This window comes from Loxodonta africana, chromosome 5 (assembly GCF_030014295.1).
Source record: "Loxodonta africana isolate mLoxAfr1 chromosome 5, mLoxAfr1.hap2, whole genome shotgun sequence".
In the NCBI taxonomy this organism is placed as follows: domain Eukaryota; kingdom Metazoa; phylum Chordata; class Mammalia; order Proboscidea; family Elephantidae; genus Loxodonta; species Loxodonta africana.
Genome location: NC_087346.1, coordinates 87,731,776 through 87,803,864, shown reverse-complemented (window position 1 = coordinate 87,803,864; position 72,089 = coordinate 87,731,776). Strand labels below are relative to the sequence as shown.

The 72,089-nt window shown below is 37.9% G+C and overlaps 1 protein-coding gene across 5 annotated transcripts; it reads right to left on the bottom strand.

Moving 5' to 3' along the window:
- Positions 1-17,879: 17,879 nt before the first annotated feature.
- LOC100664281 (UDP-glucuronosyltransferase 2B17-like) lies at positions 17,880-43,344 on the bottom strand. Of its 5 annotated transcripts, XM_010595714.3 has the most exons (7): positions 42,427-43,344; positions 42,016-42,075; positions 40,124-40,272; positions 37,675-37,806; positions 24,405-24,492; positions 23,317-23,536; positions 17,880-18,159 (listed from the first exon to the last, which is right to left on the bottom strand). In XM_010595714.3, exons 1-7 carry the CDS (start codon positions 42,734-42,736, stop codon positions 17,880-17,882), a joined length of 1,239 nt encoding a protein of 412 aa, XP_010594016.2. In that variant the 5' UTR covers positions 42,737-43,344. The 5 variants fall into 5 exon arrangements, with proteins under 5 accessions (XP_010594016.2, XP_023410881.2, XP_003415958.2 ...); XM_023555113.2 differs by having other exon boundaries at positions 40,124-40,268; positions 42,012-43,344; XM_003415910.3 differs by having other exon boundaries at positions 42,016-43,344.
- Between the last annotated feature and the right edge of the window lie 28,745 nt (positions 43,345-72,089).

The window sequence follows — 72,089 nt, the reverse complement described above, 5'->3', positions numbered from 1 at the left end:
TTGGCTGTTGGTTTTATATAGATGTCCTTTATTATGTTGAAAAATTTCCCTTCTGTTTTGAGAGTTTTTATCAGGAATGGGTATGGGACTTTATCAAATGCTTTTTCCATGTCGATTGAGATGATCATGTGATTAATTTCTTTTGTTTTATTTATATAGTGGATTACACTGGTTGATTTTCGAATGTTAAACTATCCTTGCATACCTGGTATGAATCTCACTGGGTTGTGTTTTGTTATTTTTTTATATGGTGCTGAATTCTATTGGCTAGAATTCTGTTGAAAGTTTTTGTGTATATATTCATGAGAGATATTGGCCTGTAATTTTCTTTTTTTGTGGCGTCTTTGCCTGGATTTGTTATCAGGGTTATGCTGGGTTCATAGAATGAATTCCAAAATATCCCTTGCTTTTCTATGTTCTAAAATAATTTGAGTAGTACTGGTGTGAGCTCTTCTCTGAATGTTTGGTAGAATTCTCCATGAAGCCATCTGGGTCAGGCCTTTTTATGGTTGGGAGTTTTTTTTTTTTTTTTTTTAATTCCTTTTCAATCTCTCCTCTTGTTAGGGGTCTGTTCAGATTTTCTACCTCACTTTGTGTTAGTTTAGGTAGGAAGTGTGTTTCTAGAAATTTGTCCATTTTCTCTAGGTTTTCAAGTTTGTTGGGGTATAGTTTTTCCTAGTACTCTGAAACTTTTTATTTCATTAGGTCTGCTGTAATGCCCCCCGTTTCATTTCTTCAATGGGTTATTTGTTTCCTCTCCTTTTTTTCTTTTGTGAATTTGTCCAGTGATTTGTTATTTTGTTGATCCTTCCAAAGAACCAACATTTTGTTATGTTGGTTGTTTCTATTGTTTATTGCATTTATTTCTGCTCTGATCTTTATTATTTCCTTTTCTAGTGGCTGTGGGCTTCTTTGCTGTTCTCTTTCTATTTGTTCGAGTTGTAGGGCTGACATTTTGATTTTGGTGCTTTCTTCTTTTTTGATGTGTGTGTCTATAAAATGACCTCTGAGCTCTGTCTTTTGCTGTGTCCCACAGGCTTTGGTATGAGGTGTTTTTATTCTCATTTGATTCTAGAAATTTTTTCATTCCATCTTTGATTTCTTCTAATACCCAGTGGTTTTTCAGTAAGGTGTTATTCAGTTTCCATGTATTTGATTTTTTTTCCTTGCTATTCCTGTTATTAATTTCTACTCTTATGGCATTGTTGGAAACCCTGGTGGCATAGTGGTTAAATGCTATGGCTGCTAACCAAGGGTTTGGCAGTTCGAATCTGCCAGGCACTCTTGGAAACTCTATGGGGCAGCTCTACTCTGTCCTATAGGGTTGCTATGGGTCAGAATCGACTCGACAGCACTGGGCTTGGGCGTGATGGCATTGTTGTCTGAGAAGATTCTTTATATTATCTCAATGTTTTTGATTTTGTTGAGGGTTGCTTTGTGGCTTAAGATGTGCTCTATTCTGGAGAATGTTCCATATGTGTTAAAAAAGAATGTATATTTTTCTGCTGTCTGGTGGAATATTCTAAATATGTTTATGAGATCAAGATGGCTGATTATGGCCTTTAGATCTTTTGTATCTTTGCTGAGTTTCTTTCTCGATGTTTTGTCTTTTACTGAGAGAGGTGTGTTGCAGTGTCCTACTATTATTGTGGAACCGTCAATTTCTCTTTTCGGAGCTGTTAGCATTGTTTTATGTATTTTGTAGTCTTGTTGTTAGGTGCAAGGATATTTATTATGGTTATATCTTCATGATGAATCATCCCTTTAATCATTATATAGTGTCCTTCTTTGTCTGTAAAACTATTTTACCTGAGATTAGTATTGCCAATCCTGAGATTAGTACCGTTTGGCTGCTGTTTGCTTGATATATTTTTTTCTATCCTTTGATCTTTAATATGTTTATGTCTTTGTGTCTAAGGTGTGTCTCTTGTAGACAACATATTGATGGGACATTTTAAAAAATCCATTCTGTCATGCTCTGTCTTTTTATGGGTGCATTTAAGCAATTTACGTTCAGTGTGATTATGGATATGTGTGACTTTATTGTGGAGAGGTCCGGAGATGGTGGGGCGGGGCCTGGGGTCTGGGCGAATTCACCTAGGGGCTGTGGGTGACATAGAGGAGGAGAGAGATAAGAAGGGGGGAGAAGGGAGGGGCAAAGGGGACTTATGGAAGAGGGCAATAATGTGTGTTGGTACTGTTATTTCCAGCAGTCTTGTTTGCCAGGATGGGACAGTTTTACCTGGTGTTCACCAGAGGGGTAAGTGTTGTAGGAACATTCTCCTGGAGGAGTCTGAGCTCCTTCTTGAGTTGTAGCCAGTAAATGTGGTTTTACTTAGCCCTGGATATGTCCACGCTGTACCTTTTTCTCCTACTGGGAATTCTGTGGAGGTGACTTTCCACGTGCAGGATTGTTGGTTTTATTCCAAGACGGCCATACTGAGACATGCTTCTTGGCCAGGAAAGTCCACTCTGTATCTCTATTTCATCCTGATGTCTATCTGTTTCTTCTTCTCAGTGACTTCCAAACTAATACTTTATCCCTTCATTTAAGGTTCAGAGTTCAAGGATTGAGATCTGTATCTGTTTTACTTGGTGATTTTGGTCTCTGTTGCTGCAGGATATCTTAGTGTGTCTGACTAGTCTGCCATCTTGGCTCCAAATCAAAAACTGTTGGCTTTGAGTGGGAGTCAGAACAAAAGAAGGCTCTGCAACAGGTTCAGGCTGCCATGCAAGCCGTCCTGCACCTTAGGTATCATGATCTGGCTGATCCAATGGGAATTGATGTATTAATGGCAGATAGAGATACATTTTGTAGTTTTTCAGGCCCCTATTGGTGATTTTTTTTTTTTTTTTATTGGTGAATCACAGTGCAGACCCTTAGGATTTTGGAGCAAATACTTGCCATCCTTTGCAGATAACTATTCTCCTTTTGAGAAATAGCTTTTGGTTTGTTACCATGCTTTAGTAGACACCGAATGCCTAACCATGGGCCACCAAGACACCACACTGTATATCATGAACTGGGTATTGTCTGATGCATGAAGCCATAAAGTTGGACGTGCACAGCAGCACTCCATCATTAAATGGAAGCGGTATACGTGATATTGGGCTTGAGCAGGACCTGAAAGCACAAGTAAGTTGTACGAGGAAGTGGCTTAACTGCCCATAGTTTACATTGCTTTCACATTATCTTCTCCCCCTCCCCCTGCCAGTCTTTAAGTATGGACTGATGGGGAGTTCCTTATTATCAGTTGACTGAGGAAGAGAAGACTTGTGCCTGGTTTACAGATGGCTCTACGTGATATGCAAACATCACTCAAATATGGACAGTGGCAGCACTGCAGCCCCTTTCTGGGACATCCCTGAAAGACGGTGGTGAAGGCAAATGCTTCCAATGGAGAGAACTTCGAGTGCTGCACCTGGTTGTCCACTTTGCTTGTAAGAAAAAAAGGCCAGATGTGGGATTATGTACTGATTTCATGGGCAATGGCCAAAGATTGACTGAATGGTCAGGGTCTTGGAAATAACCTGATTGGAAAACTGGTGACAAACAGGTATGGAGAAGAGGTATTTGGATAGAACTCTCTAAAAGGGGCAAAGAAGTGAAAATATTTGTATCTCATGTGAATGATTACCAAAAGGTGACCTCGGCAGAGGATGACTTTAACAATCAATTGAATTAGATCACGCTTCTGTGGAAACCGATTGTCCCCTTTCCTGAGCCACTCCTGTCATTGCTGATTAGCTAATAACAATGTGGTTATGGTGGCTGGGATGGAGGTTATGCATGGACTCAGCAACATATATAACCTCTCACCAAGACCAACTTGGCTACAGCCACTGCTGAGTCCGCAATCTACCAGCAGCAGAGACCAACACTGAGTCCTGATAAGGGACTATTTCTTGAGGCAATCAGGCCACAACCTGGTGGCATGTTCATTATATTAGACCTCTTCCATCTTGGAAAGGGCAGTGTTTCTTTCTTACTGGGATAGACACTTACTCTGGATACAGAATTGCCTTCTCTGCATGTGGTGCTTCTGCCAATACTACCATGTGTGGACTCACAGAATGCCTTATCCACTATCACAGTATCGCACGTAGCATTGCTTTAGATCAAGGGACTCATTTCACAGCAAATGAAGTATGGCTGTTGGCCCATGCTCATGGAATTCACTGGTCTTACCATGTTCCCTATTATCCTGAAGCAGCTGGCTTCATAGAACGATGTCATGGCCTACTAAAGGCACAATTATGGTGCCAGCTAGTTGGTAATACTTTGCAGCGTTGTGCCATTGTTTTCTAGGAGGCTGTATGTGCTCTAAATCAGTGTTGAATATACGGTGTTCTCTCTCCCATAGTCAGAATTCACAAGACCAGGAATGAAGGGATGAAAATGGAAGTGGCACCACTCACTATTACCCCAAGTGAGCCACTCACAAGATATTTGCTTCTTGTCCCAGTGACCCTGTGCACTACAGGTCCAGAGATCTTCGTCCCAAAGGTAGGAATGCTCCTAGCAGGAGACACAACACTGATTCCATATAACTGGAAGTTAAGAATCCACTGGCTACTTTGGGCTTCTCATGCCTCTGTATCAACAGGTAAAGAAAGGAGACACAATTTTGGGTTGTGTGAATGATCCTGATTTCCAAGTGAAAATGGAGGAAATATTACACAATGATGGTAAAAAAGACTATGTCTGGAATACAGGAGATCATTTGGGGTGTCTCTTAGTGATAACATGCCCTGTGACTTAAGTCAATGGAAAAGTACAGCCACCCTATTCTGATATGACTACTAATGGAATGAAGCTTTAGCTCACCCCACGAGGCAAAAGACAACAACCAGCAGAAATTATCAAACAATATCATTAATATCACATGCAAGTAGAATTTTGCTGAAAATAATTCAAAAACAGTTGCAGAAGTACATCCAGGGGGAACTGCCAGATATTGAAACCAGATTCAAAAGTGGATATAGAACATTGTTGATGTCAGATGGATTCTGGGTAAAAGCAGAAAATACCAGAAAGATTTTACCTGTGTTTTATTGACTACTCAAAGGCATTTGACTGTGTGGATCGTAACAAATTATGGATAACATTGTGAAGAATGGGAATTCCAGAATGCTTAATTGTGCTCATGTGGAAACTGTGCATAGATCAAGAGGCAGTCGTTCAAACAGAACAAGGTGATACTGCATGGTTTAAACTCAGGAAAGGTGTGTGTTGGTGTTGTATGCTTTCACCATACCTATTCAGTCTGTATGCTGAGCAAATAATCTGAGAAACTAGACTATATGAAGAAGAATGTGGCATCAGGTTTGGAGGAAGACTCATTCACAACGTGCATTATACTGGTGATTCAACCTTGCTTGTGAAAGTGAAGAGGATTTGAAGCACTTACTGATGAAGATCAAAGAGCACAACCTTTGGTATGGATTATGCCTTTACATAAAACCAAAAACCAAACCCAGTGCAGTCGAGTCGATTCCGACTCATAACGACCCTATAGGGCAGAGTAGAACTGCCCCGTAGAATTTCCAAGGATCGCCTGGAGGGTTTGAACTCCTCTCTTTTGTTTAGCTGCCATAGCACTTAACCACTAAGCCACCAGGCTTTCTAAAGGTTAGCATAGTGCCCACTAATACATGTAAATTTACCTCTGTATTTATTTATTTTTATTTAAAGTAAGCTTAATTAAGTTCTAGTTTTTCTTAATTATTTTCTTTCTTTAAGAAAATGGAATGTTCTTAGAGCATATGTACATATATATATTTGCTTCCCCCGCCCCTTTAAAAAAAATTTTTTTTATTGTGCATTAGGTGAAGGTTAACAGAGCAAATTAGCTTCTCATTTGATAGTTTATACATAAAGTGTTTCATGACATTGGTTTCATTCCCCACAATGTGTCAACCCCCTCCCCATTTCCTTTCCTTCTGATTTTCACCATTTCCTGCCTCCTCATGTTTGCTTTTGATTTCATACAGATTGTTTTAAGGAGCACTTTCCTCTTGGGTGTTATTGTTTACATTATGGGCCTATCATCTATGATTTGGCTGATAGATGGTCTCTGGGAACGGTTTCAGTTCTAGTTCAGAAGCGTGTCTGTCTTAGGGCCATAGCCTCTGGGATTCCTCCAGTCTCTGCCAGACCAGTAAGCCTGGTCTTTTTTGTAAATTTTTCTGCAATTTTTCTCCACCTCTTTCGGGAACCCTGCATTATAATCCCCATCAGAACAGTAGGTAGTGGTAGCCAGGACCATCTTCTTCTGGTCTCAGGGTCATGTAGGTTGTGGTTCATGTGGTCCACTAGTTTTTTAGATTAATTGCTCATTGCTCTCTTGAGTCTTTGGTCTTTGGTTTTCTTCACTCTCCTTCACTCTGGACCGTAAAAGACCAATAGTTGTATCTAAGATGGCCGCTCACAAGCTTTTAAGACCTCAAGATTTTCTCATCAAAGCAGGATGCAGAACTTTGTCTTTATGAGCTATGTTATGCCAATTGACATAGATGTCCCCCAGCCTATATTCTTTCACCTTTGAGCCTAGGAACTTCATCCCACAAGGTATTTGGTTATGTCTCTTGCCCTTGTGTGCTCTATTGTCTATATAAATATGTAAGCTGTACCTACAGTTATTATGTAGAAATATCCACCACTAAACCTATATCTGCAGGTAGGTGTGTTCCTTTACACCCTCCCACACCTCTTGACAGACCTATCTACCTAAGTATCAATTTGTAAGTTAGTGTTTGTTAATACTATTGCTGCAAGATTGTCTATGCTGTACTAATTACCAAGTACCGTTGTTGCCGTTTGTCCTTGCGTTTCTCTCAGTGTCCTCCTATGTCTTGGTCATATTTTCTGACTTCCTCCTTACTGTGTATTGCCTTTCCCTTCACCAATGCTAATACGTGTCTTCTATCTGTTTGGTATTTTTCCCTCCCTGTCTGTCCCATTCGTGGTAACCAAAGAATTTTTGTTTTTGTTTTTGTTTTTCCTCTGTGTAACCCTTTTCTTGTTTCTTTACAATAGTGGTCTCATACAATATTTGTCCTTTTGTGATTGACTTATTTCACTTAGCATAAAACAAACAAAAAAAAAAAACCGAAACCCATTTCCGTCAAGTCGATTCTGACTCTTAGCGACCCTATAATGCCCTCCAAATTCAACCATCTTGTGAGATGTTTTGTGGATTAGTCATTATTCTTTATTGTTTTGTAGTATTCCATTGTGTGTTAATGTTAATCCATTCATCTCTTGATAGGTACTTAGTTGTTTCCATTTTTTTACTATTGTGAATAATGTTGCAGTAAACATGGGTATGCATATGTCTTTTCGTGTGACGGCCATTATTTCTCTTGGTATATTCCTAGGAGTGGGATTGGTGGATCATATGGTATTTCTATTTCTAGCTTCTTGGGGAATCACCATAATATTTTCCATAGTGGTTGTACCATTTTACATTCCCACCAGCAGTGTGTAAGATTTCTAGTCTCCCCACAACCTTTTCGACATTTGTTATTTTCTGTTTTTTGATTAGTGCCAGTAATATCGAGGTGAGACAGTGTTTCATTGTAGTTTTGATTTGCATCACTCTACAGGGTTGCTATGAGTTGGAATTGACTCCAAGGCAATAGGTTTGTTTATTTTTTGTTTTAATGGCTAATGATTGGGAGCATTTCTTCATGTGCTTGTTAGCAGCCTGAACGTATTCTTTGGTGAAGTATCTGTTCATATTCTCTGCCCAATTTTTAATTGTATTATTTGTCTTTGAGTTTTTGAAGTTTTCTATAAATTTTAGAGATAAGAACCTTGTCGGATATGTCATAGGCAAAATTTATTTCTCCAGTCTTTAGATTCTCTTTTTACTCTTTTGGAGAAGTCTTTTGATAAGCATAGTGTTTAATTTTTAGGAGGTCTCATTTATCTAGTTCATCATTTGCTGCCTGTGCATTTTTAATTATGTTTTGTATTTTATTTATGCCATTTATTAAGGTCCCTAGCGTTGTCCCTGCTGTTTCTTCCATGATCTTTATAGTTTTAGGTTTTATATTTAGGATTTTGATCCATTTTGAGTTACTTTTTGTGGATGGTGTGAGGTATGGGTATTTTTTTTTTTTTACAAATGAACATCCTGTTTTGCTAGCAACATTTGTTAAAGAGGCTGTCTTGTCCTCACTTTGGCCCTTGGTCAAAGATCAGCTGTCCATAGGTGGATGGATTTACATCTGGGTTCTAAACTCTATTTCATTTGTATGTTGTTGTACCAGTACCGGGCTGTCTTCACTACTGTTGTTGTATAGTAGGTACTGAAATCAGGTAGTGGGAGGCTTCTTACTTTGTTCTTCAATAACGCTTTAGTTCTCTGGAGTGTCTTCCCTTTCCATATAAAATTAGTGATTAGTTTTTCAATCTCATTAAAAAATGCTGTTGGAATTTGGATTGGGATTGCATTAGAGCTGTACTTCATTTGGGGTAGTATTGTCATTTTCACAATGTTGTGTCTTCCTGTTCGTAAATATGGGATGTTTTTCCATTTTGGTTTGTCCCTTGGCTTCCTGGAGTAGTATTTTGTAGTTTTCTTTGTATAGGTCTTTTATATCCTGGTTAAATTTATTCCTAAGTATTTTATCTTTTGAGGGGCTATAGTTAATGGTAATGTTTTTCTAACATCCTTTATGAAATTCTGGCTGTTAGTATAGAAATATCCATGCAATTTTTATATGTTGATCTTGTATTATGCTACTTTGTTAATTCCTCAAATTAACAAAGTAGCATAATACATAATTCTGGTAGCTTTCTTATGAAATCGGGATTTTCTATGTATGGTATCTCACTAACCTTGAATAGGGATAGTTTTACTTCTTCTTTACCAACATGTAGTTGTTGTTGTTGTTAGGTGCCATCTAATTCCGACTCATAGCAACCCTATGTACAATGGAACGAAATACTGCCCAGTACTGAGCCATGGTTACAATCACTGTTATCCTTGATTCCATTGTTGCTGCCACTTTGTCGACCCATCTCTTTGAGAATCTTCCTCTTTTTTGCTGCACCTCTACTTTACCAAGCATAATGACCTTCACCTGGGACTGGCCCTTCCTGATAACATGTCCAAAGTACGTGAGACACAGTCTCGCCACCTTCGCTTCTAATGAGCATTCTGGCTGTACTTCTTCCAAGACAGTTTTGTTCATTTTTCTGGCATTCCATGGTATATTCAATACTCTTTGCCAGTATCGTAGTTCAAAAGCATGAATTCTTCTTTGGTCTTCCTTATTCATTGCCCAGGTTTCACACACATATGAGGCAATTGAAAACACCATGGCTTGGATCAGACACATCTTAGTTCTCAAAGTGAAATCTTTGCTTTTAACACTTTAAAGTCATCTTTTGCAGCAGATTTGCCCAATATATTGCATTGTTTCATTTTTTGACAGCCTTGATAGCTTCGATGTTTTTTCCATTGATCATGATGATGCTTTTTGGTCCAGTTGTGAGGATTTATTTATTTATTTATTTATGTAAACATTTTGGTGCAATCTATATCAAAGGGTATGGTCTTTGATCTTCGTCAGTAAGTGCTTCAAGTCCTCTTCACATTCGGCAAGCATGTTTGTGTCACCTGCATAATGCAGGTTGTTCATGAGTCTTTCTCCAGTTCTGATGCTGTGTTCTTCTTCATATAGTCCAGCTTCTCAGATGATTTGCTTACCATACAGATTGAATAAGTATGGTGAAAAGATATAACCCTGACACGCACCTTTCCTGACTTTAAACCAAGCAGTGTCCTCTTGCTTTGTTAGAAGGACTGCCTCTTGGTCAATGTACAGGTTCCTCATGAACACAATGAAATGTTCTGGATTTCCCATTCTTTGCATTGTTACCCATAATTTGTTATGATCCACATAATCAATTGCCTTTGCATAGTCAATAAAACACAGGTAAACATCTTTATGGTATTCTCTGCTTTCAGCCAGGATCCATCTGACATCAACAGTGATATCTCTCATTCCATGTCCTCTTCTGAATCTGGTTTGAATTCCTGGCAGTTCCCTGTCAATGTACTGCTGCAGCTGTTTTTGAATGATCTTCAGCAAAATTTTACCTGTGTGTTGTGTTAATGATATTGTTCTAAAATTTCAGCCATCTGCTGGATCACCTTTCTTTGAAATGGGTAAAAATATGGATCTCTTCTAGTCTGTTGTCCAGGTAGCTGTCTTTCAAATTTCTTGTCATGGACTAGTGAGCACATCCATTGCTGCATCTGTTTGTTGAGACAACTCAAATGGTAGTGCATTAATTTCTGACGCCTTGCTTTTTTTCCAATGCTTTCGGTGTAGCTTGGACTTCTTCCCTGAGTACCATTGGTTCTTGATCACATGCTACCTCTTGAAATGGTTAAGTGTTGACCAATTCTTTTTGGTACGGTGACTTTGTGTATTCCTTCCACCTTCTTTTGATGTTTCCTGCCTTATTTAATATTTTCACTGTGGAATCCTTCAGTATTCAGCTTGAGGCTTTAATTTTTTCTTCAGTTCTTTCAACTTGAGAAATGCCTAGGGTTTTCTCAAATTTGGTTTCTATTTCCAGGTCTTTGCAGATTTCATTATAATATTTTACTTTATCTTCTTGAGCCACTACTTGAAATCTTTTGTTCAGCTCTTTTACTTCATCATTTCTTCCTTTAGTTTCAGCTACTCTATGTTCAGCAACAAATTTCAGAGTCCCTTTTGACATTCCTTTGGTCTTTTCTTTCTTTCTTGTCTTTTAAATGACCTCTTACTTTCTTCATCTATGATGTCCTTTATGTCGTTCAACAACTTGTCTTGTCCTCAGTCACTAGTGTTCAATGCATCAAATCTATTCTTGAGATGGTCCCTAAATTCAGGTGGGATAAGATCATGGTCATAATTTGAATCTTGTGGAGTTGTTCTAATTTTCTTCAACTTCAGCTTGAACTTGCATATGAGCAATTGATGGTCCACAGTCTGTCCCTGGCTGTCTGGTGATATTGAGCTTTTCTAACGTCTATTTCCTAAGTGTAGTGGTGAGTCCATGTGTATAGTCACTGCTTACGTTGTAAAATGGTATTTGGAATCAAGAAGTTGTTGGTCTTGCAAAATTCTGTCATGTGATCTTCAGCTTTGTTTCTGTCACCCAAGCCATGTTTTCCAACTACTGATCCTTCTTCTTTTCCAACTTTCGCATTCTAATCACTAGTAATTATCAATGCATTTTGGTTATATGTTTGGACAATTTCAGACAGAACAAGTTGTTAAAAGTCTTCAGTTTCTTCATATTTGGCCTTCATGGTTGATGCGTGAATTTGAATAATAATCATATTAACTGGTTTGCCTTGTAGGTGTATGGATATTATGCTATCACTGACAGTGTTGTACCTCAGGACATATCTTGAAATGTTCTTTTTAATGAAGAATGCAACACCATTCCTCTTCAATTTGTCGTTTCTGGCATAGTAGGCCATATGATTGTCTCATTCAAAATGGCCAATACCAGTCCATTTCAGCTCATGAAGTGCTACGATATTGATCTCTATGCATTTCACTTCATTTCTGATGACTTCCAATTTTCCTAGTTTCATTTTTTTTATTTCCCACATTCCATGTTCCAATTATTAATGGATGTTTGCAGCTCTTTTTCTCAATTTGAGACATGCCACATCAGCAAATGAAGGTCCAGAAAGCTTGACTCCATCTACATTATTAAGGTCAACACTACTTTGAGGAGACAGATCTTCCTTAGTCATATTTTGAGTGCCTTCCAACCTGAGGGGCTCATCTTCTAGCATTGTATCAGACAATGTTCTGCTGTTATTCATAAGGTTTTCACTGGCCAGTTTTTTTCAGAAGTAGGCTGCCAGGTCCTTCTTCCAAGTCTGTCTTAGTTTGGCAGTTCAATTGAAATGTGTTTACCAAGGATAACCCTGTTGGTATTTGTAATACTGGTGACTAAGCTTCCAGAATCACAGTAACTAGCAAGCCACCACAGTATGATAAACTGACAGACACGTCATGGTCTTCCCAATTTGGATACCCTTTATTTATTTTTCTTGCCTGTTCCTCTAGCTAGGACTTTCAGCACAGGTTTTAACAAGAGTGGTAATAAAAGCATTCTTGTATGATTTCTGTTCTCAGGGGGAATGTTTTCAGCCACTTATAGTATTTTTTAAATTGCTGGAGATAGTTGAAGTATTACTTTCCAAGAAATAAAACACTCAGAAATTTAAGAAGATTTATTGAAAGGTTAGATAAGAAACTTAGGAGTTAGTGAGTTTACATTAAGAAGCCCTGGTGGTTTAGTGGGTTAAGTGTTTGTCTGCTAACCAAAAGTGGGTTGTTTGAATCCACCAGTTGCTCTGTTTGAGAAAGGTGTGGCAGTCTGCTTCTATAAAGATTGGTATTGTTAGGTACCATTGAGTTGGTTCTGACTCATAGCAACCCAATGTACAACAGAACAAAACCCTTCTTGGTTCTGCACCATTGTCACAATCATTGCTAAGCTTCAGCCCATCATTGTAGTCACTGTGCCCAACCATCTCCCTATGGGTCCTCCTCTTTTCCCTGACCTTCTGCTTAACAAGTATGATGTCCTTCTCTAGGGACTGGTTCCTCCTGATAACATGTCCCAAGTATGTCAGGCGAAATCTTGCCATCCTTGCATCTAAGGAGCATTCTGGCTGTATTTCTTCCAAGACAGATTTGTTTGTTCTTCTGACAGTCCACAGTATATTCAATATTCTTCACAAAAAAAAAAAAAAAAATCACAAGCACATCATAATTCAAAGGTGTCTTTCTTCTTGGGTCTTCCTTATTCATTGTCCTGCTTTTGCATGCATATGAGACTATTGAAATACCACGGCTTGGGTGAGGTGCACCTTGGTCTTCAAAGTGACATCTTTGCTTTTTAACACTTTAAAGAGTTCTTTTGCAGCAGATTTGCTCAATGCAATACGCTGTTTGATTTCATGACTGCTGCTTCCATGGGTGTTGGTTGTGGATCTAAGTAAAATGAAATCCTTGACAACTTCTATGTTTTCTCCATTTACCATGATGTTGCTTACTGTTCAGTAAAGATTACAGCCTTGAAAACTCCATGCTGGTTCTATCCTGTCTTATAGCGTAGCTATGATTCAGAATCCACCTGACAGCATTGGGGGGGATTTAAGTTAATGGGGGAGTGTCTTAGTTATCTAGTGCTGCTATAACAGAAATGCCACAAGTGGATGGCTTTAACAAAGAGAAATTTATTTTTTCACAGTCTAGTAAGCTAGAAGTCCAAATTTAGGGTGTTAGCTCCAGGGGATGGCTTTATCTCTCTGTTGGCTCTGGAGAAACGCTCCTTCTAATCAATCTTGCCCTGGACTACGAGATTCCCACGCAGGAACTCCAGGTCCAAACAATGCACTCTGCTCCCATCACTGCTTTTTTGGTTGTATGAAGTCCCCTGTCTCTCTGATTGATCCTGTCTTTTATATCCCAAAAGAAACTGGCTGAAGATACAATCTTATCCTGCAGATTTGGTCCTGCCTCATCAACACAAATGCTGCCCATACCCCCTCATTAACATCATAGAGGCAGGATTCACAAAACATAGGAAAATCATATCAGATGACAAAATGGTGGGTAATCACATAATACCAGGAATCATGGCCCAGCCAAATTGATAACACACATTTTGGGGGGACACAATTCAATTAATGATATGAAGGAACAAATTGGAAAAGGAGAGTGAATGGTTGCACAACTCTAAGAACATGATCAGTGTCACTGAATTGTAGTTGTAGAAATTGTTAAAATGGTGTACAGTTGTGTACATTTTAAACAACAGCAACAGAAGGTAAATTTTTTTAAAAAGTGAATATATACATACAGATATTTAATTTTACATAAACAAAGTATCACAGTTCTATAAAATGTGCTTTTAAAAAAATTACCCACTTTTTTTGGCTTACCTCCAATTTCCTCCCTCCCCCTACCCAACCACCATGCAGCAGCACCTTCCAGAGACTTGTGTTGATTACGTCATGTGTATCCTTTCATTTCTTTCTCCTTGTACAAAGACATATGCATATGTAAGGGAGGTTATTATGATTTGTTTAACTAAAGTGTATGATGCGATCAACATTAGAAGAAACAAAAACTAAAATGGTTAAATAAGGCTCAGGTCAGAAGGAGATATGTGTTTTCAACTAAAAATACATACGCACTAATTGATCTGTTTAAGCACATGTATGAATTACTTGAAATTTGCTGAGATTTGTTCCTTTTCCTAATGACTTATTATCATGAAAGTCAAGAACTTGACAACGATGTTTAGTTGTCAGTCTTACTCTTCAGCATTGTATTGAAAGTCCTGACCAATTCAATAAGTCAGGAAAAATATGAGAAAAGAGTAAAATCTAGAACACAGGAGAAGAATTTGTCATCACCTGTCGATAATATGGTTGTCTATTGAGAAAATTTAAAAGTAGCAACTGAAAAATTATAATACTGTATTAAAAGTTTTGTAAGAAGATAGAATGCAATAATATTGGAAATCAATGGATTTCCTAAATATCAGCAAAAATCAATCATAAAATGTTATAGATTTTATCACGATAGCAACAGACATAAAATAAACATAACATGAAATATTTAAATCCTATAGAAATAAAAATATTAACATATACAAAAAAATGGCCAAGTTAATAATGAGGGATTGGCAATTGAATCTATGTGATACATTTTCATATACTTTGAACTGTAAAATTAATACCACCATACAAAAAACCTATTGCAGTCCAGTCGATTCCAACTCATAGTGATTCTGTAAGATAGAGTAGAACTGCTCCATAGGGCTTCCAAGGAGCAGCTAGTAGATTCAAACTGCCAACCTTTTGATTATCTGCTGAACTTTTAACCACTATGCCACCTGGGCTTCACCCCCCCCCCATAAGAAGGGCACCAAATCATTTGTCACTCTAGTTCTGGTTTGCTAGGTGTATGAACAGAGTGGTGATGGGATAGTACCAACAGAATGGACCGAAGACTGATCTAGTTACTACTGTTACCATAACTCCAACCTGTTATTATTCTGATTATATGTTTGGGGGTGCCATGAGTGGAACTGCAGACTCATGGACCTAATATCAGCTGACCTTTGTCAGGAATCTATTACTTGATCTTTACATTCCCCACTTTCACACACTTTGTTTTCAAAGGAAAGCCACACTTCTCACTTGTCTGAATTTCACCATAGTGCTGTGCCCAAAGGCACAAAAAATTTTAAGATGTCAATACATGAGAAAAATTTAAATATTGTCTGCTGTGCCAGTTTTTGGGTTATTGTGTCTCAGCTCCAAATTTAGCTTTATGTTGTTGAATCCGGACCCTCTAAGCATTTCTCTTTGCCAGCTGGTTGAATGTTAAGCTTTATCAAAATAAAGCACCAGAATGACATATCCCTGCCAAAGTCCCTCCCCTCTTTATTATTGTTATTGAGTGGTTACTGTGATTATTGCTGGGTTTTAAGAATAAATTTGAAACTTCTGATTAGTATATTTTTATGACATACCCTTTAATAAACATTGCATTTTACATATAAATTAATTCAGAAAACTCTTGATCATATTGTCAGTCTCCAGCATAGACAGACTCAGTTTCCTGCATTCTTTTGAAGATTGAGTTCACAATCATTGATTTTTGTATCCAACCACTGTGATGCTTGCGTGTTCCTGTCTTTAAACAATAGATTTGAAATAACACTAGCCCGGAGATTGTAAAGGTGATGAAAGTTACCTTCATTCTGTGATTCCAGGTGACTACTTGAAGTTTTTATTTGCATTAAATTTTTTTTGCCTGCTGAGGCATTTGAAAGCTGCCAGGACAGTCCTGAGGAAACAACTACATGGAAAATATTGCAATTTGTAGAATTTAATAGATTGTGGGATTTTTATGACTTTCTGCCAAATGTACCTTCATGTTTATGGCTTTTCCTAATTATAATTATAATTATGAGTGTTGTTTTATGTGAAAAAACTGTCAAAATTAAGGTGGATAAAAGGACACTTCAATCATCCATAAGTAGATATAGATTGATGTATCTGGTATGTGGTCTAAGAATTGCAAAGACGGTCAATATGGACAGTCATTAACAAGTGCGCACACGTTACTTCTTGAAAGCAGAAATAGATACGAATTTGGCATTGGTAGTATGTGTTGAGCTACATTATTGTCTCAGACTAATGTGTAGGTATCAGGTATCCTCCCACTTAAAAACAAAAAAAAACTATTAAATAAATAAATCATAAATGCATTACTTTTTTCTCTTTTGCAATGTGATACTTTTTTCTTTTTAATAGCATGATTCAAAGTTTAAAGATATAAGTTTAATAAAGGAAAATATTAATTGACCATTATTATCATAATTTCATTTTTCTGACCATTCTTATCATAATTACATTTACTACTATTACTGAAAATGTCTTTGATGTGTAGAAACCCAAACCCAAACCTAACAAGTTGCTGTAGAGTAGAATCCAACTCCTTGAGGCCCCAAATATGCAGAGTACTCCACAGAGTTTTCAAAGCTGTGATCTTTCAGAAACAAATTGCCAAATATTTCAGGTAGTACTTGAACTCTTAACTGTGTCTGCTACCCAGGGACCCCTAGCTTGTCATATAGAAGAGTGTTATAAAAATTTCCAGGTATCAAAAAAGCTAAATATGCCTTTCTTCCATCCAAATGTTTAAAGTTCTCTTATCTGGCAGAAGAAATCACAATGAAATGTTTGTTTTCTTCTCTGTGGTTTGTTCTGCGTCCAAAGGCTCTGATTACTGACATTGGAAGATAAATTTGGAGACCTTTTTTGCCATTTCAAATGTTTTCTAATGCAAAGATTGTAAAAAGTGTTGCACATAACAAAATGTGGGTCTTTATTCTAACTGCAATTTACTTTTTCAATGGGGTTGAGGGAAGAATCTATATAAAACACTTGTATAGAGTTCTGGTTTTTCTCTCCTAAGTATCCTAGGTATTAAAGTATGTGAATTGACAAGTTAAGGTCAAAAATGAAAGATCTTATTACAGGATCTTTTAACATTATAATCCAGAGGCATTGGAATAAACTTGTTGGGCCTCACCTATCATTCCTAATAATGGGAACTACTCTCTCCTTTTATTTTGTGCCTTACTATCCAGTTACAAAGGGTAATTCAATAAAGGGAGAACAATAACTCAAACATATTCAAGGCTGGTGTGGAAAATATCTTTAGCCTTTCTAACTAAAGACTTTACAGGATTGCACAAATTTAGGGGGAAAGGCAGTTGAAACCACTCAGAACTTCTGAAAGAAAGAAAAATTTCATGAAGAAATACTTTTTGGTTAATGAGGGGTACATGTATTTCTTATGAATGCATATTATACATGTAGAAAACATTTCTGAAAAATCGCAGTGAAAACAGCAGGCTTCCTGATCTTTTCAAATCAATAGGTTGAGGCTCAAGTGAGTTTTAGTTTGTGTTCCATTATGAAATTATACATAAGACATCATCAAAGTAGAATTTTTTTCTGGATTTACAAAATGAGAATAATGCCTTGAAATGTAATCTATCTGATGAATGGAAATGTCCGTTTCAAGAGTAACATTGAGGAGGAATTTATCCAAAAACACACAGGATTATTCCTCCTTAGGAAGAATGGATTAGCTAACATAACAACTGACTAAGAGTGAAATATCTGAGGAAAGCAGAAAAAGCTCAGCTCTTGCAAAAGGTGGGGGAGAATCTTCCCCCAACTTGAACCATAATGCTTGAATTAAATGTACTGCTCTCACTTATCATGCCTATTAGTCTTAGGTCTTAAAAAGGCCTACTCCCTCTTTTTCTTCTTTTCTGTCTTAAAAAACTTTTGATAACCAAATAAGCAACATTTTATGACAAGAAAAGTGACGATTGCCACACAAGCCAGTAGAAACCCAATCACATCCAAAGAGTGGTACTGGTACCAGGTGAGGCTGAGGGAGGCTGGGCGAAGGTGCTTGGCTCCTTTGTGGCGCATGACAAACTCAATCCAGAAGACGGCTCGATCCAGGGGCTTAACAGGCTGATCATGATGAATGGCTGATAACCTCATAGCATTCTCTTTATAGCTGAAGAAAAATCAAATAGACATCAACTTAGAGAAGAAACTAGAAAAGAAAAATAAGTGAAATTTTCATGCAAATGTGAAAAATGAGTGCCACATAAGATTGGAAGAAAAATATACTATTTTCCTCTGAGATGATTTTAGAGATCTTAGTTTACAGGCTAGAATTTGTTAAATATGTACAATTTCAATGTGTAAAAAAAAAAAAAAAATTTTTCTTTTTTTTTTAAAGAAATATAGAAGTTTGGGGAGGACATGATTTGAAAGAGCTAAGTTTAAAGCAAAAAATGAAAAAGAAAAGAAAAAGATCATTTGAGAAATTGTTAATGGGCCAGGTGTACAAGTTTAAAAATAATACCATTATCCAGAAATAAGAAGCAGGTATATCATGAGGTCCAGGCATGTGTCCAGGCAGGGCTGGTTAGGAATTAGTGTTGGTCAGGAATTGGTATTGACCTTATGAGACTGTGTAGTTAAATGTGTGAAAGTGGTTTGTCTTAGTTTGAAACTTGATTCTGGCTTTTATTTGCTGCCTGTTCTGTGCAAGTTATCTATTCTCTCTGTGTCTCAGTTGTTTCTTTGTTAAAATGGAATAGATGGGGTAGTGCCTCTGTTATCTGATTATTGTGAGGAATAATGCATTGAGTCTTAGAATACTTAGAATTGTTCCTATCATGTAGTAGAGACTCAGCAAATGTTTGCTATTGTTATTTTTATTTTTCCTGTTAGTTTTGTTATTTTAGATTGTGGATATTGCTCAACATTTCACTTTGAGGCATTGCAGTTATATTTGCTTTTATTCTGTTGAAAATCATTTTGATCAAGGGAGAAACGTCAGTAAAGGCATAGGGTTTATAAACTCTGAATCCCAAAGTGCTATAGCATGACACTGTAGCAATAGCAATGGAGGTAACTTGGCTCTTTGTTACTTAAAAAATACAGTGGAAGGGCTACTACTCCTGAAGTATGTTTGGTATATAACAGGGAAAGAATGTAATGACGATGTCACTTAATACAAGCAAAGAACTTAATAGACATAAGCTAATAAAGAAACTCTGTTCACATTTCAATACCACCATAATATTTATTAAAAATTAAAATTTTATAAATAGATCTATACTAGAGAGATATATTTTTATATGAATTTACCAAATGAGAAGTATATTCCTTTTAAAACAATGAAAAATAAAATAAGCTTAACATGGTTATCATGTAGAATGAGCAATACCAAAAACCTGTTGCGGCTGAGTCAATTTAGACTCATAGTGACCCTATAGGACAGAGAAGAACTGCTCCATACGGTTTCCAAGGAGCACCTTGTGGATTTGAACTGCCGATCTTTTTGTTAGCAGCCATAGCTCTTAACCACTATGGCACCAGGTTTCTGAATGACCAATAGGTGTACTAAAATCAAAATATTGCTGTGTTCAACATGTAAATGTCCATGGTGCTATTATCATCAATAAATTTTCAAATAAATATTTTATTTCCTCTTAAAGTCAGTATGAATGAAAAGGAAAAAGCATACAGAATAATTATGATAATAATAGCATTAATTATATAATTGAAATTAATGTATGTCTTGAGATAATTTGGGCACCCAATATTTCTGATTTCTTTAATTTTGATTTTTGAACAGGGAACATTCCAACATTCCAAATGATGAAGATCAAAGACTATAGCCTTCAGTATGGGTTACATTTCAACATAAAGAAAACAAAAATCGTCACAACTGGACCAATAAGCAACGTTATGATAAATGGAGAAAATATTGTAGTTTTCAAGGATTTCATTTACCTGGATCCACAATCAACACCCGTGGAAGCAGAAGTCAAGAAATCAAACAACGTAATGCATTAGGCGAAGCTACAGCAAAAGATCTCTTTAAAGTGTTGAAAAGCAAAGTTGTCGGTTTGAGGACTAAGTTGTGCTTCACCCAAGCCATTGTATTTTCAATCACCTCATATGCATGCAAAAGCTTTACAATGAATAAGGAAGACCAAAGAAGAATTGATGCCTTTGATTTTTTTATATTGGCGAAGAATATTGAATATACCATGGGCTGCCAGAAGAACAAATCTTTTGGAAGAAGTATAGCCAGAATACTCCTTTTAAGTGAGTATGGTGAGATTTTGTCTCATATACTTTGGACACGTTATCAGGAGGGACTAGTCCCTGCAGAAGGACATCATGCTTGGTAAAGAAGATGGTTAGTGAAAAATAGCAATACCCTCAACGAGATGGATTGACACAACGCTGGGCTCAAACATAGCAATGATTGTGAGGATGGCGCAGGATAAGGCAGTGTTCTCTTTTGTTGTGCAAAGGATGGCTGTGAGTTGGAACTGACTCTACAAAACCTAATAATAATTCCAACATGTGTTTTTCAAGTCAATGAATTTTAATTTTACAATTCTTCCAAAAAAGACAAAAATAATCATAATCAGAAGAACTAAGGCTTTGCATACATTTATGATGGCAATGGAAACCCTGGTGGTGTAGTTGTTAAGTGCTATGGCTGCTAACCAAGAGGTCAGCAGTTCAAATCTGCCAGGTGCTCCTTGGAAACTCTATGTGGCAGTTCTTCTCTGTCCTATAGGGCCGCTATGAGTCAGAGTCGACTTGACGGCAGTGTGTTTGGGTTTATGATGGCAAAGGGTTTTGTTTTTGTCTTAGTCATCTACTGCTGCTATAACAGAAATACCACAAGTGGGTGGCTTTAACAAAGGGAAATTTATTCTCTCAAAGTCTAGGTGGTTACAAATCCAAATTTAGGGTGTCAGCTCCAGGGGAGAGCTTTCTTTCTCTGTCGGCTCTGGTGGAAGATTCATTGTCATCAATCTTCCCCTGGCCAAGGAGCTTCTCAGGCACAGGGACCCCAGGTCCAAAGGACACGTTCTGCTCCTAGTGCTTCTTTCATGGTGGTATAAGGTCCCCACTCTCTGTTAGCTTCCCTTTCCTTTTATCTCTTGAGAGAATAAAGGTGGTGCAGGCCACACCCCAGGGAAACTACCTTTACTTTGGATCAGGGATGTGACCTAGTAAGGGTGTTACAATCCCACCCTAATCTTTTTTAACATAAAATTACAATTCTACCCTAATTCTCTCTAACATAAAATTACAATCACAAATTAGAGGACAACCACACAATACAGAGAATTATGTTCCAGCTGAATAGATGCGTATATTTTTGGGGGGACCTAATTCAGTCCATGACAGTTGGATTTCCACATTTTTCATGGTTTTAATTGTACATATTTTCACCCCTAGTTTTACCATTTCTAGTAATGGGAGCAAATTATCAGGCTAGAAAGTTTTGGAAGCATTAAATATAATGGAAATTTGAGGATGATTTTGTCATGCTGATTTACTAAAAACAAACCATTTTATTATTGTATATTTTTAGGTGCCATTGAGTCAGTTCCAACTCACAGCAACCCCGTGTACAACAGAACGAAATGCTGTGCCCAGTTCTGTGCCATCCACACAATCATTATTATGCTTGAGCCCACTGTTGCAGCCACTGTGTCAATTCATCTTGTTGAAGGTCTTCCTCTTTTTCACTGGCCCTCTACTCGTATTTGTACATTCACATTCCATTTATTAATGGATGTTTGCAGCTGTTTCTTCTCATTTTGAGTCATGCCACATAACCAAATGAAAATTCCAAAAGCTTGACTCCATGCACATCATTAAATTCGTCTCTACTTTTAGGAGATAGCTCTTTCCCAGTAGTATTTTGAGTGCCTTCCAACCTGAGGGGCTCATCTTCTGGCACTATATTAGAAAATGTTCCACTGCTATTCATAGGATTTTCTGGCTAATTCTTTTCAGAAGTAGACAGCCGGGTCCTTCTTCCTAGATTGTCTTAGTCTGAAGCCAACTGAAACCTGTCCATCATGGGTGACTCTGCTGGTATTTGAATACCAGTGGCATTCCTTCCAGCATCACAGCAACACACAAGCCCCCACGGTAAGACAAACTGACAGATGTGTGGGGGTAATGATTTTAGAATAGCTTAAAACATTTAGAATTGCATGCTGAGAGTGTCACACAACTGTGCAGAGTAGTATTTTTACTAACAGTCACGGTCCCTACATCAAATTTGTTCTCATCTCGTAATTCTTCCATTTCCAACTAGAGTGATTCCTCTCATTTTCCCTATTGGCCGTTTCAAAACTTCCCCACTGAGGTCAGCACAATTTGACTAAACCAAAAGCAAAGAAGTTTCCTGAATAAACTGGATGCTTCAAAGGCCAACGTAGCAGGGACAGGGGTCTGGGGACCATGGTTTCAGGGGACATCTAAGTCAATTGACATAATAAAATCTATTAGCAAAACTTTCTGCATCCCACTTTGAAGAGTGGCGTCTGGGGTCTTAAACGCTAGCAAGCAGCCATCTAAGATGCATCAATTGGTCTCAACCCACCTGGATCAAAGGAGAATGAAGAACACCAAGGACACAAGGTGATTATGAGCCCAAGAGACAGAAAGGGCCCATGAACCAGCAACCACATCATCCTGAGACCAGAAGAACTAGATGTTGCCCGGCTACAACCAATAACTGCCCTGACAGGGAACACAACAGAGAACCCTTGAGGGAGCAGGAGAGCAGTGGGATGCAGACCCCAAATTCTCATAAGACCAGATTTAGTGGTCTGACTGAGACTGGAAGGACCTCAGTGGTCATGGCCCCCAGACCTTCTGTTGCCCCAGGACAGGAACCATTCCCAAAGCCAACTCTTCAGACATGGATTGGACTGGACAATGGGTTGGAAAGGGATGCTGGTGAGGAGTGAGCTTCTTGGATCAGGTGGACACTTGAGACTATGTTTGCCTCTCCTGCCTGGAGAGGAGATGAGAGGATGGAGGGGGTTAGAAGCTGGCAAAAAGGACACAAAAAGAGAGAGAGGAGGGAGACAGCAGACTGTCTCATTAGGCGGAGAGTAATTGGGAGTGTGTAGCAAGGTGTATATGGGTTTTTGGGTGAGAGACTGACTTGATTTGTAAACTTTCACTTACCCAAAAACAAAACTTTCACTTAAAGCACAATAAAAATTATTAAAAACAAAAAAAACTTCTCCATTATCCTCAAACCTGTGACATATCATTCCCCCAACATCATCAAAAAACAAGCAGAAAACTTATTATAACCACTCACGATGGGTCATTGATGACAGTCTTCAAAGCACTGAGCAAATCTGTACTTGTCATTGTGTTCATGTCCAGACTCACTGCTGCCCCCTTGGCCTTCATGCGATCAATGTTTTCAGGTTGATCCGCAAACAAGGGAATGCCCACCATAGGGATCCCATGGTAGATAGCCTCATAAATGCCATTGGTTCCACCATGAGTTATAAAAGCTTTGGTCTTTGGGTGACCTGGGAATGGGTGAAATTTAGCAAAATTATTCACTATAATTTGTAGAAATAAAATGAGAAATACAAGGAACTCAATGAGACAGTGATTTCTGGGAAACAGATTATCTCGCCTGTAAAACTATATTTCAATTGTTTTTAGATCTCTGAGCAGGAAGCAATTAGGTCTACTGGAATAGTAAGTGAGGGGTTCATGAGAGAAATGGTATGTGCCTGGAGACTTTAAAAATGAATAGAAGATTGACAGGTGGGTGAACTGAAGGAGAATATTCTGGATAAAAGTAACAACATGAGCAAAAAAAGGGCATCAGAACATATTTTCTTAGAGAAACAGTGAGAAAAAGACTCAGTCTGATATGTAGGGTGTCCAAGGCAAGCGGCAGTGTAATGACGGTCGTGCTGGACTCAGAAGAAGGGAAGGCGGTTCTTTATCATGAAATGTTTCATCAGTTCATGATAAACGTTTTGGATATTTTTCTACAGAATATGGAGAGTCATTGGTTCTAAGGGAGGGGCTGTTAATGTTTGCGTTTGAACTATCTCTGTAAGAGTGGAATGGATAGGTATGAGGTGAGAGTATTAGGGGACAGAGTGATGATCCTGGAGGCTATTATAAAATTCCAAACAAGAAGCAATTCCTTCTGAAATAACAGATACCTTGCTTCTGGTCTGAAGGATTATGACTGTGTATAATGAGATGCCAATTATTATATTTCATTTTTTTTCCCCACCAGAACAAGAAAATAAATATAAAAAACTTATGCTTCATTTTTGAGTTTTTCAACAGTAAATGCTGAAAAATTGGCTTTCTGTTGAACTATTATCCTTCTGACTGTTACTCATATTGTCAGTATTTATTCTCTAATCTTACCAAGGAGGTCATTCTGGGGGATCCACTTATACAGTCTCGTATTGGGTCCTAAGTTATCTGGTTTCTTGCCATCAAATCGCCACAGCACCTATTAAGATAAAGAAAACACTTTATTCTGTGAAAAGAGCTGCAAAATTATGTTGTTGCTGTTGTTAGATGCCATCCAGTCGGTTCCAACTCTTAGCAATCCTATGTACAACAGACCAAGCAATGCCTGGTCCTGTGCTCTCCTCACAATCCTTGTTATTCTAGAGCCCATTTTTGCAGCCATTGTGTCAATACATCTCACTGAGGATCTTCCTCTTTTTCACTGACCCCTTCTTTACCAAGCATGATGTCCTTCTCCAGGGATTGATCCCTCCTGATAACATGTCCAAAGTATATGAGACACAGTCTTGTCATCCTTGCTTCTAAGGAATATTTTGGTTGTATTTCTTCCAAGCAGATTTGTTTGTTCTTTTGGCAGTTCGTGGTATAGTCAATATTCTTTTCCAGCACCACAATTCAAAAAGCATCAATTCTTCTTTGGTCTTCCTAATTCATCATTCAGCTTTCACATGCATATGAGGCAAATGAAAACACCATGGCTTGGGTCAGGTGCACCTTTGTCTTCAAGGTGACATCTTTGCTTTTCAACACTTGAAAGAGTTCTTTTGCAGCAGATTGCCCAATGCAATGAGTCTTCTTTAATTTTTTTATTGTGCTTTAGGTGGAAGTTTACAGCTCAAGTTAATTTCTCATACAAAAATTAATATAAATATTGTTATATGACACTAGTTGCATTTCCTATAATGTGACGGCACACTCCCCCATTCCATCCCAGTCCTGTGTCCATCCAACCAGGTCCTGTCCCCTCCTTGCCTTCTTATCCTACCTCCAGACAGGAGCCATCCCTTTGGTCTTATGTATTTATTTGAACTAAGAAGTACACTGTTCACCAGTATTATTTTATGTATTATAGTCCAGTCTAATCTTTGTCTGAAGAGTGGACTTTGAGAATGGCCTTAGTTCTGGGTTAACAGCATGTCTGGGAGCCATGGCTTCTAGGGTTCCTCTGGTCTCAGTAAGATTCTTAAGTTGTCTATTTACATGAATTCATGTTCTGCTCCATACATTTTTTGTGTTCCTTCAGGGACTCTCTGCTGTGTTCCCTGTCAGGGTGGTCACTGGTGGTAGCCATGCGCCATCTAGTTCTTCTGGTCTCAAGTTGATGATGTCTCTGGTTTATGTGGCTCCTTTGTCTGTAGGGCTAGTATTTTCTTTGTGTCTTTGGTGTTCTTCATTCTCCTTTGCTCCAGGTAGCTTGGGATCAGTCGATGCATCTTAGATGGTTGCTCGCAAGCTTTTAAGACCCCAATGCCGCTCACCAAAGTAGGATGTAGAACATTTTCTTTATAAACTATCTTTTTCCAATTGAGCTAGATGTCCCCAGAGACTATGGTACCCAGCCCTCAGCCCAGTAATTTGGTCCTCCAGGGAGTTTGGATGTGTCTATGAAGCTTCCATGACCCTGACTTGGTCAAGTTGTGCTGACTCCCCTGGTATTGTGTACTGTCTTACCCTTCACCAAAGTTACCACTTATCTATGGTCTGATTAGTGTTTTTCCCTCCCTATTCCTTCTCTCCCCCTTAATCATCAAAGATTGTTCCTTTTGTTTGTAAGCCTTTTCATGTGTTTTTATAATAGTGGTCTCAAATAGTATTTGTCCTCTTGTGGTTGACTTATTTCACTCAGCAAATGTCCTCCAGATTCATACATATCGTGAGATGTTTTGCAGATTTATCTTTGTTCTTTATTGTTGTATAGCATTCCATTGTGTGTATGTACCATAGTTTATCCATTCATCTGTTGATGGACATGTACATTGTAATGCTGCAATGACCATGGGTGTGCATATGTCTATTCATGTGACAGCTCTCATTTCTGTAGGATATATTCCTAGGAGTGGGGCTGTTGGAAGGTATGGTATTTGTATTTCTAGCTTTTTAAGGAAGCACCATGCTGTATCATTTTCCAAAATGGTCGTATCATTTTACATTGCCTCCAGCAGTGCATAAAGGTTCAAATTTGTTGGATTATAGTTTCTCATGGGACTCTTTTATAATCCCTTTTATTTTAGTTGTGCCTTTTTTAATGTTCCCCATTTCATTTCTTATTTGGTCTGTTTGCTTCCTCCCATTTTTCTTTTGTCACTTTGGTATATGGTTTGTTGATTCTTTCAAAGAACCAATTTTTGGTTTTATTGATTTTTTGTATTGTTTTTATATGCTCTATACCAATTATTTCTCTCTGATCTTTATTATTTCCTTTCTTCTGGTGGCTGTGGGCTTCTTTGCTGTTTTCTTTCTATTTGTTCAAGTTGTATAGCTAATGTTTTGATTTTTCCCTTTCTTCTTTTTTTCATGTGTGCATCTACTCCTATAAATTGATCTCTGAGCACTGCCTTCGCTGTGGCCCAGAACTTTTGCTGTAATCTATTTTCATTCTCGCTTGATTTCTTCTCTTACCCAGTGGTTTTTCAGCTGGATATTATTGTTTCCTTGTATGTGATTTTTTTCCCCTGGCTTTTCCTGTTATTAATGTCTACTTTTATGGTGTTGTGATCAAAGAAGATGATTTGTATTACCTCAACGTTTTGGATTTTGTTGCAAGTTGCTTTGTGGCCTCAGATATGCTCAATTCTGCAGAATGATCCATGTGCATTGGAAAAGAATGTTTACTTTGTTGATGTTGGATGGAGTGTTCTATATATGTCTACAAGGTCAAGTTGATTGATTGTGCCCTTTAGATCTTCTCTATCTTTGTTCAGTTTCTTTCTAGATTTTCTGTCTTTTACCGAGAATGGTGTGTTGAAGTCTCCCACTATTATTGTGGGACTGTCAATTTCTCTTTTCAGTGTGTTAGAGTTTGTTTTATGTATTTTGGAGCCCTGTAGTTGGGTGCATAGATATTTATATTTGGTTATATCCTTATGGTGGATTGTCTCTTTCATCATTATGTAATGTTCTTTCTTGTTTTTTATGGTGGTTTTTGTTTAAATTCTATTTTTATCTGAGATTAAGATTGCCAGTGCTACTCTTTTTTGGTTGCTATTTGCTATATATATATAAATATGTTTTTTTTCATCCTTTGATTTTTAATATATTTATGTCTTTGTTTCTAAAGTGTGTCTTTTGTAGAGGGCATATTTCCAGGTCAAGTGTTTTTAATCTATACTGTCACTCTCTGTCTCTTTATGGGTGCATTTAAGCCCTTTATATTTAGTGTGATTATTGACAGGTATGACTTTATTGCTGTCACTTTATGGGGTTTTATTTGTGGTGCTGTTTTCCTTGTTCCTCTTACTATCTTGAGCTGAATTCCTTTTGTTTCTGGATTTTTCTATAGTTTTTATAGATTTTGTGTTCACTGAGACTTCATGTTTTTCTTTATTTTTATGAGCAGGTTTGTTAACTTTCTTTGAAATTATCTTCAAATTTACTCCTACCTTCCTAAGTTTAAACCAGTCTTTTATTACTTGAACCACCTTGACTTCCTCTCCATTTGAAAGTTCTTTACCTACACCGCTTGTTCCCTCTTCTGTTGTTCTGATGTTGTTGTAATTTACAGACTGACCTCTCTGGTTCCATGTTGTATTTTAGTTTCATTGTATCCTTGGAGAGTTCATTACCCGGGTTTCTATCTGGCTGTTGCTGTCCTGTGACCTAGATTCAGATTGTTGTCTGATGTTTTTGATCCTATAACTGAAGGACTTTCTTTAACAATTCTTGTAAGTTTGGTTTTGTTTTTACATATTCCCTTAATTTCTGTTTAACTAGAATTGTCCTAAATCTGCCATTAGCAGGGTCAGTCGCTCAGTTATAGTGTAACAGGGCAGGTCCAGAAGAGAAGGCAAGGAGGGGATGAATCATTTATCTGTTAGGGCCAAAAGGCCCAGGAGTATATGCTGGTGCCACTCAGGAGCTCAGTGCTTAGTGCACAGTGTAACTAGGCAACAGGGAAGAGAGAGGTTATGACACGTGGAGCTAAGTGTGTGAGAGAAAGAAGAGAGAGACACAGGAGTAAAAAAATAAGTAAATAAAGTGGAAGTGTGGGAACATCTGGTGCATGGGGCAGGGCAGACCTGGGGTGACCATGTTCCAGTGGCTTTCTCACTGAGCAGTGTAGCTTGGCCTATCATGAAGTGGCATGGGCAGTGTACAGCATAGGTGCTTGGGAGAAAGGATAGGAAAAAAGGGAAAGAGAGAGAGTAGCAAACAAACAAAAATACCCAAAAATACAAATACAACAACAACAACAAAAATAAATTTGATGCTGAGGCAGTTGGCCATTGGAGGTTCACAGAATTGAGTGGTAATGCACTGATGTGTCTCACTGGGCATAGTGACACAGCCCTTCTCGAAGAGGTGGAGGCAGCACAAGGCCTAGGTGGGAGGGAGAAGGCAAGGGGTTAAGGAGAAAAATAAAGAAAAATAAAAAATATGGTTCTGAGAGAGCTGGCCTATGGGGGAGCCATGTGCCGAAGGCTCTCTAGCTGACAGGTTCAGTACAGCCCATCAAGAAGGAGGGGAGGGGGGGCGGAGCCAAGATGGCGGACTAGGCAGACGCTACCTCGGATCCCTTTTACAACAAAGACACGGAAAAACAAGTGAATCAATCACATACATAACAATCTACGAACCCTGAACAACAAACACAGATTTAGAGACGGAGAACGAACTAATACGGGGAAGCAGCGATTGTTTCCAGAGCCTGGAGCCAGCGTACCAGTCAGGTACGGCACAAGCACAGAGACCTGCTCCACCCCCCTGAACTAACCTCAGGAGGGGGACCAGCCGGGTCACGCGGGCGGCATGGGACGCAGCCGGTAGGAGAAGTCCCCGGGAGGCAGTGACTGGTATTGGAGCAGAAAGAGCAGCATCCGAGCCGGGGAACCATCCCGCAGGGATTTGGACTGGACGCAGGTACACCATAAAAACGGAGAGTTGCTCCACCCCCTGAACTAACCCCGGGAAGGGGACAAGCCGGATCGCGCGGGCGGCGTGGGACGCAGCTGGTAGAAGTCCCCGGGAGGCAGCGACTGGTATTGGAGCGGGGAAAACAGCGTCCCAGCCGGGACACTCGGTCACGGCACAAGCACGGGGAGCTACCCCACCCATCTGAACTAATCCCGGGAGGAGGCCCAACTGGTTCTTGGGGGCGGCACGGCCACGTAGCTGGAGGGACGAGAAGTCCCCGGGAGGCAGCGACTGATTTTGGAGTCGAGAGTGCACCGTCCCAGTAGGGGAGACTTGACGCTGGGCGTGGAGCTGGAAGCGGAGGATCTGACCGTGACTCCAGCGGGCCAGACCCCCCAGGGGCAATCTCCACACAGCCAGCACACATAGGCGACGCGCCCGCGGGAATCTCAGATATAATAGTCATTCCAAGCAAGACAAGCAACTCTGGCTATATTCTGAGGTGCTACTCTCCTATCTCTCTGTTCCCTCCTCCACCCTCCCCAGGCGGCTTCATTAACATCTGAATAGCCTGAGCCAGAGGGAGAACTCTGATAGGGGTCTGACTGCAGGTTTTTTTTTAGCGGATTTTCTGGAAAAACTAGTTTCCCAGTGATGGCTCGGAGACAACAATCCATATCAAACCACTTAAAGAAGCAGACCATGACAGCTTCTCCAACCCCCCAAACAAAACAATCAAAATCTTTCCCAAATGAAGATACAATCCTGGAATTATCAGACACAGAATATAAAAAACTAATTTACAGAATGCTTAATGATATCAGAAATGAAATTAGGATAACTGCATAAAAAGCCAAGGAACACACTGATAAAACTGTTGAAGAACTCAAAAAGATTATTCAAGAACATACTGGAAAAATTAATAAGTTGCAAGAATCCATAGAGAGACAACATGTAGAAATCCAAAAGATTAACAATAAAATAACAGAATTAGACAACACACTAGGAAGTCAGAGGAGCAGACTCGAGCAATTAGAATGCAGACTGGGACATCTGGAGGACCAGGGAATCAACACCAACATAGCTGAAAAAAAATCGGATAAAAGAATTAAAAAAAATGAAGAAACCCTAAGAATCATGTGGGACTCTATCAAGAAGGATAACCTGCGGGTGATTGGAGTCCCAGAACAGGGAGGGGGGACAGAAAACACAGAGAAAATAGTTGAAGAACTCCTGACAGAAAACTTCCCTGACATCATGAAAGACGAAAGGATATCTATCCAAGATGCTCATCGAACCCCATTTAAGATTGATCCAAAAAGAAAAACACCAAGACATATTATCATCAAACTCACCAAAACCAAAGATAAACAGAAAATTTTAAAAGCAGCCAGGGAGAAAAGAAAGGTTTCCTTCAAGGGAGAATCAATAAGAATATGTTCTGACTACTCAGCAGAAACCATGCAGGCAAGAAGGGAATGGGACGACATATACAGAACACTGAAGGAGAAAAACTGCCAGCCAAGGATCATATATCCAGCAAAACTCTCTCTGAAATATGAAGGCGAAATTAAGATATTTACAGACAAACACAAGTTTAGAGAATTTGCAAAAACCAAACCAAAGCTACAAGAAATACTAAAGGATATTGTTTGGTCAGAGAACCAATAATATCAGATATCAGCACAACACAAGGTCACAAAACAGATCGTCCTGATATCAACTCAAATAGGGAAATCACAAAAACAAACAAATTAAGATTAATTAAAAAAAAAATACACATAACAGGGAATCATTGAAGTCAATAGGTAAAAGATCACAATAATCAAAAAGAGGGACTAAATACAGGAGGCATTGAACTGCCATATGGAGAGTGATACAAGGCGATATAGAACAATACAAGTTAGGTTTTTACTTAGAAAAATAGGGGTAAATAATAAGGTAACCACAAAAAGGTATAACAACTCTATAACTCAAGATAAAAACCAAGAAAAACGTAACGACTCAACTAACATAAAGTCAAGCACTATGAAAATGAGGATCTCACAATTTACTAAGAAAAACGCCTCAGCACAAAAAAGTATGTGGAAAAATGAAATTGTCAACAACACACATAAAAAGGCATCAAAATGACAGCACTAAAAACTTATTTATCTATAATGTAAATGGACTAAATGCACCAATAAAGAGACAGAGAGTCACGGACTGGATAAAGAAACACGATCCATCTATATGCTGCCTACAAGAGACACACCTTAGACTTAGAGACACAAACAAACTAAAACTCAAAGGATGGAAAAAAGTATATCAAGCAAACAATAAGCAAAAAAGAAGAGGAGTAGCAATATTAATTTCTGACAAAATAGACTTTAGACTTAAATCCACCACAAAGGATAAAGAAGGACACTATATAATGATAAAAGGGACAATTGATCAGGAAGACATAACCATATTAAATATTTACGCACCCAATGACAGGGCTGCAAGATACATAAATCAAATTTTAACAGAATTGAAAAGCGAGATAGATACCTCCACATTTATAGTAGGAGACTTCAACACACCACTTTCGGAGAAGGACAGGACATCCAGTAAGAAGCTCAACAGAGACACGGAAGATCTAATTACAACAATCAACCAACTTGACCTCATTGACTTATACAGAACTCTCCACCCAACTGCTGCAAAATATACTTTTTTTTCTAGTGCACATGGAACATTCTCTAGAATAGACCACATATTAGGTCATAAAACAAACCTTTGCAGAGTCCAAAACATTGAAATATTACAAAGCATCTTCTCAGACCACAAGGCAATGAAACTAGAGATCAATAACAGAAAAACTAGGGAAAAGAAATCAAATACTTGGAAAATGAACAATACCCTCCTGAAAAAAGACTGGGTTATAGAAGACATCAAGGAGGGAATAAGGAAATTCATAGAAAGCAACGAGAATGAAAATACTTCCTATCAAAACCTCTGGGACACAGCAAAAGCAGTGCTCAGAGGCCAATTTATATCAATAAATGCACACATACAAAAAGAAGAAAGAGCCAAAATCAGAGAACTGTCCCTACAACTTGAACAAATAGAAAGTGAGCAACAAAAGAATCCATCAGGCAGCAGAAGAAAACAAATAATAAAAATTAGAGCTGAACTAAATGAATTAGAGAACAGAAAAACAATTGAAAGAATTAACAAAGCCAAAAGCTGGTTCTTTGAAAAAATTAACAAAATTGATAAACCATTGGCTAGACTGACTAAAGAAATACAGGAAAGGAAACAAATAACCCGAATAAGAAATGAGAAGGACCACATCACAACAGAACCAAATGAAATTAAAAGAATCATTTCAGATCATTATGAAAAATTGTACTTTAACAAATTTGAAAACCTAGAAGAAATGGATGAATTCCTGGAAAAACCTAAACTAACACATTCAGAAGTAGAACAACTAAATAGACCCATAACAAAAAAAGAGATTGAAACGGTAATCAAAAAACTCCCAACAAAAAAAAGCCCTGGCCCGGACGGCTTCACTGCAGAGTTCTACCAAACTTTCAGAGAAGAGTTAACACCATTACTACTAAAGGCATTCCAAAGCATAGAAAATGACGGAATACTACCCAACTCATTCTATGAAGCCACCATCTCCCTGATACCAAAACCAGGTAAAGACATTACAAAAAAAGAAAATTATAAACCTATATCCCTCATGAACATTGATGCAAAAATCCTCAACAAAATTCTAGCCAATAGAATCCAACAACACATCAAAAAAATAATTCACCCTGATCAAGTGGGATTTATACCAGGTATGCAAGGCTGGTTTAATATCAGAAAAACCATTAATGTAATCCATCACATAAATAAAACAAAAGACAAAAACCACATGATCTTATCAATTGATGCAGAAAAGGCATTTGACAAAGTCCAACACCCATTCATGATAAAAACTCTTACCAAAATAGGAATTGAAGGAAAATTCCTCAACATAATAAAGGGCATCTATGCAAAGCCAACAGCCAATATCACTCTAAATGGAGAGAACCTGAAAGCATTTCCCTTGAGAACGGGAACCAGACAAGGATGCCCTTTATCACTGCTCTTATTCAACACCGTGTTGGAAGTCTTAGCCAGGGCAATTAGGCTAGACAAAGAAATAAAAGGTAACCGGATTGGCAAGGAAGAAGTAAAGTTATCACTATTTGCAGATGACATGATTATATACACAGAAAACCCTAAGGAATCCTCCAGAAAACTACTGAAACTAATAGAAGAGTTTGGCAGAGTCTCAGGTTATAAAATAAACATACAAAAATCACTTGGATTCCTCTACATCAACAAAAAGAACACCGAAAAGGCAATAACCAAATCAATACCATTCACAGTAGCCCCCAAGAAGATAAGATACTTAGGAATAAATCTTACCAAGGATGTAAAAGACCTATACAAAGAAAACTACAAAGCTCTACTACAAGAAATTCAAAAGGACATACTTAAGTGGAAAACATACCTTGCTCATGGATAGGAAGACTTAACATAGTAAAAATGTCTATTCTACCAAAAGCCATCTATACATTTAACGCACTTCCGATCCAAATTCCAATGTCATATTTTAAGGGGATAGAGAAACAAATCACCAATTTCATATGGAAGGGAAAGAAGCCCCGGATAAGCAAAGCACTACTGAAAAAGAAGAAGAAAGTGGGAGGCCTCACCTTACCTGACTTCAGAACCTATTATACAGCCACAGTAGTCAAAACAGCCTGGTATTGGTACAACAACAGACACATAGACCAATGGAAGAGAATTGAGAACCCAGACATAGATCCATCCACATATGAGCAGCTGATATTTGACAAAGGACCAGTGTCAATTAACTGGGGAAAAGATAGCCGTTTTAACAAATGGTGCTGGCATAACTGGATATCCATTTGCAAAAAAATGAAACAGGACCCATACCTCACACCATGCACAAAAACTAACTCCAAGTGGATCAAAGACCTAAACATAAAGACTAAAACGATAAAGATCATGGAAGAAAAAATTGGGACAACCCTAGGAGCCCTAATACAAAGCATAAACAGAATACAAAACATTACCAAAAATGATGAAGAGAAACCCGATAACTGGGAGCTCCTAAAAATCAAACACCTATGCTCATCTAAAGACTTCACCAAAAGAGTAAAAAGACCACCGACAGACTGGGAAAGAATTTTCAGCTATGACATCTCCAACCAGCGCCTGATCTCTAAAATCTACATGATTCTGTCAAAACTCAACCACAAAAAGACAAACAACCCAATCAAGAAGTGGGCAAAGGATATGAACACACATTTCTCTAAAGAAGATATTCAGGCAGCCAACAGATACATGAGAAAATGCTCTCGATCATTAGCCATTAGAGAAATGCAAATTAAAACTACGATGAGATTCCATCTCACACCAGCAAGGCTGGCATTAATCCAAAAAACACAAAATAATAAATATTGGAGAGGCTGCGGAGAGATTGGAACTCTCATACACTGCTGGTGGGAATGTAAAATGGTACAACCACTTTGGAAATCTATCTGGCGTTATCTTAAACAGTTAGAAATAGAACTACCATACAACCCAGAAATCCCACTCCTTGGAATATACCCTAGAGATACAAGAGCCTTCATACAAAGAGATATATGCACACCCATGTTTATTGCAGCTCTGTTTACAATAGCAAAAAGTTGGAAGCAACCAAGGTGTCCATCAATGGATGAATGGGTAAATAAATTGTGGTATATTCACACAATGGAATACTACGCATCGATAAAGAACAGTGACGAATCTCTGAAACATTTCATAACATGGAGGAACCTGGAAGGCATTATGCTGAGCAAAATGAGTCAGAGGCAAAAGGACAAATATTGTATAAGACCACTATTATAAGATCTTGAGAAATAGTAAACCTGAGAAGAACACATACTTTTGTGGTTACGAGGCGGGGAGGGAGGGAGGGTGGGAGAGGGTTTTTTATTGATTAATCAGTAGATAAGAACTGCTTTAGGTGAAGGGAAAGACAACACTCAATACATGGAAGGTCAGCTCAATTGGACTGGACCAAAAGCAAAGAAGTTTCCGGGATAAAATGAATGCTTCAAAGCTCAGCGGAGCAAGCGCGGAGGTCTGGGGAACATGGTTTGCGGGGACTTCTAAGTCAATTGGCAAAATAATTCTATTATGAAATCATTCTGCATCCCACTTTGAAATGTGGCGTCTGGGGTCTTAAATGCTAACAAGCGGCCATCTAAAATGCATCAATTGGTCTCAACCCACCTGGAGCAAAGGAAAATGAAGAACACCAAGGCCACACGGCAACTAAGAGCCCAAGAGACAGAAAGCGCCACATGAACCAGAGATCTACATCATCCTGAGACCAGAAGAACTAGTTGGTGCCCGGCCACAATCGATGACTGCCCTGACAGGGAGCACAGCAGAGGACCCCTGAGGGAGCAGGAGATCAGTGGGATACAGACCCCAAATTCTCATAAAAAGACCAAACTTAGTGGTCTGACTGAGACTGGAGGAATCCCGCGGCCATGCTCCCCAGACCTTCTGTTGACACAGGACAGGAACCATCCCCGAAGACAACTCATCAGACATGAAAGGGACTGGTCAGTGGGTGGGAGAGAGATGCTGATGAAGAGTGAGCTAATTATATCAGGTGGACACTTGAGATTGTGTTGGCAACTCTTGTCTGGAGGGGGGATAGGAGGATAGAGAGAGAGGGAAGCCGGTAAAATTGTCAAGAAAGGAGAGACTGAAAGGGCTGACTCAAGACGGGGAGAGTAAGTGGGAGTAGGGAGTGAGATATATGTAAACTTATATGTGACAGACTGATTGGATTTGTAAACGTTCACTTGAAGCTTAATAAAAGTTATAAAAAAAAAAAAGAAGGAGGGGAGGGTGATGCACAGGGCTAGGTAGATGGGAGAAAGGAAAGGAAGGGAGGGAGAGAGAGAAAAGAAACAAAAACAAACAAATCAAAACAAAATATCGCAGGGAAGGAGCTGGCTAGTGGGGGCAGCATGGACTCGGGGAGATAGTGTGCCAGTGGCTCTTTAGCCAAGCAGTGCAACATTGCCTGTTAAGAAGGGCCAGGGGCAGTACACAGGTCTAGGTGGGAAGGAGAAAGGAAAGAAAGAAAGCGAGAGAGAGAAGAAACAACAAAAAAAATACACCTGAGAGACCTGGCTGGTGGGGGTGGCATAGAACTGCAGAGGCCTGGTTGGTGGATTTCTAGCTGAAATGGTACTTTCCTTCAAGAAGGGGCAGGGACTGCACATAGAGCTAGCTGGCCAGGAGAGAAGAAAAGAAGGAAGGTTGAAATGAAAAACAAGCAAAAAAAAAGCTAAAACAACAACAAAAAATGGTGCTGAAGGTGCTGGCCTGTGAGGGTGGGGTGGACTGTGGTGGCAGTAAGCTGGTGTTTCTCTGTCTGAGTGACAGTGGCCAGGAGAAAAGCAGTAGAGGCCAACTAGAAGGAAGAAGTGTTGGGGCGGAAGCTTGTATCCCTGGTAACTGGGTGCTCTGTCTCCTGGTGGAAGCTCTATGAAGTTGCCTTCCCATACCCCATGTCTGTGTTCCTTGGTGGCTGTAGTCCAAGATGACAAATAAGTACCATGTTACCTGGTAGGGGACCTCCACTCCATAGCTCTCAACATTCTATGTTCTCTGTCAGTTTCTTACTCCATTTGGTGCTTCAAGTTATTTATCTTGTCTTTTAGGGCTTCAGGATTGATGTTTGTTATCTGTTTTACTTAATTTTTCAGGTTCTTGCTGCAAGGGGATAGCATGGTGCTTCTGTCTAGAGTGCCCTGTTCCCCAGACTTTGTTGTTTTGTGAAATACTTTTTACCTTCCTATCTGACCTAGTATTCTAATCACCAAATTAAAATTCTACTCTTTTCTGATAATGTCTGCATTTAGTATAGTGACCTCAATAATCCTGTAAGAAAAAAGAGTGAATCATGGACAGAATTCAGTAATTCCTCTATACCTGGCTACAACATCATTATAATGCCAAAACTTCTCACTGCAACTGTTAAATATATGTATTTCTCATCACAATGTTAATGCTAAAGTAGTTATCAGTTAAAAAGCCTTCATATTATTTTAACATCTAACACCAAAATTTTGTTTTCACACTTAAATTTGAGATAAATTGGAGCTATCATGATAGTTTACCTTCCCAGAGAAAATTTCTATACTCAGACCCTTTACAGAGTTGAACAGACTAGTGAAGTACTTGCTCACCATTAAGACACCTTATCTACCTTTTGTGGAATCTGGGCAAGGGCTGATGCAATCGTTTGGGCCCTTTCTTCTGTGATGTTACTGACTATTGATCCAAGAGTAAACACCACAACACCATATTCTCCAGAGCTCTGGACAAACTCTTCCATTTCCTGTGAAGAAAGAAGTTGTTTCCTTATGAAACAGCAAAAAAATTAACAATATGTATTCATTTTTTGACAAACAAGAGAAAAAAACAAGCAGACAATCAAAACATCAAAACCAAACCTGTTGCTGTAGAGTCAATTCTGACTCATAACAATCCTATGTGTTACAGGGTAGAACTGAGTGCCACAGGAATTTTGGTTGTAATCTTTATGGAAGCAGATCTCTGCACCTTTGTTCTGTGGTGCCATTGGTAGGGTGGAACTGCCAAACTTTTGTTTTGTAGGTTTGTGTCACATAGAGGTCTTCAGGTATTGACAGAGAGAAATTATTAGAATAATGGCTGCTTTTTAACAAAACTAATCAGTCGGTTCCTTTGGAAGGATATGTGTGATGTGAGATCTATGGCCTCTATTATGTATATTTGTGTAAATGTGTTAATGTGTGTGTGTGGTGGAAGCAAGAAATGAAATTAAGCTATTACGCAGTAGTGAGAGGGATTCTGACTCTTTATTTAGAGTTATTAATTACTAATATACATTCTTAGAAGGAGGGATCACAATAGGGTCTTAACTCAGCTTTAACTGCATATAGTTATATTTCTACTGGAGTCCCAGCACAGTGCAAAAGATTACTGTGCTCAGCTGTTAACCAAAAGGCTGAAAGTTCACGTCTACCTAGAGATGCACCAAAAGAAAGGCACAGTGATCTTTTTTTGAAAAATCAGCCAAGGAAAACCGTATGGAGCACAGTTCAACTCTGATACATGAGGGATCACCATTTGGAATCAACATAATGGCGCCTGTTTTGTTATAGTTTTACTAAATCACATGTGTTTATTTGAGAAGGTTTTCTGGAGAGTTCTTTTAGTTGGGAGTCATTAGTATTTTACTTCCTAACTATGAACACTAAGAAAAATTAGTTATGGTGGTGGTGATTGTATTTCCATATTTCTCTGTTACATAATCCTTTTATGTCAGAACTTAAACTTTCTCACAATTTCTCAACTATTCCCCTAGTATACCCCTTAATGTCCAAAGGTTAAGAATCCCTAATATTCAAAAGATTTGAGTTTGGAGTTTCTGTGAAATAGTTATAAGAGTTCTATTTACAATCGATGAATATACATTTGTAGTTACATATAGGAATGTCCACATTATTTCTGCAATTTAAATATTTACCATAAATATTTTAACTATTATGGTACTATTTATCCTCCTTTTCCTCCTCCTCCAAACACTGTCATTTTCCTTTAATGTGAATGGGAAAATCTTTCACCAATAAGATTAGATTGCTTAAAATTATCATTAATCATACCACAGCGTTTTAACCCTACAAAAGATATTATATATAGTCTAAACAATTTGAATTCAAAGTAAGTAGTGACTTTTAATCCTTGAATAAGATCTCAGTATTATGTTGCTGCCAAAAAGACGGTAGACAAAATGGATCTCTTAATAGTCTATGCATTAGTGCAATAAAGAGTGCTTGCTTTTCATTTATGTCTTAAAGTTGTAATATTAATTTAAAATATATTAGTTTCTTCCTTTCCTTCATAAGGTATATTATCCTATATGGTGAAAGAATTATTTTGTAATTTTGAACAAAGAGAATTTTCAGATAAAATGGTAGAAATTAGTTCATCTTTAGTATGTACACAGAATTTATTGTCCTTATTAGATGTACAGGATATATTTTCTTTGTTCATTTTATCAGGAAGCTATGAAATAGATACCTATATACTCAGAGGGGAGCTCTGGTGGCACAGTGGTTCAACATTCGACTGTTAACCAAAAGACTGGCAGTTCAAATCAGTTCCAAGGTCGACCACTCCTTGGAAACCCTGTGGGGCAGTTCTGCCCTGTCCTATATGGTTGATATGAGTTAAAATTGACTTGAAGGCAACTTTTTTTTTTTTTTTTTAAATATGGACAGAGTTTTACTGAAGTTTCCTGTAGGGTTGATATATGGCAGAAAACACTTCCTTTGATAGATATGCTAAACAATTCCTTCTATTCTCAAAGATGTAAAACCTGGATTTTCAAATGATGAATGGTTTCAATGCTGTAAACCGAGGCTCTAAAGCTAATAAATTTTGGGTTTCCTGCAAATATTGTTGGGAGCACCCATTTATGTTCACTCATTTATGTTGTTTAGGAACGGTCTTCCTCTAAGCTACAATATTGGTGAAAAGCCTAAATCCTTACAACAAAATTTAAGCATTTCATCCAGCTTCATCTGTTTTCCAAAATGTATACATTCACTTTTAAAAACTCCATAGAATCATTTCAACTGAAAATACAAAACAAACAATAATAGGTTTACTTTAGGCAAGGGACTGGCGGGTTTGCAGTGGAGTCCTCCAACAAAATCAAAATGTGGCAAGAATGGGCGAGGAAACTCAATATCCCAATAAGTTCGAATGAGCCATATATCAGCTTTCCCCATTGTCTCATATAATGTAGTGGGTCTTCCTGAAAAGAAAACAGAAACAAAACATGGAGGTAACTTGAGAAAATTGTTGTCTGAGTATCAGGGGAATTTTCAGAAGGGAGCTTAGAATAATGGATCGAAAAGTGTTTAAATGTGTGAGAGAAGACTTACATCTCTAATGTCACATCAGTCCACTCACCATCATAAACAGTTATTAAACCTAAGCCACTGTAGAATTCAATATGCATTTGTTTTCTCTAAAGTTGGTTGTCTTGGAATAAGTACAACCAGAATGCTCCTTAGAAGCACGGATGGCAAGACTACATTTCGAATACTTTGGATGTGTTATCAGAAGGGACCAGTCCCTGGAGAACATCATGCATGGTGGAGTACAGGGTCAGTGAAAAAGAGGAAGACCCTCAACCAAATGGATTGACACAATGGCTACAACAATGGGCTCAAGCATAACAACAATTATGAGGATAGTACAGGGTCAGACAGTGTTTTCTTCTGTTGTACGCAGAGCCGCCAACAACAACAACAACAAAGTTGCAAAAGTAACACATGCAAAAATGCAAACAACTAGAAATTGAGCTCCCCAATCCATCCTACCACAGCCATGGAAACACCTTTCCCAGAAATACTAAGTCTGGTATCTACAATTTAGCAAGTTAGTCCCTTAATACTCAGTTTTCCAACTAAACTGTGAGGTTTTTGTGAGTAAGGCTCAATCCTTATATCAACTACTGTATCTGGTTCAAGTTAAGAGCTGAGTAATATTTTATTAACAAATAAAACTATTTGCAATTAACAACTGGAAAATTTTGAAAAAATTATAGAAATAGATGTGAATTTTGTTTTTTTTAAATAGTGAAACACAGTTTTCAAAGAATACCGACTAATAACTTGTACGTCAACCCTTCAAAACTATGATAGGCCTGTAAGACAGATGAGTTGTAAGCACTTAATGAAAAATTGTACAATCGTTAGGGTTCACTAGAAACAAGTTGTGCTAAATTATATTATCTGAATTATGGCTATTTGGCTAGCAGATTAATAAAATATTGTAGACACAAGCTGTAAGTTTTTGAGTCTAGGATAGAGCCACTATATCTCTCAGCTGAGAAGGAATCCTCAAAAGGTAATATTGAAAAATAATTCAACTAATGAATAAGAAAATTGAGCTATAAAAGAAGTCATTTTTCCAATGCTACATAGATAGTTTGAGCCCTGCTGATGCAGTGGTTAAGAGCTCTGCTACTAACCAGAAGTTCAGCAGTTGAAATTCACCAGCAGCTCTTTGAAAATATTATGAAGTAGTTCTACTTTGTCCTATAGCATCTCTATAAGTCAACATTGACTTAGTGGCAACGGCTTTTTGTTACATAGACAGTTATGCTAGAAATAATGTGACACTCTTCAATCTACATGTCTGTGATCATCCAGACATTCACTGAGGTTTGCAATGACTTTTTGAAGACAAAAATACACTAAGATAGATATGTAATCAAAAAAATTCTAAGTGTCTTAATTTTTGAGCTTCCAGCTTTCAGGAGTCTGTTGTGATAAGCCACTGGGTTCTTCAAACTGATTCTATTACAGAAGAAAAAAAAAAAAAAGAAGCCTCTCTAAAATATTTGTGAGATTGATAGATCATTTCCTATTTTCATTTCATCTTTTACTTACAAAAACCAAATTCCTCTCTCTTCTTATTTACACAAACTCAAATTCAAAGACACAAGGAAAGTTCGGACTTCATTCTATCAACTAAAAACAAGACTTACCTAGTACGTCACTGTAAAACTGATCCCACTTCTTCTCATTAAGTGCCTGGAACCAAAAGTCAAAATAGAGCACATATATCATATTTTTTACCCTCTCCAAGAATGTCATTCGATCTTGTAATTCTGACAGAACAATAGGTACATAGGAAGGAGGGGTTAAAAGTCCTCCACTATACTTTTCAACTGTATAGCCATAAGTGAACCGGACACTATACACAAAGGGTATTTTAAGTAGCTCAGCCAGTAGCTCACCACAAGGAGCAATGATATCTGCAAGAACGACATCAAACCTTGATTTCTGTAGTTTCATCATGAGTTTCTTGTTGAAAACTGCTTCTTTACAGAGATTTTCAATAAAATCAGAATATTCCCACTCCATTTCTTGTATTTGTGAAAAATATGTCCAAAATGTATCTTTCGGCAGATCATATGTCCATTTCCTGGTGAATTTCATGAAAAAAATCTCAAAATCATCTTTAGTAAGAGATGTAGGATAAACCTCAAATTTTATTGCAGATGGTGTGTTGGGATCAATAAGAATGGAAGCCGAAGATGTTAGAACAGTCACCTCGTGACCCCTCTGAATAAGTTCATGCAATATTATCTTTATATTGATCCAATGACTATATTCTGTTGGCCACACCAGCACTTTTCCACAAGTTCCACAGCTAATGTAACAACTCAGTTGTATTAGCAGAACTGAAATCCATTTCTTAGACATCTTGGTTTAATGAATTCTTCTTTTCAAATTGCTGTTTCATTTTACTATTGCTTGTACTTATATCCCAGGAGAAATCAATTAAGAAGTTAAAATACAACTCTTACAGGGCAAAGTAAACACATTATATGAATAGTCAGAGCGTGCCAAGTGGAAAGAAGCAGAGGGGAGATGACCTTGTGTTTTATGAGTGTACTTCAAGTCCCTTTTATCGTAAGTGCTATCATTCAGCTAAGTTTCAAGGACCTAACATTTGGGTGTCATTTGTGATATATAAAAGATTCTAAAATAGTGTTAAGAACTGTGGCAATTTGAAGACACTTCTGACTGCAGTGTCCTTGACACAAGAACTAAAGAAAAAGTAATTAGACAGTTACATTAGCATATTTTTGGATAACATGGTTCAAGGCTTTTTGTGTCCAGTAAAGTCTTTGTTGACATATAATTCACATACCAAAGAATTCATCAGTTTAAAGTGTACAATTCAATAGTTATTAGTATATGCACAGAGTTGTGCAATCGCCACCATGATTAATTTTAATACATTTTAGTCCTTCCAAAAAGGAATCCTGTGCCCCTTACCCATCGTCTCTCAGTGTTCCCATCTTCCTTCTCCCCCTAGCCCTAGAAAACTGCTAATTTACTTTCTGTCTCTATAGATTTTTCTATTTTGGACATTTCATATAAATGGAATCATACATTTTTTTTTTCTTTTTGTGACTAGGTTCTTTCACTTACCATAATATTTTCAAGATTTTTCTATGTTATATAAATTGGGTTGCTATGATTTGGAATCAACTCGATGGCACTGGGTTTGGTTTTTGCTTTTTTTTTTAATAGAAATTGTTGTCATTGTTATTAGGTGCCATCAAGTCAGTTCCCACTCAAAGGGACACTATGTACCACAGGACAAAACATTGCCCAACCCTGTGCCATGTTCGCAATTGTCATTATGCTTGAGCCCATTGTAGCAGCCACTGTGTCAATCCATCTCGTTGAGGGTCTTCTTCTTTTCCACCGACCCTGTGCTTTACCAAGCATGATGTCCTTCTCCAGGGACTAATCCCTCTTGGCACCACAAATTTAACTATTGGCTATTTTTCTTTTTAGAAATGTAATGTTTGCCTTAAGTCTCTGAGAATTTAAAAAGCTCTGTTTCTGTGCCCTGCTCTAATTGTTCCATAAGCTTTCTCTTCTTGAGCGTGAGGTTTTCCATCTGTTGAATTTGATATCCCTTGTGGTTTTGAATTTTCTCCATATTTTGTGTTTTTGGCTCTGTGCTTATCTTGGGGCTATCTTCTTGACTGCTGCCCCTATATGTTCTGTTAGAGAGGAATGACAGAGCAGTCTGCAGTAAAAGCTTCTATGTCCAACACACTGTAATGGTTTCAACACTTCCAAGAGCGAATGTGAACAGTGTAGGGAGCAATGTAGCCTGTGAGTGCTTATGGTGTGCGAGTGTTTGGGGTTGGGGTGTCATGAGAAAAGAGGATAGTAAGAAAACCAGAGAAAGGTGGAAGAATGCAAACATACAGGATCCTCTTTGAAATATATACCTATAGAGACAAGTCAGAGCAATAGGGCATCCTGATGCCTACGCAGACAGTGGATGGAAAACTCACATGTGTTAAGTACTTGGCTGTTTTGTGGGAGAAAGACCTGGCGATCTACCTCCATAAAAATTACTGCCAAGAAAACCCTCTGGGGCAATTTTACTGTGTCAGATGGGGTTGCTTTGAATCAGCGATCAATTCAAAGGCACCTAAAAACAACTCCTCTAAAGAAAAGCAAAATTAGCATTATTGAGAGGGAAGCCAACTAAGATGCCAGTTCTGTAGGGGCGAAGTCACTGCTGTGGTGAACAAAACTCTTAGTGAGCACGACTGCATCTGGCTCATTAAGAGTTCAACTGAATAGCCCCTCCCAGCCTCTTCACTGCCCATAAACCATGTTCACTGTTCCTACCTTTCCTCCTATAGAATGACAGAGGAAATTCCGGAATAATCATGATAAATTTCAAACTTACATAGCGCTGACTACTAGTGAGGCACTCTGCCATGTGTTTTGTATACATAATCTCTTTGAATTTACACAGCATCTCTGTGAATTAGGTATGATATTATACCCATTTTTTATTGGATAAAACCAAAACACATAGATGCCATGTAGCTCTCCCAAGGTCCAACAGAACCGTGATTGAAACCTAGGCAATTCTGCTTCGCTATACAATCCTACACCATCCCAAACAAATGTGCTTGACAGAATAGAAGCTGATACAGGAGAAATTAAGTAATTTTTCCCCAGGGTGTACTGATAACAAAGTGGCAGAGACCAGGTTAGAAAGTGTCTTCAGTTTTGACCTCTAACCCTAAGTTTTTAACAGAATTGGCCAAAAGTGTTACAAACCAAAGAGTGAAGGGAATTTAGAGATTAAGGCCTTACAACACAAAACATAGTTAAAGAAAGGAGGGCCCATGAAAGGTGTTCATGGTGTAGGGGAGTGAGCTCAAATACAGAATTCTATGCTTTTTATTCTTTTATCACTTTATGGACTTTCAGTCTCTTCAGGCTCACTCATGAAGTTTCAGCTCTTCAGAGAAGGTAAGAAATGCTACCAAGTATAGCAGATACTGGAGCCACCTATATTTGCAGAAGTCACAATCAGCATTCTGTGTTTATTTCCTGATAAAGTTCAACTATGTCAATTAAGATACTGTGTAGCCAGGTGACATGAAGTTAACTCCAGACCTAGCTCTTTGTTTCTTCTTAGAACGTATAAAACCTTACAGGGTCTCACAGATCTCAAGTTAATCTTGATATAAACTTTGAACACTTCAGTAATGATTATCTAGAAGACCCCTTAATTTTATTGCATCCAAAATGAAAACATTGTTACTTAATCTTTTAAAAGAAAAATATACATTTTATTTCATGCAAGTAAATGTGTTCATTTGCTCTGTACTTGAAATAATGACAAAACGATCATTTTAGAAAAACCTCTCTTTGATATGCTTTCATCGTATCCAGCTTCATAAGACAAAACTCTCAAAAGTATTAAGAATACAACTTCTTCTAAAGCAGTAAATGGTGGCAATTGTTTGCAAAAGCAATTCGGGTAAAAATCTAGAAGGTAGGTGGATAAAACCAGCTGAAAAATCATGTAAGGACTTGTTCAGCTATGAAATAATAAGTTCTAAGGATGTGACTTTAAAAAATTGGTTATATGGTATTTTGACTCAGTTGAAGTATAAAAAGGAGCCCTAGTAACACAGTGGTTAAGAGCTCAGGTGCTAATTAAAAGGAGGTTGGTGGTTCGAACCCACTAACCACTCCTTTGGAGGAATACGTGGCATTGCAGCCTAAGAAGCCTGCTGGGGCAGCTCTATGGTATGCTATAGTGTTGTTAAGAGTTGGAATGACCTGATGGCAATGACATTTTTTTTTTTTAGTTGAGGCATGTACAAAGAAATATACTGTGTCTAAAATATAAACCATTAATCATTCTTTTTTTCAAAACTTGCACCAAGCAATGTATTTACCATGGATCCTTGTCCAATCAGACACTTCCTCAGGCTGATATTGGATGAAGATGAAACAAGGGCCAGCATTTGCAACGCTGTGGAGTTCAGGAAGGGAGGAATGATGGGCTAAAGGTCAGGGGTAATAAAGGACAAATCGCACACTATTAGAAATTATGATTTTTACATTTTGATGATGCAGCTTATGAGGTCTCAGGCCAAAGGCAAGCTCCCTAAAACAACTTTTGTTTTTGTTTCTTGTGGAGGAAATGGAAACCACAGGCAGAATTATGGGCAGTAGAAGCAACAACACACCTTTCCCAAAACTACTAGAGGGAAGAAAGAGCCGACTGGCTTCTCCACCTGCTTCTTCACTCACTTTGGCATAAAGAAAAGGGACGGTCTCACACCTCTAGCCCATTAACTCTAATGGTGAACAGGAGTGGGTCACCCTCCCTGTATTTTTGTGAGTCAGAGTGTGTGTGTTGGTCAGGTTCCTAGCAAAGCAACTTCTTGTTCTCTTTTGCTGCCTAGAAAGGGATGGTGTGAGTGTGAGTGTGCAGGCAGCAGACTTTGATGTTTCCTTCTCCGGGGGGGCAGGGTAGAGGTCAATGGCATATACAAAAAACTGCTGTGAAGCAGGGATTCTTTCTTTGGCAGGTAAGAAAATAAGGCACTCTTGTAACACCACAAAGGTTCTTGGCTGCCACAAATGGTTTGTGCTCAGTGACTAATCAGAAGATTGGTGGTTCAAACTCATCTAGTGGCCCTTTGAAAGACCTGGGAATCTACTTTCATGAAGATTACAGCCAAGAATATGGAGCTCAGTTTTACTTTGTAACACATGGGATCACTTTGAGTCAGAACTGACTCCATGACAACAGAATTTTTTTTTTGCTCTCTTTTTTTTGATAACACCTAAGGCTACTACAGTTTTGGTGCAAAGCCTATCAAATGGCTATTACTTAGTAAGAAAAAAAGAGAACTCGTACCATGTCTTCTGCCGCAAGAACCTTGCCTTACCTGAACAAAAAACCTCCCTTCCTTGAGGAAGAAAATACTAACTTTTTTGGTAGATGGCGATTATATATGAAGGAACCCTAGTGGCACAGTGGCTAAAGTGCTCAGCTGCTAACCCAAAGGTCAGTGGTTCGAAGCCACCAGCCACTCGTGGGAGAAAGATGTGGCATTCTGCTTCTATAAAGATTTGCAGTCTTGAAAACCCTATGGGGCAGTTCTACCCTGTTCTATAGGGCCACTCTGAGTTGGAATTGTCTCAGTGGCAGTGAGTTTGGTTGGTTATATGTGAGACTTTAGTATTCATGCTCATTTTGGTATCAATAGTGTTAATCAATGAATAAGTTGGAGACCCTGAATTTGAACTGTGATGTATCTTCCTGACCGTGAAGTTCATGATATCGTCACTTTACATGTTCCTGTTGAAGGCTGATCCTTGGACTTTGGTTTGAAGTAACGATTATGAATTATGAGATTATGAGATGGTGAGATTAATTACATGATAGCTTGTGCTTATCAGGGACAGAGTCCTGCTGCTGCTGTGGTTAATCACTTGGCTGCTAATCGCAAGGTTGGCAGTTTGAACCCACTCCTCCACTCTGTCGGAAAAAGGTCTGGGGAAATACATCATAAAAATTACAGCCTAGGAAACTCTATGGGGTAATTCTGCTCTGTCACAGGGGCCATTATAAGTCAAAATTAACTTGACAGCATACAACAACAGTTGTCAGGTACATCCGACTAAACAAAATTAATCTTTTTTCTATATTTAGGACTAAAATCTCCTATTAATATATCTTATTAACATAAATCTCAAAGCCTTTCATGTATCAAAATTTTACTGAGTGCATTATCAGGGCTAAACTCAGTGCTAGCCTACAGCACCAGCAGGTACAGTTGTACATGTTGTACACTTTACAATCCCAAGAGGTATCATTTGCACTCATTACAGCAAAAAAAAAAAAACCCAAAAACCCAGTGTCCCTAAGTGAGAACTTTCAAGACATTAAGTTCATGAGAAGGAAGAAGTCAAAGTTGTTGTCATCAAGGAATTTTGAACTAGCTTTGAGCCATTAGATTTCTTTGCTTATGAAGATAACTAAGGAAGGAATATTCAGAGTCTGTTCACCAACTTCTGGAAATTTCCATTTAATTCCTTATATCAAGAATTTTTATTTCTTCCAGATATTACTTTATCCAATAATGTCCCCTCACTGTTAGCATCCTTTTTCTTCATTCAAGAGGTGTACTAGAATGTCAATATTCAGAGAAGGGACTTCTCCAAATCTGAAGAGGGAACCGAGAGGGGGGAAAAAAATCACAGAGCCCAGAACCTCTGCACAAGAAAATCACATTGGCATTAATGTAATGGGTTCCAGTGGTCTCCAGATCTGTGTGTCTGATTCATTTATAAGGATTATAGCTCCCCCATGTCACTGTATTTCATTGCAACTAAGTTATTCATAGCAACCTTACCTATAACAAAACAAAATGCTGCCCGTTCCTGCACGCTTTTCATGATCATTGATCTATTTGAGTTCTTGTTTTGGCTGTTGTGTCAACGGCCCCCCATAACTACAACAAAACACAACTATGCCAGGTTCACATAGTTTTTCCTTTGTGGTCTCTCTCTTACGCACTTCAATCCCCACACAAATAATAAAACAAAAACAACAACAACAATACTGGCTGACAAAATTAGAAATCAGATAGCAAAGCCTTTTGAAAACACAGACATGATTTAAAACCTTCCCTAAAAATTTACAAGTGAATGCAATGGTCTAAGAGGATGTACTAGCTGTCCCCTTGGCTTTCTTACTTCCAAAGGCCTGTGCAGATATAATCCCCTGGCCTAGGGCTTGTGGTTTTAGTTGTACCTCAATTTGAGACATGTGCCCTTGGCAAAAGGATTGATTCTAGCAATTGGGCCCTAAGAGAATCTAACAGGGCCCTGAGGTATTGGGACTGGAGGGTAGGGGGTATTTTCTGGGCCAGCTCTTCTTTTCCCACACACTGGTAGCTTCTTTACTCCAAGTGCAGGTGTATGTGACTCCCCGTACAACAAGCTGAGAGGTTGTGGAAATGATTAGGCTGACAGAGCACTGACTCTGCAAGTTCTTTCCAATATGCATTTCTCTCAGATCCTCTGAAACTTGTGGAGATCCTCAAAGTAAAGAAATCTGTGGCTGCCACCCTAATCCGTTTTCTTCTCAGTGTTTCCTGGCTCTTCCAGGTGTTAAAATAACAGGGCCTGACTCTGTGTATGGGTGTGTGGATTTCAAACTTTTTATATCTTAACTTTAAGATATCGAACATTTTATAGCTAACTGTAAAGTCATTAACTATAAAGTTCAGATCTAATCCTTAACTTGTTTTTTCTCAGCCACAGGAGTGAGCCTATCTGAATACCCATTTCCTGCCCTTCTGGTATTACTGCTGGCTCCTGGGTTCCTTTCAGCGGCAACACTAATGACTAAAAATAAAAACTGAACAAGAGAATTAAGCTGTGAAGTGAAATTTCTTTTTTTTCTTTAATCCCTTTTCTGGAAGTTTCTGTCCTGCATGCACAGAGTATTACACTTCTTATAATGAGGTCTGTGTTGAAAATATGTTTGTAATTTAAATGTCTTTAGCATTATTACAATTTTACCACAGGAAATTCAGTGTTATTGTTTATACCGTACACAATCTCTCAGACTTTCAATGATTGCTTTTACTTAGTCTGAGTTCAAAGGAAGTCTTTAGGATTGGGGGTTTTCTTAAGAAAGTGTAAGCCACATAAGGAAAGAAGGACACTAGTATAAGCCCTCACTTTTCTGGTTCTATCCTCCCTACATCCCTACATAAGCATGTACACACAGACACACACATACACACACACATAGGCACGTGCGAGTGCACTTATGCTGCACTTGCAAGAGTATGCAACACCCTAAGACACTTTTCAGAATGTAGAACATGTCGCTTACTACATTTATTTTAGTAGCAGGGCTCCAAAGTGTGTCAGATAGAGGGCCATTGTTTATCATTTTTTTCTTTTGGTTCGTTAACCTTTTTAAAGTCAATTTTAGACATTTTAAATTTCAGCCTGTGGTTCATTGGCTTAACCACAACTTGAATAGGGAACTTGAGGCATTATACAAACTAAAATTTATAACCGTGTAAATTTACTTGTTTTTTTCTTGTGTGGTTTTAAAGGTTTTTATGTACTAATCTTTATATTTTCAAGTAAATATAATTGTTAAATTATGTCTCAGTGTATCTGGTTCAATGATATTGGTTATCAAAAGTCCTTTACCCCATCCCTACCCCCTTAGCCCTCTCCTCATAGAATTCTACAGTCATCATCATACATACATACATACATACAGTCGTCATCATATATACATACATACATACAAGGAGGACATGCTAATTTAGGACTAATACCCTTCTCGTTCCTGAATTAGTTACACCTGCTTCCCAGATATAACTAATCCGTATTTACAAGCAGCTGCATTACTTTCATCTTGTTTCTCAGTCCATCCTTCCCTGATGACATTTTTCTAGCATGAGGAAACTGGAGATTTTTTTTTTTTTTTTTAACTTTTATTGTGCTTTAAGGGAAAGTTTACAAATCAAGTCAGTCCCTCACACAAAAACTTATGTACACCTTGCTACATACTCCCTCCCAATTGCTCTCCCCCTAATGAGACAGCACACTCCTTCCCTCCACTGTCTCTTTTTGTGTCCATTTTGCCAGCTTCTAACCCCCTCTACCCTCTCATCTTCCCTCCCGGCAGGAGATGCCAACATAGCCTCAAGTGTCCACCTGATCCAAGAAGCTCAATTCTCACCAGCATCCCTCTCCAGCCCATTGTCCAATCCAATCCCTGTCTGAAGAGTCAGCTTTGGAAATGTTTCCTGCCCTGGGCCAACAGAAGGTCTGGGGCCATCACCACTGAGGTTCTTCTAGTCTCAGTCAGACCATTAAGTCTTGTCTTTTTACGAGAATTTGGGGTCTGCATCCCACTGCTCTCCTGCTCCCTCAAGGGTTCTCTGTTGTGTTCCCTGTCAGGGCAGTCATCGGTTGTAGCTGAGCACCATCTAGCTCTTCTGGTCTCAGGCTGATGTAGTCTCTGGTTTATGTGGCCCTTTCTGTGTCTTGGGATCATAATTACCTTGTGTCCTTGGTGTTCTTTGGTCACCTTTGCTCCAGGTGGGCTGAGACCAATCGATGCATCTCAGATGGGTTAGATGGCTGCTTGCTAGCATTTAAGACCCCAGATGCCACTCTCCAATGTGGGATACAGAATGTTTTCTTAATAGGTTTTTTTATGCCAATTGACTTAGACGTCCCCTGAAACCATGGTCCCTAAAGCTCCCCCCCTCCTCCGCCCGCTACACTGGACTTTGAAGCATTCAGTTTATTCTGGAAGCTTCTTTGGTTTTAGTTTGGTCCAGTTGTGCTGACCTCACCTGTATTGTGTGTTGTCTTTCCGTTCACCTAAAGTAAGGAACTTGAGATTTTTACCAGATATTTTCTTAAAGAAAAATTTTCTCACTAACTATAAACTCTCTTATTTGAATAAAATAAATTATGCGCATTTTTTAACTTTGAGTCCAGCACACAGTGAATTTTCCCTATGGCCAAAAAAGTAGAGTTGGGCAAACTGAGGACTATTCCATTGTTGCCAGTCACTTGCTGTGTATCTTTAAATATACCTTCACCTTCTGAATCTTAATCCCAATCTACAAAATGAAAGTACCCAGGCAAAAAAAAAAAAAAGGAAACCCTGGTAGCGTTAAGATTTACTTATTTTCAGGGTTGGCAATGATTAGCAATCATGCATATTATGCACAATCAGTATATCTTATTCTCTAGAAGACACTGGATTTAGTTTGAAAGTATTTGTACACTATATTAATATAAAATGGGTTGAAGTTGGTTTAGAGTTGTGCTGCTCGAACTTTCTTTTGCATGCAAATTACACAAATTACTTGTACATGCAAACACATCCAGTTAAAATCTAGATTCTGATTCCAATTTGAGGCCTGAGATTCTCTATTTCTAATAAGCTCTTAGGTGATGCCAACAGTACATGACACTGGTATATGGACTGCACTTTGAATGGCTTTGTTAATAAATGTAAAACAATAGTATAAGTTAAATTAAAAGTGAATAAATAAAGAAAAGGAAAAGTTAAGAGTGAGTTATATGTGAATTAGAACCAACAATGATGCTGTAAATGTGTAGCATATACTATGTGAAGACCAAATCTGTCTGTAAGATTTGTAGCAGACAGTAGGAAAAGAGAATCTGTGTTCTCCATATTCATTCTCTTTCCCATAACAAGCTTTACATAATCTAGGAAGAAATAATTTGCTAAGGTATTAATAGAATAAAAATGTGTGAGGGAAAACTATTGAATTTATTATATGAAACTCAAGCCTGTTACCTGAATGTGTCCAGTGTTGACTTCTGTGGTCTCCCATTCCTTTGTATCCAAACTAGGAAGTATTAGTATCTACAAGACCTCAGAAGTATCCTCATTCATTTATGCATTCATTTAATTCACTCAACACTTCATTCCAGGCAGAGTGCTTATAGTCTCAATTTCACTTCCACTCCAACCTCCTGCTCCTCCTGAGTTCTTGACTATCACATTATTTATTTTTTTCTTTTTTGAGGTGGCTGACCTGTTCCATAGTTTTTATTTCATACTGGAGAATTCCTTCTTTTATTGGACTCTGTTCCTCTATTAACAAAGGACTGTCAAGGCAACCAGATATTTTACTGAAACTGGAGGGTAATTGAGAAGCATATAGAAACTATAACAATTTAATATGGAATATTAACATAATTTTCCTAGAATTCCCTGTCCATGAGCTCTCATTGGCATCCTTGCCTCAGGGTCTTACCTACTTTCCTATTTGTTAGTTGTCTACTCTGTGCTGAATTCTACTCCTCGGTCAATGTAGTCTCTTCCAGGCTCCTGAGGCCCCCAAACTCCTTACCCTATGAGCAGTAAATTAAGACCAAAATTATCATTATTTTATTTTCTCTGTATTTCTAACATAAGATGCAATAGATTTTAAGACAAACCTGTGATTTAATAACAACTGTTTCTGTGTATTTACCCACTTATTATAAGATATAAAAATGTGATTCGGACCCACCTAGTGGCTCCATAGAAGAAAGACGTGGCAATCTGCCTTCTGTAAAAACTATAGCCTGAGAAACACTATGGGGAACTTCTACTTTGTCACATGGGGTCACTATGAGTCACAACTGGCTCCATGACACCCAACAACAATAACAACACATGTGGCATATTTAAATGCCAAAATTTTTGCCTAACTTCTCTCTTCTAGAAGTTTTTTGGAGAGAGTAGATGGGTTACCTCTAAAACACTAGGCTGTTACACCAACATGCTTTTCCTAATCAAAAGCACACTTCCTCCCATAAACACCCACTTTGACCTACCAGTTTGAACTGCAGCTGACTTTTGAATTAATGATTTTTGTCACTCCCATTATACAAGTAACTATTGAGAGCTTAATAAGCGCAATTTCTCTTTCAAGTTCCCTCAAGAAATTTTGTTATCACTAATTTACTTACAAAATATTTACCAGATACCAGAAGAAAAGGAAACCCACTGCTATCAAGGTGATTCCAACTCATAGTAACCCTATAGAAATGATGAATCAATCATTTTAAGAACTTCTGATCTTCAAGATTTGAATATATTTATCTTACTAGAAGCAATACAACTGCATTCAAGATATTCTATATTACAGGTTGTTATTAATTCAGACTGTCTCCTCCCATATAATAGTATTCGTTACTTATTATTAATTGAAAAATGTCCAGAAATAAATGGAACAGTAGACTCTGAAGGATTTATCTTACAGTTCTTGGATATTTCCATTCTTTATGAAAGGAATGGATTAGTAAAATGAGAAACATTAGCAAGAGAAAGGCTAGAATTTTGCTTAAAAAGTCCAGTGAAGATTAAGTGGAAGAAAATACACGGTAAATAACTCAAACAGGATTCAAAACTTTTTGGAGTAGTTTAGCTGATGAATTTGACCCCAGTTCAGAATTAGTATTATCGTCATTATTATGATAATTATTATGACTAGAAGGGTTATTAATCAATGAGTGTGGAAAACATTTTCCTGGAAAATTGATTTAGAAGAATTCTTTACTTAATTAAAAATAGAATTATTTCCTCCAGTTCGAGGGCGCTAGCAAATGAGACTACAATTGAGGTTTATTTTCCTTACACGCATAGGTTATTAATAAAGTACAGTATAACATATTCATGATCCCACAACCCAGTGCCATCGAGTCAATTCCGACTCATAGCGACCCTATAGGACAGAGTAGAACTGCCCCATAGAGTTTCCAAGGACTGCCTGGTGGATTCGAACTGCTGACCCTTTGGTTAGCAGCCATAACACTTAACCACTACGCCACCAGGGTTTATTGCATTTGCTAGACAGGAGCAAATGCAATAGTGATAGAAACCATTTGTCTAAATTCTTTTAATTGCCTCGGAGTTGAATCCTTCACTATGTAATAATTCCGAAACATAATTAATTAGCATGATCAAAAATAAAAAGCAAAGTTGCAGTAGAGGATCTGTCAAAAAAATATCCATCACAAAGAGTATAAAAGGGACTGTTTTCCAACCAAAACTTGTGAAGGAATTTAAAGAGTTTTTTAAGAGAAAAAAAGAAAGAAAATTATACCAGTATCCTGCTGTATATTTTTGGAGCCTCATATATTGTTAAGAAGCCCTGGTGGCTCAGTGGCTAAAGCACTTGACTGTTAACCAAGAGGTCTGCAGTTCAAACCCTCCAGCCTCTCTGTAGGAAAAATATGTAGCACTCTGTTTCTGTAAAGATTTACAGTCTTGAAAACCTTATGGGGCAGTTCTACTGTCCTACAGAATCACTATAAGTTGGAATGGACTCGACAGCAATGGGTTCATATATTGTTATATATACATTAACAGTATAGTAGTTTAATTCTAATTACTCAATGAGTTGAATTAATCTAAATTATCCATTGCTTGTCTTTAAAATGACTCTTTTTCAAAAATTTCTCCCTGGGTATGCTATGTATATAAATATAGGCATAAGTATAGTTATAGATGAAAGGAGCTCTGGTGGTGCAATGGTAATACACTTGGCTACCAAGCAAAGGGTTAGCAGTTTGAATCCACCCAGCAGCTCCTGGGAGAAAAACCTGGTGATCTGCCCCCATAAAGATTACAGCCTAGAAAACCTTCAAAGGCAGTTCTAGTATGTCACATGGGGTCTATAGGAGCTGAAATCAACTCAAATACAACTAAGAACAATAACAATAGGTATAGATAGAGGTAAATATAGAGAAATTCATACTAGGCAATTGCTATTTAAGTTTTATACTCAGGATTCAACTACCAAGAAGGGAGAAAAATTAAGCAAACACTTCCCATTAAAAAGTGTTGCTTTCAGTTGGCTTATTTTGCTCTGGCTTTATTCTGTACATTATACACAAGCGTCTACACCAAATACTAAAGCAAAATTGAATGCCCACGCAAAAGGCACTGAGAAATTTGATGTGCCAAAATTATTGAAAAAAGTATAAATTTAAGTGCAGTTAGGAAAATACCCTAGCTTAAGTTATGTTTAAAATAAACCAAAACTTCTTTATAACTATATTTATGACACCGAAAGTGAGAGGGCAGTCAGAAGCCACTAGATATTTTAGAAATGAGAGCAGACTTCTGCTTCTAGGCAAGATGGAGGAGCAGGAAGTGGATGTAGCGTCCTTCCTGAAACAGTCAAAACACTGGAGCAGATGTATGAAACAATGTCTTTTAAGAAATTGAAAATTGGGCAACAAAGGACAGTGAACCCCGAGAAACCGGAAACAAGTTGAATCTTATGACAGCCCCAGTCTACTACCTTAAGAGAATTCCCAGGCCAGGCTCAGGAGAAAAACCCAGGCAGAGTTTGTGGGACTCCCTGAATTAAGGAGAGGGAGCTGGCAGTTCAGGAAGACAAAGGTGAATAGAGGTCACAGGACAGAGTACCAGAGTACAGAGACAAAGCTTCAAGGTCTGCGAAAAGGACTCCTGGAGACTTTACCTGAGTAATGATACTAATTTGCAGGGCAGATAAACCAGTAAGAAAGGCAAACATGGGCTTACTTGAGCTTACTTATTAATCTGTGGGGTTTCTCATGTGAAATTGTTCAGGACAGATTAGTAAATAAGCACAAGTAAGCCTGTGTTTACCTTGCTTGCTGGGTAATCCGTCCCCTTCAGGGATTGCAAATTTGAAGAGTTTTTAATTCAGTAAAAGGGGACTGTGGTTTTAGTAGAGACAGATGCCAGAGACTCCTAGAACCAGAATCTCTGGTGTGGTGAAAAATTGGGGAATTGCTCGCTACAGATGATCTAGTAAACAAGTTAAGCACCATGTTTACTTTGCTTATTGGATTATCTGTCTCCGTGAACATGCATATAAGGAAACTACTGCAGGTTGGGGAAAGGCCATTGCAAGAATAGGGAATAGTGTCAGGTGCACATAACAGGCTAGAGAAAGTGCCCATTCTCCTTAGTTGGATTGGAAAATCTCATTATTCACAGGCATTGGAGAGATTTCTCAGAAGGGTTTTGCCTCAGTAATGGCTAATAATTAGCCCTAGACTGAGCACAAAACCTAAATGTATCAAACTGTTAGTGAGTAACTTAATTCTGTCCTAGAAAAAAAACTCAAGAATATTTATAGAAATATGAAAGTATACAGTACCCAACAAAGAAAAATTCACAGCACCTGGCATCCAAATGAAAGTAATTAAGCGTACTAACACACAAAAGAATGAAATAATGATAAGAAAAATTAATCAATTAAAAACAACCTAGAACTGACACAGATGTTAGAATTAGCAGATGAAGGCATTAAAATAGTCATTATAACTGTATTCTATATGTTCAAGAAGTGGAGAAATAAAAAATATTTTTAAAAATCCCAAATTGAATTTCTAGAGATGAAAACTACAATGTGTGAGATAAAAATATGCTGGCTGGGTTTAACTGTAAATTAGATATTGCAGTAACAAAGATTAGGGCATTGAAGACAGCACTAGGTGCTTTAAAAAAAAAAAAAAAGAACAGAGTATCAGTGACCTACAGACAGCTTCATGCCATCTAATAGAGATGTAATTGGAGTCTCAGAAGGACAGTGGGAGCAGAAAAAATACTTAAGAAGTAATGGCCAAACATTTTCCATATTTAGTTAAAACCGTAAATCAAAAAAAACTAAGAAGCTCAATGAACACAAAGTGAGAGCAAGAAAAATATGATGGGGGGGAACTACACCAAAGTGAATCATAATTTTATTGCTCAAAGCCAATGATAAAGAAAAACATAGAAGCAGCCTGAGGCGAAAAGAAACGACCATTATATACAGAAGAACAAAGATAAGGATGACAGCAGATTTCCTAGGAAAAATAGAGTGCAACTCAAGTGCTGTTGATAAGTGATGAATATATTTTGTCTTAAGTCCAGACTTTTTTCTGGAAAAAAGTATGAAATGTGTCTTTAATTTAAATTAAGATTTGCAGTTCTATTTATTTCCAAAGCTTCCACTAAAGGCTTTTCTTTGTTTTTCATCAGCCAGTTACTGCCCTTGTATTCTACGGCTTTATGCCCCCCAAAATACCCTTTGTATAGGTATTAATACACAGATCTCTGTGTGCTCAGTGTATTAAAGTCCAATTTTTCTTAAGATGAAGTCACAATGTCTTAGAAATGACATTAGTTACACAGATTTTGATTTTTTATTCTCTTTATTTCTCCACAATTTGAATGTCAGAAATATTGTCTTAATTATTTGTACAATCCAAGTACAAAGAATTCCCCAAAAAATGATTTTCAAAAAAATTTAAAGATGGTTTATAGCTATCCCATGATCTATGTTTTTGCAAACAAGTGGGAAAATATCGAACAATTCCAAAGCAGGCCAGATGATATCATGATAGCCACATACCCCAAATCAGGTGAGTTGACTGGACTGATAAATGCAGGCCTGATTTCCTCCTTTGTTTCCTGGTAACGGACCCCTCCATCACCATCATCCTAAACAAAGTAAATATTCAGTGCAGTCATCTACTTCTAGTATACTGAAGGGGGCATTTGAGACAAAGAAAAAGCTCTGTAGAATTAAGTTTTAATTAGAAGGTATTAAAATGGTGGGCTTCCAACTGATATTTTTTCCCCCAGATTTGCATGATAGTTGTAAAAATGTTTCTTCTACCATAGGTACCACCTGGATTAGTGAAATTGTGGACATGATTCTAATAGACGGAGATGCTGAAAAATGTAAGCAAGATTTTATTACTGCTAATGTTCTAATGTCAGAAATGCCTCTCCCTGGACTAAGAACTTCAGCCAACTTTTAAGTCATCTAGTCATTATAATGTTATAATATTATTTACATAGTATATTCACTTTTGTAGTTGTGACTCACATTCAAAGGCACTGGAGTAATTTGGTAGTAGAAATTGGATGTTTGCAAACAATACAATGACCAAAGCACCTAGAGAAGTTGTAGTTAGCCCATTGCATATCACTTATGATAACCAAAAATTCTATAGGAAACATCTGACAATTTGGTTGATGATCAAAGTGTTCCTTCACTTGTATTAATTTTGTTGTGTACAATTTGGCATGTTGAAGCCATAAGCTCCTAACTTAGGACGTTATATTTAAATAAATAAGTAAAGAAATACTAACTCCTCTTAAAACATAGAATTTATTATTAATGTGATTCACTTTTAATTGCACAAACCTTTATTGAATGCTTCCTAAGTATTATGCACTGTGCTATGGATTAAATATGAAATGATTAATGAATAAGATATTCTATAGCCAAGGAGCTTACTGTAATGTTGTGACAATAAACAAGTAAATTAGCTAACAATATATTATGGATATCTAAGAAATAGGTCTCTATGAAAGAGAACAGCAAGGGATCTTACTTTAGATTAGATATTCAGGGAAATCCACTCTAAACTGAGACCTAAAACCATGCACACATTTGGGGAAAACACAGTCCAAGAAGGTGAAGTATTATGTGTGAAGACCTTGGTGTAGTCCAGCGATTAAAAAGACCAATGAACAAGGGAAAAGTGGGATGCAAAACAACTGGGGACTAGGTAGGAACAGATCATGCAAGGCTTGCAATTCTTTAAAAAATTACTGAATTTTATTCTTAAAATAGTGGGAAAGACATTGAAGGAATTTAGACAAGAAAGAATTGTAATCCTTTTTTTTTTATTGTTTATTTAATATGAAGATTCCACTGGTTGCTGTGTGGAGATGGAGTTAAAAATACCAGACATGTTATTTTTTTAGATTTGCTGGTAGACTGTAATAGAAATATGACGAAAATGAAAGAATCAAAGATGACTCCTATACTTTTATTTTGATTAACCAGGTGAACTATATAAAGCTCTTTATTTATAAGGCAAGAACTTGGGAAGGGATACATCTGGAGCAAGTTGGTGTGGGGGTGGCTATTAATAATTCAGTTTTGGAAATATTATGTTTGAGATGCCATTGGATATTTCAAAATTTCACTTGAAATTGTGGCGTTTGGAACTGCTAGATAGTCATTAGGCAACTATCAGAATAATTGGGCATTGAAATCAATGTGATCTCCCAGAGAAAGAGTGCAGAGCAATATGAAAAGAGCATGACTGAACAGTGAAGAACACCACTATGTAGAGGAGCTACTAGAGGAGCTAGCAAAGGACAGAAAATAAACAGTCATTGAGGTAGGAGACCATCAGGATTATGGTCTCCTTTGGGCAAAAGAGAAGGGCATTCAAAGAGTGAAGCTTGGTTTTCTCAAATGAGTCTGGGAATCTGTGTTGAGAAGACAGAAGGATAATTGTATAATTAGGCCCATTTTGTCTGTTGGTAAATGAGTGATTTTCTACATTTTTAACCCAATATGGAAAACAGTTTCTCAATTTTTTTCCAAGAAGCCATTAAAAGTAATATTCTTGGGAAGGCATCAGGCTTGGAAAACACAGATTTGCCTTGGGATGGCCCATCTTTATTTTCAAGCAGTCAGAATGAGAAGGGACACCGACCGTCTTATTTTTTAAGACCTGACAAAACGGAATCTTCTTCGGTGGTTTCCCAGCTAGTGGTCTGGGGAGACTCTTTCAGAGGCTGATTTGTGTCGTAGCCGGTGTTTCAACACCTTGAGGCTCCCATTATGTGGAATATAATTTCAAACAGCCTTTCACTTTTCCCAGGGAAACAAAAGGAAAATCAGCAATAGCCAATTTTCTCTATGAAAACTTTCACTCCAACAGAAGGAAATAGTCATTCTTTTCTCATATCCATAGTGCTTTTTTTTTTTTTTTTTAACCTCTTATGGTATAACAGTACTCCATACCTGGATATATCTATATCATATATCTATTTCTATATGCCAAACACACTGTGAATTCTTCCAAGTGATAGCTGAGGGAAGGCATATTTAAAAAATATGGCTCTATTCTTTTACTAATCATAAGAATTGTGATTAACAAAGATAAGAGTGACAGGAGATTTCCTTCCAGGAAAAATGGGGTACTTTTACTAATCATAAGAAGAGCAAATACTAATAAACTCAGAGGAAAATGTTGAATTTGCACCATTTCCCGGTTTTTGCCCAGACTTCCTAAAGAATACTGAATGCACATAAAGGCCAAGCACATGCATTAGGTTATTCCTTAATCTTTTTATTCCTATCAGTTGTCTTACAAAACTTTTGTTAAGTTCATATTTTCTAGGACAATATTATAGTTCACTATGAACAAGGGCAATGTTAAGAAATTTGAAAGATGTGCATTTCCTTTTCCTGTTATATGAACTCTAGAATATTTGAATTTTTGAGGTTTGACATGCAACCCCATAATTCATTCTTGGATTATTAGGTGAAACTAAATTCCCTGGAAAAGATAGTAAACAAGCTTTCTTATTTTTTCTCCAGAAGTAATTGGTGGGATCTCTCAGGATAAAAGTTGAATCCCCACGAGCTGAATTGTGCGTGTTCTTACCAATCATATTACTCCCATATCCTCCTTTTTTATCATAAAATGTAGGTGTTTTGTTATTATGTTGAGAGAAGAGAGAAGGTGATGCAAAAAACTGATGTAGGTATGTAAAACCTTCATGAGCATTCTGGTTTTTTTCAATGAATAATCTGACATGAGTTCAACACTGAAGGAGCTTAAAGCTAAATAACAGGAAAAATATTTGATAATACCGAAAAAGTTAAAAGATGGTGAATGCCATAAGAAAGCTGCAATTTGAAGAACAGTATCCAGATTCCCTCCCCTAGCTGAGTTGTCTATCTGCAGGTAGGCCCAGTTAGTTCTTCCCAAAGGAAGGGAGGGGCTCTGGAAGTGGTTTCATTCCTGCTGTGTGGTTGGTTTCCTGAGATCAGAGAGCAAACACTGGAGCTTGGAACTGAAAGAATATTCTGGGAGCAAGCCACCAAAGTTAGTGCAAGAGTGAGTCAAGACTCCAGGACGAAAGTAATGTGTGAAATAAAAAAACGTAACCAAAATCAAAACCAAACCCATTGCCATTGAGTTGGTTTTGATTCATAGTGACCCATGTTTTGGAACATGGGAGTTAGTGATTCCTGGTGGGAGGCAGGGAGATTTTGTCACATGGTCAGAGAGTGAATGAGTGAATGAGGTACAGGAGGTGCAGAAAGGTAAGCTGTTGGCACTCAGATTTACTCTGGAGCCTGAAGGTGGATCCTTGCGAGGGTGTATAACTATGTAACTAATATTGCTAATGGCTATTTGTAAGCTTTTCATATATTGTGGCTCAATTTACTTTCATAGCATAAATGGTTCATATTAAGTTGGTTAACAGACATTGACCCAATTTCATTTATTCATTTATATTTTTGTCAAATTTTGTTGAAACCTGTAACCAAGTGAGTTGTTTCACCTCTTCACTGGTTCTTACAGTGATGCTAACATATGACAAACTGATGCTAAAAAATGCAACAATCTCTAGTTGTGGTTTCTTGGTACTTATTATAGTTGTGGGACTGAATTTATTTATTAAACAGCTTTTTGATATAGTAACTTTGTTTTAAAAAGTACAAGTTGTCTCCCAGAATTTGTTGGAAGTCTAAGCCATGTGCATATTAGTTTGATAGGCTTAGAAAGGCAGTTGGATTATTAAAGTACAATACAAACGTTTGGAAGTTTGTTTTCTTCACTTGAGTGTGTACTGATCCAAGGAAAATCCTTTTATGTTCCTGCCAAGATGAAGAGCATACATATTTGAGAGGGTTGGTCATAGCAGTAGTTTCATAGTTTATCTTTGTAATGCTTTTATGTGTTTTCATTTATTTCCTTATCCTCAGTAAAAAAAGTTGATGCTTCAAAATTAAGTCATATCAAGACATTTAACATTCAGTATGACAATGTGAAGATCCTAACTGACTAGTAAGAAGCCCTGATGGCACAATGGACAACCTCTTCATGGCTAACCGAAAGGTCAGTGGTTTGATTCCACCAGCTGCTCCATGAGAGAAAGTTGTTGCAGTCTGTTTCCATAAAGATTAAAACCTTGGAAGCCATATGGGTCAGTTCTACTGTCTATAGGGTCACTATGAGTCAAAATCAATTGGATGGCAATGGGTCTTTTTTTTTTTTTCTTTTTGACTAATGGAGGCTCTGGATGGTGCAGATGGTTAATGTTTTTGGCTGCTAACCAAAAGGATGATGTTTCAATTATACTCAGGTATCTAAAAGAAAGGCCTCATGATCTACTTCCAGTAGAAACCCTATGGAGCACAATTTTACTCTGACAAATAGGGTCTCAATGAACTAGAACTGACTCCACTGATAATGGCACATGAGTGTCAGAGTAGAAAGATGCCCTGTAGCATTTTCAATGGCTGATTTTTTGGAAGTAGTTTGCCAGACCTTTTTTCTGAACTGACTAAAATTAAATTAGCAGTTTTTTCCAGGTATTTGAACAAAAAGGAAATAACAGTGTACATATGACGATGAATCAGTTGACTAGATTATTGTTATGTTTTTTAAAAATGCCGTTAATGGGCAGGACCAAGATGACAGAGTAGTCAGATGCTTCCAGTGGTCCCTTAAAGACCCCCCAAAATGAGAGAATCAATTACATTTATGACAAGCTAGGTGCCATGAACATCAAAGGGAAAGTCAAGAAATTGAACTGAATGGCAGGGGGAGGGAGAGATGGTTCAGAAGCAGTGAGGAGTTGCTGGACTGACTTGGTGGGAACTCGTGTCCCTCAGCCCCAATTCCCTAGTGCAGCTGATGGGGGAGTGGTGGAAGCATTCGGAATGCAGGTACCTAAGCAAAAGAAAGCAAGTGAGTGGCGCAGGCCCTATCCCCTGGCAAAACTGTGGCCAGGCTAGTGGTAGCATTCAGGACACGGTTTCCTTAGCCACAGAGAGCCAGTGGCACAGATATCACTCATGCCTCCAGAATCAGTGAAGAACAGGGCTCTTGACATACAGATCGAATAGCTCCCCATTCCAAGGAACTCTCTCCCTTTTATCTGATACCTCCTCTTTCTGCCCCAGGCACCAAGATGCTTCAGTGACAGTGATTTCCCTGGGTCTGAGATAGGTCTTGCTGTACGCCCTGAGCCACTCTCCCACCCTTGGAGAAGGAACAAATTAACAAATGGGGAAAAATAATCTGCCAGCTGCCCCAAGCTGGGAACTTAAGGTAGAAGGGCCTCCTGTCCAGGCACAAGCACTCCATGGACTTCGAATGCCTTTAACACCTGCATGGACCCCAGTGGTCCCATTACAGCAGCTTGACCCTTGTTGTCACAATGCATGGGAATATGTGCCTGAGGTCTGACTTAAACTGTTTTAGCTGTGTGCTGAAGAGGTAGGTTTTTGACTTTTGACACTACTCTGGCTATTAAGCAGGGTCCTCACCCACACACAGCAGGAACCTGAGGACTGATGGCTCAATTCAGGAGATCTAGCCACCAGCAAGAGGGGTCCAAGGGTAAGTTGTCCCTCCCAGTCCTTACACTTAGAAGCATTGGTTGCCTATGGTACAGCTGCAGAGCCCACCCACCTATGCACCCTAGAGAACAGGGACGTGCCTTCCTCACAGATATTTGGGGGATGGTTGACAGCCCCTTGCCTTTCTCAGAGCATGACCCCTGCTGCAACCAGATACCTGTGCATACACCAATCACCACTGCTTCTCTAAGACTGTAGGTGAGAGCCTGCACCACGTAAGTGGTGACTGACTACTTGGACACATATGCTGAATCCGTACAAGAAAAGTGAATGGGCTCCTAGGCTTATATACCTGGTAACAGATCTACCCATCTGGTGACAGGACAGCAGAGGTTCAAAGGCTCCAGTAACCAAGCTAGCTCACTTGAGGAGCCTATTTGGGTATATCAACAAAAAACAAAGTAAGAAGCTAGGACACGATAGGCAAAAGTAAAATAAATTAATATAATAGTTTATAGAGAGTTCAGAGAAATCAGTCAATATCAAATCACATAGAGAAGCAGACCATGATTGCTTCTGCAAGCTCCCAAAACAATCAAGGAATCCTCTGGATGAAGAGGTATTCTTGTAATTAACAAAGGTAGAATACCAGTGAATAATATCCAGAATTCTTCAAGAGATCAAGAAGGAGACCAGGCAAAATGCAGAATGAGCCAAGAAATACACAGATAAATCAGTCAAGGAAATAAAGAAGGCAGTTCAAGAGCATAATGAAAAATACAATAGGTTGCAAGAATCCATAGAGACAGCAATCAGAAATTCAGAAGATTATCAATAAAATTTCAGAATTGGACAATGCAATAGAAAGTCAGAGGAGCAGAATTGAGGAATTGGAAGTCAGAATTTGTAAGATTGAAGATAAAACACTTGGCACCAATACATTCAGAGAAAAATCAGATAAAAGAATTAAGAAAAAAAAAAGAAATCCTAAGAATATGTAGGACTCTATTATAAAGAGAAATAATATTTGAGTGACTGGAATACCAGAACAGGGAAGGAAAACAGAAAATACAAAGAGAACTGTTGAAGATTTCTTGGCAGAAAACTTCCCTCATATCATGAAAGACAAGAATATATCTACACAAGATGCACATCGAACCCCACACAAGGTAGATCTCAAAAGGAAGTCACCTACACATATTATAATCAAACTTGCCAAAACCAAAGATAAAGAGAGAATTTTAAGAGTGGCTAGGGATAAATGAAAAGTCACCTGTAGAGAAGAGTCAATAAGACTAAGTTCAGACTACTCAGCGGAAACCATACAGGCATGAAGGCAAAGGGATATAAAGCCTTGAATGGAAAAAATTGCCAGCCAAGAACCAAATATCCCAGAAAACTGTCTCTCAGATATGAAGGTAAAATTAGGACATTTCTAGATTAAGAGAAGTTTCGGGAATTTGCAAAAACCAAACCAAAACTACAATAAATATTAAAGTCCGCTGGTTAGAAAATCAATAATATCAGATAACAACCCAAGACTAGGACACAGGACAGAGAAACTAGATATCAAGCCAGAGAGGGAAATCACAAAATAAATCAAGATAACAAATGCTTGAAATTGGAAGAGATGCCATTATGTAAAAGATGACAATATTAAACCAGTAAAGGGGGACTAAAAATGTATTCATAGATCTTTCATATGGAGAGGAAATAAAGGCAACATAGAGAAATAAAAGTTTGGTTTAAATTTAGAAAAATAGGGGTAAATAATATGGCAAAGACAAAGGAGACTAACAATGCTATACATCAAAATTAAAAACAAAAACATACCAAAACCAAAATCAACAACAATGAAAAAGAGGAAAAGAAATTTATAAAGAAAAGCTACACAGCACAAAAAATTAAATGGAAAAATGAAGCTGTCAACAACACACAAAACATCAAAATGACAACACTAAACTCATACATATCCATAATCACGCTAAATGTGAATGAACAAAATGTACCAATAAAGGGAGAGAGAGTGACAAAATGGATAAGAAGCACGATCCACCTATATGCTGCCTATAAGAGACACACCTTAAACTTAAAGACACTAACAAATAAAAACTCAAAGAATGGAAAAAATATATCAAGAAAACAACAATAAAAAAAAGAGCAAGAGTGCCAGTACTAATTTCTGACAAAATAAACTTTAAAGTTAAATCCACCACAATGGAGAAGGAATGACACTATATAATGATTACCGGGAGGACGTTACCATATTAAATATTTACACACCCAATGACAGGGCTTCAAGATACATAAAACAAACTCTAACAGCATTGAAAAGTGAGATAGACAGCTCCACAATAATAGTAGGAGACTTCTACACACCCCTTTCAGTGAAAGAGAGAACATCCAGAAAGAATCTCAATAAAGACACAGAATTGCTAAATGCCACGATCAACCAACTTGACCTCGCAGACATACACAGAACACTCCATCCAACAGTAGACAATTTTACTTTCTTTTCCAATGCACATGGAATATTCTCCAGAATAGACCAGAATCAAAGCATCAAAATATTCCAAAGCATCTTCTCTAACCGTAAAGCCATAAAAGTAGAAATCAATAACAGAAAAAGCAGGGAAAAGAAATCAAACATATGGAAACTGAAAAAGAACTCACTCGAAAATGACTGGGTTAGAGAAGAAATTAAGGACAGAATAAAGAAATTCATAGAATCAAGTGAGAATGAAAACACTTCCTATCAGAATCTTTGGGACAGTGTAAAGCAGTTCTCAGAGGTCAATTTATAGCAATACATGCACACATCCAAAAAGAAGAAAGGGTCAAAATCAAAGAAGAAAAAGAAAGAGAGCAACAAAAGAAATCCTCAGGCACCAGAAGAAAGCAAATAATAAAAATTAGAGCAGAATTGAATGAAATAGAAAACAGAAAAACAATTGAGCATTAACAAGACCAAAAGCTGTTTCCTTTAAAAGATTAATAAAATTAATAAACCATTGGCCAGACTGACAAAAGAAAAACAGGAGACAAAGCTAATAACCCAAATAAGAAATGCGATGGACGATATCACAACACAACCAACTGAAATTAAAAAATCATATCAGGTTATTATGAAATATTGTGCTCTAACAAATTTGAAACCTAGAAGAAATAGACAAATTTCTAGAAACACATTAGGTGCCTAACCTAACACAAACAGAGGTAGAACAGTTGAATAAGCCCATATGAAGATACTGAAAATGTAATTTAAAAACTCCCAACAAAAGTAAGCCCTGACCTTGATGACTTCACTGGAGAAGTCCACCAAACTTTCAGAGAATTAACACCACTACTACTAAAGGTATTTCAGAACATAGAAAAGGATAGAGTACTCCCAAACTCATTCTGTGAAGCCAGCATTTCCCTGATACCAACATCAGGAAAAGACACCAAAGAAAAAGAAAATTACAGAGAACTTAGACACAAAAATTCTCAACAAAGTTCTAGCCAATAGAATTCAACAACATATCAAGAAAATAATTTACCATGACCAAGTGGGATTTATAACAGGTATGCAGAGATGGTTCAACATTAGAAAAATACTCAACGTAATCCAGGGTATAAATAAAAGTCAAGAACACATGATCTTATCAATTGGTACAGACAAGGCATTTGACAAAGTCCAAACCCATTCATAATAAAAACTCTTAGCAAAATAAGAATAGAAGGAAAATTCCTCAACATAATAAAAGGCATTTATACAAAGCCAACAGCTAACATTATCCTAAATGGAGAGAGTCTTAAAGCATTCCCCTTGAGAATGGGAACAAGACAAAGATGACCTTTATCACCACTCTTATTCAACATTGTACTGGAGCTCCTATCCAGAGCAATTAGGCTAGATAAAGAAATAAAGGGCAACCAAACTGGTAAGGAAGAAGTAAAAGTATCTCTATTTGCAGATGACATGATCTTATACACAGAAAACCCTAAAGAATCCTCAAGGAAACTGCTGAAACAATAGAAGAGTTCTGACAATTTCGATAGGTGTCTGATCTCTAAAATCTACATGATACTGCAAAAACTCAATTACAAAAAGAAGAATAACCCACTTAAATAATGGGCAGGATATGAACAGACATTTCGCCAAAGAAGGCATTCAAGTGGCTAACAGATACATGAAGAAATGCTCATGATCATCAGCCATTACAGAAACACAAAACTGCTATGAGATACCATCTCCTCCCAGCAATGCTTGCATTAATCCAAAAAAAAAAAACACAAAATAATAAATGTGGAGAGACTGAAACACTCATACACTGATGGTGGGAATGAAAAATGCTACAACCAATTTGGAAATCAATTTGTCATTTCCTTAAAAAACGAGAAATAAAACTACTGTACCATCCAGCAATTCCACTCCTTGGAATATATCCTAGAGAAATAAGAGCCTTCACACGAACAGATATATGCATGCCCAAGTTAATTGCAGCACTGTCTGAAATAGCAAAAAGATGGAAGCAACCAAGGTGAGCATCAGTGGATGAATGGATAAATAAATAATGATATATTCATGTAATGGAATACTACACAACAACTAAGAACAACGATGAATCCGTGAAACATCTTATAACATGGAGGAATCTGGAAGGCATTTGCTTAGAGATATTAAAGTGATATTAGTCAGTTGCAAAAGAACAAATATTGTATGAGACCACTATTATAAGAATTCAAGAAAAAAGTTTAAACACAGAAGAAAATATTCTTTGATGGTTACGAGGGTAGGGAGGGAGAGGAGTATTCACTAATTAGATAGCAGACAAAAACTATTTTAGGTGTAGGCAAAGACAACACAAAATACAAGAGAGGTCAGCACAACTGGACTAAACCAAAACCAAAGAAGTTTCCTAAATACAACCAATTCTTCAAAGGCCAGAGTAGCAGGGATGGTGGTTTGGGAACCATGGTTTCAGGGGACATCTAAGTCCCTTGGCATAACAAAATGTATTAAGAAAACATTCTGCATCCTACTTCGCTGAGTGGCGTCTGGGGTCTTAAACGCTAGCAAGTGGCCATCTAAGATGCATCAATTGGACTCAACCCACCTGAAGCAAAGGAGAATGAAGAGCACCAAAGACATAAGGTAAAGATGAGCCCAGGAGACAGAAAGGACCACATAAAACAAAGACTATATCAGCCTGAGAGCAGAAGAACTAGGTGGTGCCCAGCTACTGCTGATGACTGCCCTGACAGGGAACACAACAGAAAATCCCTGATGGAGCAAAAGAACAGTGGGATATAGACCTCAAGTTCTCATAAAAAGACCAGATTTAATGGTCTACCTGAGAGTAGAGGTACCCTGGGGTTCATGGTCTCCAGACCCTTTGTTAGTCCAAGACTCAAACCACTCCCAAATCCATCCCATCAGACAGGGATTGGACTGGAGTATAAGACAGAAAATCATACCAGCAGGATTGAGCTTCTTGGTTCAAGGAGACACATGAGACTATGTGGGCAACTCCTGTCTGGAAGTGAGATGAGAAGGCAGAGAGGGACAGGATCTGGTCGAACAGACAAGGGGAATACAAGGTGGAGAGGAGGAATGTGCTGTCTCATTAGGGGGAGAGCAGCTAGGTGTACATAACAACGTGTGTATAACTTTTTGTATGAGAGACTGAGTTGATTTATAAACTTTCACTTAAAACACAATAAAAAAAGAAAAAAAAAGGAATGAATCTGGGAGAACAGTAGGTGCAAAGGCCCTGAGGTAGGAGCCCACTTGGAAAACTTGCAAAATAGAAAGCTCAGTGTCACTGGAGCAACAAACAAACAGGTAAATTCAGGCTTGAGGTGGTGCCAGGCCAAGTAAGGCCCAGATCTTATCTTCCAATCACTTTATTAACAAAACTGTAGGGTTTTTTTTAGGGTGCCAGGATGGGTCAAACAGGAAGGAATTTTATATAAAACTAAAAAGCAGATTTCCTGTCAAGAGAAAAGAGTGCCAGCTTGGAGGGGTACGGCAATCTCTCTTACTTTTTTTTTTGGAGATTTTTAAAAATTCATTTACTAAGAAGTGGTTTGATATTGGTCTAGGTTTAGTACTGTTGTAGTGAGCTATTTTGTGTTGTTAGAGATATTAAATCACCTTTCAAAGAAAAATAAATAAATGAAGGGCATCCAAATCAGCAAAGAAGAAGTAAAGCTGTCTCTATTTGCAGATGACATGATCTTATACACAGAAAACTCTAATGAAGCCTTGAGAAAACTACTGAAACTAATAGAAGAGTTCAGCAGAGTGTCAGAATACAAGGTAAACATACAAAAATCAGTTGGATTCCTCTACACAAAAAAAAAGAATATCGAAGAGGAAATCATCAAATCAATAGCATTTACAATAATCCCCAAAAAGGTAAAATATTACGAATAAATCTAACCAGAGGCAAAAAAGACCTTTACAAAGAAAACTACAAGACACTACTGCAAGAAATCAGAAGAGACCTACGTAAGTGGAAAAAAATACCTTGCTGATGAATAGAAAGACTCAACATTGTAAAAATGTCTATTCTACCTAAAGCGATGTATGGATACAAGGCAATCCTGATCCAAATACCAATGACATTTTTTAATGAGATGGAGAAACAAATCACCAACTTCATAAGGAAAGGCAAGAGGTCCGGGATAAGTAAAGCTTTAACGAAAAAGAAGAACAAAGTGGGAGGCCTCACACTACCTGATTTTAGAACATATTATACTGCCACAGTAGTTAACACAGACTGGTAATTGTACAACAACATATACATAGACCAATAGAACAGAATTGAGAATCCAGACATAAATCAATCCTCACATGAGCAGCTGATATTTGAAAAGGCCCAAAGTCAGTTAAACATGGAAAAGCCAGTCACTTTAAAAAATTGTGCTGACGTAACTGGACACCCATCTGCAAAAAAAAAAAAGAAACAAGAACCATACCTCACACCATGCACAAAAATGAACTCAAAATGGACCAAAGACATTAATATAAAATTTAAAATGATAAAGATAATGGAAGAAAAGTGGGACAATGCTGGAAGCCCTAATATAAGCCATAAACAGTATATAAAACATTACTAACAATGCACAAACACCAGAAGGGAAACTAGCTTCTAAAAATCAAACACTGATGCTCATCCAGAGGCTTCACCAAAAAAGTACAAAGACAACCTACAGACTGGGAAAAAGTTTTTGGCTACGACAATTCTGATCAGAATCTGATCTCTAAAACCTACATGATACTGCAATAACTCAACAACAAAAAGACAAATAAATTGACTAAAAAATGGGCAAAGGACGTGAACTGACACTTCACCAAAGACCTTCAGGTCGCTATCAGATACATGGTGAAATGCTCACGATTATTAGCATTATGGATTGAATTGTGTCCCCCCAAAATATCTATCAACTTGGCTAAGTCATGATCCCCTTGTATGATTGTTTATCATTTTATCTCCTGATATGATTTCCCTATGTGCTATAAATCCCATAATTATGATATAATAAGATAGATTAGCAGCAGTTATATTTATGAGATCTACAAGATTAGATATGTCTTAAGCCAATCTCTTTTGAGATATAAAAGAGAGAAGCGAGCAGAGAGACATGGAAACCTCTTACCACCAATAAGGCAGCACCAGGAGCACAGCACATCCTTTGGACCTGAGGTTTCTGCACTGAGATGCTTCCAGACCAAGGGAGGACTGATGACAAGGACCTTCCTCCACAGCCAACAGAGAAAACCTTTCCCTGGAGTTGGTGCCCTG

Excerpts from the sequence above, each read along its gene's own strand:
- LOC100664281 (XM_023555113.2), bottom strand. The coding sequence starts at position 42,736 with ATGTCTAAGAAATGGATTTCAGTTCTGCTAATACAACTGAGTTGTTAC. Across the intron at positions 37,807-40,123 it reads CCGCCAGTCCCTTGCCTAAA|GAAATGGAAGAGTTTGTCCA; the intron begins GTAAACCTATTA and ends CTTTCTTCACAG. Across the intron at positions 24,493-37,674 it reads TTGCCCAGATTCCACAAAAG|GTGCTGTGGCGATTTGATGG; the intron begins GTAGATAAGGTG and ends TTATCTTAATAG.